The following is a 67,986-nucleotide window of genomic DNA, read 5'->3' as shown; positions in this document are numbered from 1 at the left end:
CAGACAAAAATAACAATTTTATAACAGACTAATTTTGTATTCTCAATGACATTAATTTGGTATAAACAAAATCATCATATACACATCTTTCAATAATCACCACATGAAAGATTCAAAGAGTTCAAAGCATATACTGACATTTACACAACTAATTTAAGGGACAATATTTTCGTAACTAATACTAAAAAAACACAAAAAAAGATCAAATTCGTATTTTAAGTGACAATATTTTTGTACTTTTGTAATTACTATTAAAAAAATAAACACAAAAAAATAACATAGATCAATTCGTATGTTAAGTGACAATAATTTGGTATTTTCGTAATTAATATTAAAAAATAAACACAAAAAAATAACAAAATCAATGACAATTTTGTCATATTTTCGTAACTAATATTAAAAAAATAAACACAAAAAAATAACAGAGATCAATGATAATATTTTCGTAACTAATATTAAAAAGATTAAACAAAAAAAAATACACAGAGATTAATTACCTGATCTGAGATCTCAGGCGAGTGGCGGCCTTCTTCAACCGGCAAGAGAGAGAAATAGTCAAAAGAAGAGAAACATTTTCGACCGGAGAGAGGAGAGAGAGAAATAGTCAAAAGAGGAGAGAGAAACGGCGTGGAGACTGGAGAGGAGAGGAGAGTGACTCCTAGGGTTAGGTTTGGGTAGGACTTCAAAAGATAAGTGGGCTGGGCATTGGGTTTGAGTTTTATTATTTCAAGCTGTTTGGCAGTTTCTATCTCTATTTTCGGTTTTCCAAAACCAAAACCGATCCAAACCGGAAAAAAAAGTTAAAATCCAAACCAAATCGAATTTCAAAAAAAAAAAACCAAACCAAATTACTCAGTCATATAGGCACATAGGCTTGTGCACATGACTCTGTGCAATTGCATACTCAGTCATATAGGCATGGCTTTTTTTATTTTAAAAAAATTCATAAGATCCAACTTCGTCTATGAATCAAGTGTCACTGTATGTGCATGCCATTGGTATTTTTTGTGAGCTTTATTCATTTAGTTTTTATTATAGTGCTGCTTCTTATTTTGCTTAATGTTATTTGTTACTTTGCTTTCCATGGATTCCTTTTCTTATTAGGGGAACAATGGTCATTCTTATTAAGTAGCTTGATTTTGCTCATTTAACTTTTGTGTCAATGTTAACTCCGTGTATGAATTTAGTGTCCAATATCTCACATAGATTTAGCATTCTTTATTTCAATTTTCATTCTTAGTTGTTGCCCTGTTGGCAAAAAGGCCTAATCTTTTTATGTTTTTTAAAGTTTAAGGATAAAACTATGCTGAGAATAGAAAACAATGATCATGGCTTTGGTATCATGGTATGTAGTATGATATTTCAATATGCAAATACTAATGCAATCTTGATATTTCTTTTTTTTTTTAACACAAGAAAACTTGCATTAATTTAAGAAAGTAAGTACAACCTAATGCTAATGTAACCACAAATAAAACAAGCAAATAAAACTAAATGAGCTTCATTTGCTCTTAAAGAGTCTATGGAACAAAACAAACTATTACAAGTCCAATCCAACGTAAACTTGTCACAAGCGTATGTAGGTAAGGATGGATTGAATGTCTTGAAGAAGATCTGATATGAGAGGAAACATGTTGAAAGACAAAACTGAGACAATCTCCAGAAATGGATTGTCGCAATTCATCTGTGAGGGTTTCCAGACGCTGATGTCTTATAGACAATAAATCCCAAGGCCCTTGAACGAAAGTACATTCCTGGGATTTTACTAATTGAAGTAACAACAAAGTCACATCCTTTGGGGACTTCTTACCCTTCTGTGAGGGTTTTCGGAGTTCAATATCACGAGACTGAAACTCAAAATGTGTGGAGGTCGGAACTTCTCCCAAAATAAATTGAGGGCTTCCCATAAGATGCATTTTTGAACTATGTTGACTCCGAAAGTCAAGAAATGAATTCGGGGCGAATTCCAATGAAGAAATTCACTCGAATTACGAATCCTAATAAATCTCTAAACTAGAAGATCAAACAACAACACTGTTAATATGACAATCTCCTCTCATCGAACCCAACACTCGAACCTTTATAGATGCACAATTGGAACTAGATAAACTTAAACTACAGCTAAAACAAATAACAAAAACAAAACACATTAAACAAATAACCAACAGACTCATAAAACCACGCCTGCAACAACACCATCCTACCTTCAAAAACTGCATGTAGCCTTCATGTACCTAACAAATGCTTCCTTGGCAACCTAAACAAACTGACAACAATGAACACATGCGTGAACGGGTAAGGGGATACTAAGACTGAATTTGATCCTAAAACAGGGGGAACAAGGAAAGGGTAACTAAGAACTAACCACCTTAATACTAGAATAGAGGAACGGGGAAGGGGAGTCTAGGACCTAAAACTCCTCGAAAATCGAGAACCGGAGAACGAAGAGGGGAAACCTAAACCTAACAACTACCTAAAAACTAAACTAGGGGAATGGGGAGGGAATACTTGACGCCAGGGAAGTCGAGGAGGAAGGTGCGTGAAGAATCGAGTAAGAAACTAGGGAAGCTGGGCAGAGGGATGAAGAAAAAACTAGAGAAAGAGGACGACAACCAGGGAAGGAGGACGAATAGGGGTGGGGGAGCAGGAACGATAAACACCGGCGATGCTAGATTCACTTCGTCGCCGCCGATGACACCATAGTATGAACACAATCTTCAGCTAAAAGAACGCTTCGAACACCACCGAACCAGATAACTAGCAGGGGAAAAGGGAGGGGCTTAACGGCCACCGTGAAAAAGCGGGTAAAGCGGTCGTCGAACCCCTTATGGATTTAGGCGCTAGGGTTTCGATAACGGTGAATTATTATGTGTTATAACCTTCTTATTTACTCTTACTAGCTCTTTATTAGTATTATAAACTAGAAGTTATGAGTTTTAATGCTTTTCATAGGTTATTTATTAGTTTGACCTATGTTATATTTTTTTGCTATTAATGATATATCTCATGTTGACATGTACTTAGTAATGTTGGAGTAAAAAAATACAATTTGGTATGAGCAATTTTAATGGGTTAGACCCATTTGAATCAAAACCACGCAATAAGGAGTAAATTTCCTTTGATAGTGTGACATCTTTTGCATTTTCCTGAGGATTAGGGAGGGGTTGAGAAGGTAATTTTCCAGAGATTTGAGTTTTCAGATTACTTAATGAGGTACAGATTTAACCTATTTGGGTGTCTAGATGTTGGAAATGGGTATCAATCTTCTTTTGATAACTAACACCTTGTGAATGGACTTATCCTATTTGATTAGTTAGTTGGTTAACAAGATCTTCTAAATATGTGTTTGATGATTGGGATTGTTGTTGGGGATTAATATGAGAATATGGCATGGGATTAGATTGTTGAAATGGTGGTCTAAGTCCATATCTCAAATTAGAATGATCAATCCAACCTTCATTATAAGTTGATGAGAAAGGATCATATTTTCTTTGAGGTTTACATACGAAACCTCCTAAAGCATTTACATCTTCATTATGCAATGTTGGATATGCATCGGTAATATGGGATACATCATCACATATAACACAAACTTTTGCTTTTGGCTCATGACCAGCAATTTTAAATACTATAGTAGTTAAATTAGCAATCTGTTGAGCATTTTCCTTCAATTGATTATGAACAGAAGTAACATCTAGCTCATTTACTCTCCTAGCATCATTCCTAGTACTAAATTGCTGTGTGTTTCGTGCCATGTTAGAAATTAATTTTTTTTAGCTTGAGTAGGTGTTTTATTTACTAAAGCCCCAACACTTGCAGCATTGATATTTTATATTTATATATGGTTTTTAGATGCATTTTTTTTTGGCAATTCAAAGTTTTTATTGACTACCAAAAAAAGGTACAACCTAAGAGGAGCAGGCTTCAAAAGCCACCTTTCCCACACCTTCTAGGAAGGGTTTGGAAAAGTGGCCTTTAATACAATCCCCTGCTAACTTCACCTGGACAAACCCAGGGAACAACAGACCATCAAAAGCCTATAAAAGAAGTTGAGTTACATCATGACCTTGTCTACAAGCAATAGCAAAAACAATTTGCTTAACTACCTGCTGAGGACTAAGAGTTTGACCATTAAACACCTTCCTATTTCTCTATAGCCATATATGATAAACACTTTCTACAAACATCATATTAAGCAGTTGATGCTTTCTACAAGTTTTCCTACTGTATTTTGCCACAGTAGGGATGATTGTAACAAGATTAGTAACAACGGGAACATCAATAAGTTGCAGGCATCTGCTCCAGATATGCTTGCTGTAGGCACAAGTGAAAAATAGATGATCTGGTGTTTCATCAGCAGCATTACATAATGGACACTTTTGATGTCTGACTACTCCCCATTGAAACAACCTATTTTTTGTGTTTAGTCTACCTTGAAGCAACAACCATGTTATAAATATGGCTTTAGGAGCTGCCTTACTATTGCAAGTAATTCTTCTCCACTCCACCTTAGGCCTTTCACCCCTCATAAACCAATAGCATTTTCTAATAGAGAATTTGCTTTGGTGTACAAACTGATTGCAGGTGGCTTCATCTATGAGTATATGCCTGGAGTCAAAGATTTTCTTCATAGCCCAAGACAATCTATTAGGGATATTAATTGTCTAGATATCAGCCTGCTTGATATAGTAGACATGGAGCCATTTGATCCATAGTCTATCTTGCTTTAGAGCAAGAGCCCAAAAATGTTTTGCAATTGCAGCTTTATTCCAAGTAGTGATTTCTTTGAAATTTAACCCTCCACAGACCTTCTTGTTACACATATAATCCCAAGAAACAGGAGATTTTCTAGAAATGGTATCCAAGCCTGTCCATAGGAAGCTTCTGAGAGTATTCTGGATTTCCTTAAGAACTTTCTTTGGTAACAAGAAAATCTAACACCAGTAAGCTTGAATGCCCTGAAGAACATATCTTATCAGTTGTGTTTGACCAGCATAGGAAATCTTTCTAGTTGTCCAAGTTTTGACCCTAGCAACAACTTTTGCAATGAGTGGCTTACACTCAGTATAAAACAACTTCCTAGAGTGCAGAGGCACCCCTAAATATCTAAAGGGGAAGATCCCAATTGGCATTTGGAGCAACTCCTGAAGATTGTGAACTTCTTTTTCCTGAATCTCAGCAAAATACACATTGCTCTTGTCAAGTTTAGCAACAAGCCCTGAGGCAGTAGAGAATTTATTGAATGCTTGCATAAGTAGATTAAGGGAACTCTGGTCAACTCTTGCAAAGAGAACCAAGTCATCAACAAACATTAAGTGGGTGATGCCAAGTCTTTCACATCTAGGATGAAAGTTGAAATCTGGGTTATATGCTTCAAAAGATCTAGGCACCTTGATAGATACTCCATACATATAGCAAACAAGAAGGGAGACATAGGGTCCCCTTGCCTGAGGCCCTTCTTAGCAGGAAAAGGAGGGCGAGGGGTTCCATTTATAAGGATGGTGTAATTAACAGATGTGACACACACCATGATCCCTTTAAAAATTGCTGAGGGAACCCAATTTCTAAGAGCATCATTTGCAGAAAAGGCCATTCTACAGAGTCATAGGCCTTCTTCAAGACAATTTTGACCATACACCTAGGGCTGACTTGCTTAGTAGTGTACCCTTTGATAAGTTCAGTTGCCAAGAGAATATTGTCAGAGATGGTCCTATTAGGAATAAATCCAGCTTGAGCAAGATCCATAACATCACCAATAACCTTCTGTAATCTTAGTGTGATAATTTTAGCAATTATCTTATAGATCACAGAACAACAGGCAATAGGCCTTAGATCTTTGACATAGGTAGGATTGGGAACTTTAGGGATAAGAGTGACCACAGTAGCATTAATCTCATTAGGCATGACTCCATTTTCAAAGAAATCCCATATAGCCATGTACATTTGTGGTTTAATAGTATGCCATATTTTTTTGAAGAAAAATCTATTAAAACCATCAATACTAGGGGCTTTAGCATCATCAATGCATTATAGAGCATAATCAATTTCTAGAGTTGTAACAGGTGCAATAAGATCATGATAGGCTTCCATACTGACCTGTCTTCCTTCTCTAACTTTTGTAAGATCAACTCCAGGTAGAGTGCTTGCTGCTGAGCCTAGCAAACTCTTATAGAAGTTGAGCACTTCTACTTGAATGGTTGTATTCAGTGTGAGTTTGTTGCCCTGAGCATTATACAAGTTATAAATGCTATTCCTAGCATATCTTTCTTTCATTGCCTGAAAGATGTAATGATTATTCCCATCACCTAGCTGCAACCACTGAATTCTAGATTTCTACTAATAAGCACTTTCTTCAACTGCCAAGAACTTTTTTAACAGCAGAATGCACTCATGCTCTTGTGACTGTAGAGAACTATCAGCTACATTGTTTCGAATAGCTGTTTGAATGCTGTCTAATTGCTCTCTGATTTGAGTGATTCTTTGATCGAGATTTGCAAAATCCTTCTTGTGCAGATGCTTTAATTTGCCCTTCATTGCTTTAAGTTTCTGCCAGATTTGCTTCATCCAATATCTATTCTCAAAAGTGCCCCAACAGTCATGAATAAGTTGGTCAAAATGTTCATGATTGGCCATGTAGTTGAAGAACTTAAAAGGTCTACCTCCTGAGTGAGTACTATTGGAGCATTTAATCAACAAAGGACTATGATTAGACAGCCCTGAGTTCAAATAGTCCACAGTAGCACCAGTGTATTTGCTCAGCCAATGAGAATTGATAATACACCTATCAATTCTGCTAAGGATTCTATTATCCCCCTGACTTTTATTAGTCCAGGAGTAATAAGGACCACATCTCCTGAGCTCAAATAAGTCACTATTTTCCATACAAGATGCAAAATCTTGAGTTTCATAAGTAGTAACAGGCCTACCTTGAAATCTATCAGCATAGTCAAGCAAGGCATTAAAATCCCCTAGCACACACCATTCCCCCTGCATAGAGTTATCCAATCTAAGGATATCAATCCATAAGCTCTTCCTTGTTTCTACAGTATGTAGCCCATAAACAACAATAATATGCATACTATCCCCTGTTTGCTTATCAGTAAGCACTCCATGGATCCATTGCTCTTGTGTGTGAGCAATTTGGAAGGTAACTATAGCAGGATTCCACCCTATCCATATTCTGCCTCTAGGAGAGTCAGTGAAATTATCTTCCCACCTCCAGTTCCCTCCCAACTTCTTCCTGACTCTTTCTTTATTACTACTTCTCACTTTAGTTTCTAGAAGGCCAATAAAATGAACCTTATTATTACCTAAATATTTCTTCACTTCTACTATAGAAGAGGGATGTAATATCCCCAAAATTTAAACCTTCCTAAATTAATTAATAATAATTAGTGATTAAAATTTTCCTTTAATTATAAGGTATGACTAAATTTTTGTTACTTTATACCCAAGTAAAGTGATAATTAATTCGTTAAATAAATATATGTTGCAAATAATAACAAGTTATGTTAGATTAAATAATAACATTAGTGATATTAAGAAAACAAAATAATAAACCAATGAATTACTAGAAGTACTTCTAAGTTCTAATCAAATACTTAGTATTAAGAATAAAAAGATAAAAGAAAAGAAAAAGAAAAAGAAAAAGAAAAGGGGAAATAAAAAAAAAACAGATGCTACTGTTCATCCCCATTTTTTTTCTCTCTTCAACCCGACAATGGAGTGTAATTCAGGATAGAATTTTTTTTACACAAACAAACTCAACCTCCATTAAAAACTTCAATCCAAATCAAACCCACCTAAAAATCTAATATTTATCAAATCAACCCACCCAAATTTTAGTTTCTTCATCAAATCAACCCACCAAAATTCAGAAATTTCAACCCCAACCATGGCTATAAATAGCCATGATCGCTCCTCCATTACTACCCACTCACCTTCACAACTCCACCACTCGCCGGAATTCCACCACCCTCGCCGAAAAACACAACCAAAAATACACCCCCAAGCCTCTGTTTTTTTTCGCAGCTTTCTCTCTCCTCTGTTCGAACCAAACCCCCCCTGCCCACAACCGCAGTGCCGCTGCACTGCCGCGCCTCCGGTGCGCCACCACTACACCACCTCACCGCCACTCGCTCGTCCCCTCCTTCTCTCGCCTTTCTCTTTCTTCTCTCTCGCGCCCCACCTTCGTCGTCTTCACACTGCAGCACCAGACGTCATTGCTCGACGGAAGCCGACGAACAAAAATTGCGTCGCTGCTGTCGAAGCCTTGACCCCACCGCCAGCCATCTCCCTCCTTAGCTCCCCTGTCTTCGTGTCTGAGCAGAGTTATTCAGACCTCTCTAACTTTTCTATTCCCTTTGTTGTGTTTAAATGAGTTAAAGCCCAACATCATGTTACTCACTCAATTTAATGGGCCAACAAGCTAAGCTGATTTTCTTTCAATTAAAACTAATACACAAAATTCATCAACTTATTAAGTTTAATGGACTAATTAATTAGGTTACTTTTGTAATTAATTTTTCTAATCAAACAATATGAACTAAACTAATTATCATCAATGGTTCACCTTAATTTTATAATATGAAATTGTTAGACTTACTTAATTAAACAAAGATAACGTTGCATTTGTCACTGTTCTATATCAAACCTTTAGCTATATCAAACAATGAGAATAGAAAAACATGAATTTTTACATGATTAGGGCTAATGCCTTCAGGTTTCATGGAAGAGCAAACAACTAGAAATTCTTTTAAGAATTGATTAGGGTCCTCACCTCCATGACCATATAATTTAGGAAAAAGATTGAGAAAACTTGAATTTAACTTCAATGGTTTTTCCAATGTCGGAAAAATGATGCCTAACGGTTCATCATCCAGCTTCAGTGCAGCTAACTCCTTAGCTATGTCAAACAATGAGAATGGAAAAGCATGGATTTTAACATGATCAGGGCTAATGCCTTCAGGTTTCATGGAAGAGCAAACAACTAGAAATTCTTTTAAGAATCGATTAGGGTCCTCACCTCCATGACCATGAAATTTAGGAAGAAGATTGAGATGAATTTGACTTCAATGGTTTTTCCAATGCTGGAAAAACGTGCCTAACGGTGCATCATCGAGCTTCAGTGCATCTAACTCCTTCCAAGTTCTTTCCATCATCTCTTCTTCGTATTCAAATAATTTCTGAACATAGAGACGATCTTCTCATTATTTTTCTAAGAACTTTTTCCTTGTTTTCCTTGTTGTCCATTCAATTCAGGATCAAACAACAATGCTTCCTTTCGTTCGCGTGTGTGCATGCACCTGAAAATAGAAAATTCAAAATCATTAAGTAATTCAAGTTACTTGCATATCCTTTGTGATATCATTAAGCTAGATTAATTTGTTGATGGATGCTAAAAATAGTAATATGTAGTTCAAATAAAGCATAGATAAGGGTAGCAAGCTACGCACATGAAACACTAAAAATCCAGGTGAGTAAAAAAAATCAGCTTAAGCACGGGAATCACTTCAGTATAATCTGCTTCCAAGTTTAACATCTCATGAAAAAAATTCAGCTTCTTTATCGTTTATAAACTTGATGAGTAAATCCATCAATACAATTCTTAAGCAGATAATCCATCTTCTTAAGTTCAGTTAGTTTTCACAATCAAAATCTTATAATCTACAGCTAAAAAGCATGAGTGCAATTTACTTATACCAGAATTGAACCTGACTCCAAAAAAATATTATGTAGTACTTTCCTTATACTTTCTGGTTCACTAAAATATCAGGTTGAAAACTTGCTACACAAACCATTTTCATTCTACTTAAATTTCCATTTCAAAGTGGAGTTTTAAGCATTTAGGCTCCATTTGATAGGGCGTAAAAAATTTTCCGGGAACACTATTTTCTTCTATTTTCAGTTTTACATTGTTTGGTTGACAAAAGAATTTAAAACCATTTTCCCTTGGGGTAAAATTACTCTCCCAATGATGGAAAATCCTTTTTCCTTCAAAATGTAGGGAAAATTGTTTTCCTTATCTCTCTTGTACACTCCTCTCACTACCACCTTACTTTCCCTTTCATTTTCCTTTCATTTCATCATTTTTCTTATGTGAAACCAAACAACGGAAAACTAATTTTAGAATTGTGTTTTTCATTGTAAATTGTTTTCAATGAAAATCATTTTACACTAAAAATATTTTACACCCTACCAAACGGAACCTTACACAAGTAAGAAAATGTTACGGCAGAAACATATTATAAATTGTGATTGTCCACTAATACCCCCTTTTTTTGTTACTTAAAAGTTAACCATGTACTTATGACATCATTATTTCATAGTTTAGATTTCACCAGAACACCAAGTGCATATTAATCATCGAACTAACTCCTAAGACATATCACATAGAACATAGAACATAAAACAATACTACCAAGTGCATATTCACTTCAAGTTCTCAATCTTAATTTCAAAAGTACCGATGAAATTTTAAACAGAAGGTTCCTCCATATAAAAAATACAACTTTTAAATTCAATAACTTAACCAATTAGCATCTAGGCGGCTAGTTGTCTTAACAATAGAAATTTACGTGCACTTATTAATCATAATCTAGCAACCTATTATTTTCAAATTTCAGATTGGAGCATACTTGTTTACAAGGTAAAACATAAAAGAGAATAAATTATTACTTCAAAGACTTAATACATCTATCACAAAACAAACAAACAAACAAACAAAATTAGGAAGCACATATAATAGATTAGTTAAACATTGAATTTTAAGATGAAAATAATCACTACCTCCCCGGCAACGACGCCAAGATTTGATACGTGTCGTTAGTTGTACAAATTAAGACCTTATTTCATCCACATTAGTATTATTTAAGTTTAGTATATCGATAAATAAGGTTCGTTCCCACAGAGAGGTTTATATATTCCTAAAATTCAAGTTCAACTAATTAAGAGTACTTAATTATTATATACAAAGAAGTTGTTCAATTTTTTTCCCTCAAAAGACTGTGTTTTTTCTCCTCGAAAGACAGGTTGCTTTCAACCCTAGGGATTTCTTCTCTCTTTAATTATGGAGGGGGATTTGATTTCTCAATGTCAACGCCTCAAAATTAATGATACTGAATCTGGCGTTGTCACCGTAGATGAATTGTGCGACGAAGAAAATACTGATCAGGTGTCATTGGTGTTAGTTGGAAGGGTAGTGACTGATTGCAATTTTAATGTCGAAGCGTCCAAAAGAACGATGACACAATCATGGGCAATATCAAAGAAACTGGTGCTTCGTATGATCGACCCGAATCGGTTTATATTCCAATTCTTCCGTTGGAAAGATAAAGAAAAGGTCTTGGAGGCCAGACCATGGTCCTTCGACAATCACCTGGTGGTCCTTAGTGAAATATTTGGTCACGAACAACAATTGGAGGTATCCCTAAATCACTCTCCGTTTTGGATCCGAATAAAGGATTTGCCTTTTAATTGTAGATCGAACAAGTTATGCAAGGCTATTGCCTCGAATCTTGGCTTGCTTTTGGATGTTGAGGATGACGGAGTTCGATTGGACAATTATCGTTGGTTTTGAATCATGACGGACATTACCAAATCTCTCTCCCGTTTCCAGAACATTAAGGGGAGGGATGGGCGTATTATCAAGGTCTTTTTTGCTTACGAACGACTCCCTTTTTTCTGTTTTTTGTGTGGTGTAATAGCGCACAGTGAGAAGGACTGTTGTGATGACGATGATGATGAGCAAGAAAAAATACTGGGATGGGGTAAACACCTGCGTGCTACTTCCAGGAAGGGTTTTCAAAATTTTATGGAAGACATTAATTCGGTTTGATCATGTAGAAAGGTCCTTTTTGTAGAGACACCATCGGGGGCTCGAAGTATTAGTGAGTGTGATATGAATGTGGCGGGGGATAAGAGGAAGTTAGGAGACCAGCATGTCGATAGTAGTGATACGGTGGTAGTCGATGAGGGCGTGAATGGGGATAGTAGGTTGGGGGAAGTGGATAAAATAGGAGCAGTGCTAGTGAACTGTGCAGGCTCTTTACATGAGCAGGGGGTGGAAGTGGTCGGGGTGTCGAGGGTGACGCTAAAGGAAGGTTGGGAGGTGTTTAACTGAGACGGACGAGTTGGCAGGTTCGGGGGTATGCATGGAAATTTATGCCCTCCAATTCTCGATGAGGTGATTGCTCACAAGGGAGGGGGGTCGGAGATGGCGTAAAATGGCTCGTGATAAAGGGAATGCTATGGAGGGTGTTGATATTGATGGGGATGTAGTGGAAGTATTGGGAAAATGAGTTAGAGAGGATGGGTTTATGGAAAGGGAGGAGTTCAGCGTTTCGAAGAAATTATGTGGCGAGATTGATCTTTCTGGATGGCGTGAGGCGAGGGCTGCCTTGGAGCAGCCTCGCCAAGCTCAATGAATGTGTTAAGCTATAGCTGCAGACGATTGGGCAACCCTTCTGCAATTACTAGCCTCCGGGACTTGATCCGGAGAAAGGCCCCAACAATTGTTTTTTTGTCGAAAAAAAGCTGAGTAGTGTAGAGTTTGGTAGAATCAAAAGTAGATTGGGTGACTTTAATAGTCTTATGGTTAACTCTATGGGTCGATCGGGGGGTTTGTCGATGTTATGGCGTAAGGATGTGGATGTTATGCTACAAACCATGTTCGTTCATCACATAGATGTTATTGTCAGAGCAGATTTAGGAGAAAAGGAGTGAATATTCACGGGGTTTTATGGCTGGCCTGAAGTGAGTAATAGATATCTTTCGTAGAGGTTGCTTGAGTCTCTTGTAGGACAATATGAGCTTCCGTGGCTGTGTATGGGTGATTTTAATGAAATATTCTTTTTACATGAAAAGAAAGGGGGAAATGAGAGAGCTTAGTGGCAGATGTCTAATTTCCGAAGGACGGTGGATGCTTGTGGGCTTCAAGAGATTTCGTTTACGGGCTATGAGTATACTTATGACAACGGCAGGGAGGTGGGGGAGAATATTCAATGTAGACTTGATAGGGCCTTGGCTTCTAATGGATGGATTCATCTATTCCCGGATGGACTTGTGTGGCACTTGGAGCGAGAATGGTCGGATCACTCTCCTATAAAGTTAGTTTTGTGTAGTAATTAAATGCAAGGTAATCTTGGACCAAAACCATTTCGGTTTCAACAATATTGGCTACGGGGGATGCGTGTGAAGCAATTGTTGAAAATGCATGGCTAGGAGGCTCTAACTTAGCAGGGAAACTCGAAGCTTGCGCTGGCGGCCTCAAGGAGTGGGGGAATAAGAAGTTCGGGCCAGCGTTCAAAGCGTTGAAACAAAAATGCAAGGCTCTCGCTAAGCTGAATAAGGGTAATCTTACAGCGCGACAAGTCCAAAAAAGGCGGGGCATTCTTCAAGAAATCTCCGGGCTATTAGCGTTGGAGGAGAGCTATTGGAGGCAACGGTCGAGGGTCTTATGGTTGGAAGAAGGGGATCGTAATTCTAAGTTTTTACATTTAAGAGCGTTAGGGCGGAAAAGGAAAAACATGATCCGTTTGATGAAGGATGAGGGGGGTCGAAAGCATAGAGGTGACGAAAAGGTGGGAAGGGTGGCGGTTAACTATTTTAAAGAGATGTTCCCTCGTCTCATCCTACTCTTATTCAACAGGGGCTTGGGGATTTTCAGGCTCGGGTCACGAGTGATATGAATGCAAGCTTGCAAGCTTTATTCTAAAGATGAGATCCGAGTTGCCCTTGGTCACATGGACCCTATCAAAACTCCTGTACCTGATGGGATGTGCCCGATGTTCTTTCAATCTTATTGGCATATTGTGGGGCCCTCTGCTACTAGTATTGTTCTTGGTATCCTTCGAGTTAATCCGATCCCTACTCATCTTAATCGTACTTTCATTACTCTTATTCCTAAGAAGAGTAACCCTGATCGTGTGAAAGATTTTCATCCTATCTCACTATGTAATGTGGTGTATAAGCTTATTTCTAGGGTGTTGGCTAATGGTCTGAAACTGTTTTTAGATAAAATTGTGTCAGTTAACCAGAGTCCTTTTACTCTTGGCCGCCTTATTACAGATAACATTCTAGTTGCATTTGAGATGTTTCATCATATGAAACATTTGAAAAATCAGGGGGGGATGGCGGAGAAATTAGACATGTCAAAAGCTTATGATAGGGTGGAGTGGGATTTCTTGGATGTTATGATGGTCAGATTTGGTTTCGATACAAGTTTAAGTAATAGAGTGATGGAATGTGTGCGATTGGTGTCTTATTATGTGCTTGTGAATGGTCGCCCTACTGATGACTTTACTCCCCACAGAGGCATTCGTCAGGGTGATCCGTTGTCTCCTTATTTGTTTATCTTATGTGCAGAAATTTTTTCTCATCTACTGCAGAGAGCGGAGGAGAATAGTTCTTTGAAGAGGATTAAGGTGGCTCCTACTGCACCTTCTGTAAATCACTTATTATTTGCTGATGATTGCCTCATTTTTTTTTTCCCAAGCGGCAATGACGGATGCAGAGATAATTAAGCAGGTTTTGTATTCGCATGAGCTATCTTTGGGGGCAAAACGTGAATTTTGAGAAAACTGATGTGACTTTTAATAGTGGTGTTCCGGTGAATAGGCGTGAGGCTATCTCTCATCTTCTTGGTGTGTGTTAGGTAACGAGTCATACTAAATACTTGGGGGTCACTCCAAAAAAGTGATAAAAAGAGGTGTGAAGGAAAAGTTGTGGAACAAGTTGCGAGGGTGGAAGGGGATGGTTTTGTCTAAAGCGGGTAGGGAGGTTATGATAAAGGCGTTACCCCAATATCTCCCTACCTACACGATCAGTGTTTTTAAATTTCCATCTTCTTTCTGTGATAAGATTCGCTCCCTTATAGCTCAGTTTTGGTGGGGTCAAAAGAATGGGAAGAGAAAGATTCATTGGGTGGCTTGGAAGAGATTATGTAGACCAAAAGCGGAGGGCGGTATTTGTTTTTAGGGATTTGAAAATGTTTGATTGGGCTTTACTTGGAAAATAGACATGGTGACTTGTGATGCACCCAGGGAGTTTGATTGAACAGATTTTTAAGGCTCGATATTATCCTAACTCTACTTTCATGGCAACCGAGATAGGAGTGCGACCATGCTATACTTGGAGAGGTATTTGGGAAGCGAAGTGGGTCCTTGAGAGAGGCTTGCGGTGGAGAGTAGGGGATGAGGAAACGATTCGTCTGTGGAAGGATGCTTGGATTCCGGAAACTCAATCTAGGAGAATTCTATCCCCAAGAGGAGAGGAAAATGTAGATATTGAAGTGGGAGCTTTGATTGATCCTATTAGGAAGGTGTGGAATAGGGAGCTTGTCACCCAATTATTTTTACCTTTTGAAGTGGGTCGAATATTGAGCATCCCTATTAGTCATCGCTTGCCTAATGACTCGTTGTGTTGGGATCTAGAGAAGAATGGGGAGTCTATTGTTCGTTCAGCTTATAAAGCTCTAGTTTGTGATTCCGGGAGTGCAACAGAAGTTACTTCATCTCATTCTACTGATTTATGGAAGTATATTTGGAAGACCAATACTTTGCCTCGAGTAAAGATGTTTGCATGGAGAGCAAGTCTTGAAGCACTCCCGACTTGCTTGGGTATTAGTAAGCATATGGCTAGCTTCCCTCCAAGTTGCAATATTTGTGGCGCCCCCTCTGAATAAGGGATGCATGCTTTGGCTCTCTTTGGGCTCGCTCGTGCAGTGTGGGAGGCGAGTGAGTTTGAGATTGATGTCCATGGGGGTTATGTGCAGGTGGAGGATTGGTGGGGTGATATGTTTACAAAGTTGGAGGACGAGAAGCTAGAAATCTTTCTAACTATATGCTGTGTGATCTAGGGTGCAAGATGTTGTGCTTCGATAGGGGGGGGGGTCGATTGATTCTGCGTCTGTTATTGCATACGCATTGCATACCTGCCATCAGGTTCAAGAAGTTTTCGAGGGTCGCAAGCGGAAGGGTGTGAAGGCGGGCGAGGCTTATCCGACGATCTGGAAAGCTCCGAGCGAGGGATGGCTAAAGGTTAACACTGATGCAGGTGAGCTGAGAGCGTTCGGTTCCGGTGTGGGGGTGGTTTGCCGTGACTCTAATGGCAAGCTGGTTGGATGTGCAGCCATCCACTCATCTTCGCGCTGGGAGATGCGCGTTGCTGAAGCCAAGGCCGTGTACGAAGGTTTGAAGTTGGCGAAATTGTTGGGCTTTCGCATATGGTGATGGAATCGGACTGTTTGAATGTTGTTTAAGCCTTAAAGAGTAAACAATCGGGGTCTAGTGACTTCCACCTTGTAGTAGAGGATATTTTGAGTTGGGTTTTGTTTTTTGTGTCCATTTTATGGTCTTTTGTTAAACGTTCGGGAAATCGGGTAGCACATGAGTTAGCTCATTTTCATCCTGTGGAAAGTGGCCACCGGGTGTGGAGGTGTGATTTTCCAGAGGCTATTGTCTCTTCGACTCATGATGATTCAATGAAGGAAGCCCCTTGGGGGTCCCTTTCAAAAAAAACTATTATATACAAGTTATTTACTAATATATACATATTCACATTATTTGGGGGGGGGGGGTTTACAAGATGTTTTTATGAATTTAAAAACTACTAAAGGTAAGTCTAACCTACTATTTACAAGTGATGACAAGCAATTCCATTTTAAGCTCATAATTCTTTTAGAGATTTATAAAATCCTAACCTTGATTATACTTCCAATTTCATGAATCCAAGATTAATTAGATAGATTAATTGTAGGAATTCAAGTAGCCAAGCTCCCCTATAGTTCCATACTTTTAATAAACATTGAACTAGGCCGATTATCGATTCTAAACTAATCTAATCATCACAAGTATTTTGCAACCACTGATCGACGATTAAACTAGAAGCATTATAGAACTATAGAAGTACATCGTTAATCTCTAGTTAATCTAAACATATCATATCTTTATGTTTAAATAACTATAGTTCAAGTTATATTCTAGTTTGAAGTTAAAACCATCTTTACAAGCTTAAATTTAACTAGTTACCGCTTGTTGTTATACAATTTAGACTAGGCTAAGTTACATAACTAGCAAAAATCTCAACTTTACACATAATAAGATAGCAAATTAAGCATAAAATTGAAATATGAACATTACAATCAAATATAACTTGAGTATCTGACAACAAACACTCTTTAATTCAACTAGTAATTCAACAACACAATCCAAACGTAATTCAAACAACACAATCTTCAAACAAATTATGAAATTCAAAAGTATAATCGGGAAATATCGAAACTAATTTGAAAGTACAAGAGATAGAGAGAAGAACTTATGATTCATGCGAAGATTCGCCTTCGAGTTTCGAGTTTCGCACCTACGTCCAAGCTTAAAACTCACCCTCCTCGATTGTGTGCTAGGACTCCAACAAAGGTTGTCTTCCCATCGAACTTGATCACTCCAAATTAGCCCCGAAAGCTCACTTTATTTCTATGATTTTTCTCTCTCAAATTTTGTGGGAATTTTCTCGCTTCCTATTTTTAAACCCTCAATTGGGTATTTGTACCCAATTCTACCGCACAAAATATGTTTTTCGGACCAATCAAGCAAGAGAATTAGCCTCCAAGTAAACCCTTTAAACCGCCACTTCTTTGCGGCGCCAAAATTGCGGCTTCATACTATGATTGGATGAGTGATGTGCAACTTGTTGTTGTGAACTCGGGTGTTTTCTCATTGGTGGAGATGATGGGGAGGAAGGAGATGAATGGCAGTGAACAATAGTGTTGAAGGATGTGTGTTGTGTTGTGTTGTGTTCTTTCTTTCTTCCTTTTCGTTCCTTTTCAATTCTTTTCTTATCTTTATTTTTCCTTTTTCTTTGCTTCTCTCACGTGCTTATTTTCTTTATTTTTCTTTCTCCCTTATTTTTTTTTCTTTTCTTCTTTGGGCTGATTTTCACAAGGAATAATTGGGCTTGAACTTTTAGCTCCACTTCTTGGACTAAAATAATTAGACAAAAGTTGGAATTCTAGGTAAAGTTAACAATGAAAATACAAACCTAAGGTAATATATCTAAAACTAACAAAAGTGTAGAAAATGCACCAAATTATTATATAAACATACATATAATATTAAAGTAATGGAACATAAATATATGAAATCGTGAACTTATCATAACCCATGGACAAAAATCTGAATTCCATCTCTATACGAAACACAGAACACGGAATATAACATTGAATTCCACAAGTATTGAATAATATCACTTTCGCAACACAAAATCAAGTGATTCTGAAATCAAAACAAGAAGCTAGAAAAAATTAGGTTTGTACCTCAGAAAACAAGGGAGAAAAAAGAAGAAATAAAGAAGAAAAATATTAGCGGCTCGAATAAAGAGGCAGAAACACCACCACCAACAACCACCAGCACATGGACAACAGCGGCAGAACGCCGGCAGAACACGTGAAGTAACAACAATAGATGAGACAGAGACACGAGCAACAACCCTAATTTTGCCAGATCCATGACAATCACAGCCGAAAAAACATCAAATTCACAAATCTAATCATGAAAAGGGGAAAAAAAATCATAAACTTAATGATGTAGAACCTTGATAATTCAATATAAACGTGATGTAACATCCTGATAATTCTCTCTTTTCCAAAAAACTTTTCAAATATAAAATCAGAGAATCATCAAAGCATTATCATTCATGCGATAACGTATCGGTTTATTCAGAATTTTGCAGCGGAAAAAACATATAACAAAGTTTAGAATTGAAATATAATAAATAACAAAGTCAACTTTAAAACCAAACAACAATGTTAATGTTAACTCCAAACCAACTTAACTATAAATGTATCAACTTTAAAACAATAAATAAATCAACACGCTACACAAGCTCTCTATTCCCGAAACCTCGTGTTGCATCATCTGCACACCTGTATATGTCAATGCACTGAAGAAACTGCAATCACCAAGAATGGATCCTCATGACCTACGATATCGAGGAACCTCGTGTTGCATCATCTGCACACCTGTATAAGTCATTAGACTGAGTTGTCTAACTAAAAACCAGTCTTCCCTTTGGAAGATGAAATACGGGAGCGACTCTGTATTCTCATGACCTACGATATCGAGGAACCTTTGAATAAAAATAGGAATGATGATCAATCCGATTCCTAGAAAAGCCATGTCCCGCTCACCATGTACACCAAGTCATGATTGTCCAACTTCAGACGTGCCCAGTCTAAAGTTTATTACTATCCAAGTTTCACTTTACGTGATTTACAATTTATTACTTGTTATGACACACAAGCAACACAGATAAAATATAATCAAACATCCACAACTTTATTTCTTTTATCTTAGGATTAATTAAGTGATCATACAACTTACAACCCAATATTAATTCCTTCTTTAATCTAATCCTTCTTATTTGTCGAACCTAGCCAACAACCAACTTACCTTTAAAAGGTATAAATTAACAACTTACCAAATAAGGCCCATGGTCCTCATAGAGTAGTGAAAATAATAATATAAGGGAACACATGATTCAATCATGGTCCAAACCAATAAATATATTAATTCCCCCATCTGATGACTTAATAAATAAAGTTCTCAACCAACATGCTTGCATCAATCTTCCATATAACCATGATATAAATCTCATAATTAAATCTCATACTTAACATGTTTGCACACAGGCATAAAACATGTAAAATTCAATCATATTAGCAATCATATATTAACTCATAAAGTTCCTATACATGATACTACATAACTTTCCTTCCTAAAATCATGATACTACATCACACAACACATACGTATGTACGTACCTAGTATAGAAAAATTGATAGGTCACATTAACAACTTTAAAAGTCGCCTACAGAGAACTCTCAGCCTAAAACAACCAATAATAAAATTTATAATCAATACTCCAAATAAATTCCAGCAACTTTAAAATAGCTTAAATCTCCTTTAAAAATATTTAAAAGTTGTTTTTATCATTGAAACTTCAATTACTTATACTCCCTAACATAATACTATTATACTAGTCAATAAAATCCATAAAACTCCATTAATAACAATCTTTCTAAAATTCCAGCAACATATAATTTGTTAAAACTCCCTTTAGACATACTTAAATATGCTTAAATTCATAAGTTTAATCAATTTCATAGTTTATAACATACTACTATGATTTTCCAATCTTTAACATCCTAAAAATCCATGCTTTGATAATTAAAATTCCAATTTAAACATAATAATCAAACCTGAATTTTTATTCTTTCAATACATAATTTATACAATCATAGATTCATCATTGAATCAGTAAATTAAAGCTTCTAAATGTAATTAGTACTAAAACAAATCTTAAAAACATAATCTTTAATCGAAACTTGAGGAGGAAGAAAAGCAATCAAACCAACACAAGAAGGAAGAACAAGAAAGCGCCGGCAGTGGAGTGATAGTAGCAGCAGCGGCAGCATGGTGGTCGGCGGTGGTGATGGTGTAAGTGGGGGATTTCTTGTTGAGGAAGAAAGTATTTCTTGGAAGAGAAGAAAATGTGGAGGAGATAGTATATTAGGCACCGGTTTTTGTGTGAAAGAGGGAGGAGAGAGAAAATTTGTATGGGTAAAATATTTGGGTTTAAAGTATTTATAGGTATGTTTTCATTTTGGGCTTAGGAAAAGGTAATTGGGTTTTAAGTAGAGTTGAATGATTAATAGTATTGATGAATAAAACTCCTAACATCACTAGAAGTTCCTTTCCTAGTCCAATTAGTATTTGGGTTCCTCAAGCCCATTTAAAATCCCTTTGCAAATCCAAAAAGTATTTTAAATTGTTTTTCAAAGCATGCCTTAATAAAATATTTTAACTTCTTTAAATTCTTAGAATAATTCCTTTTACTTTCAAAATATATAGTCAACCTTTTAAATAAATAAATTATTTTAAACTAAATTATATATATATATATATATATATATATATATATATATATATATATATATATATATATATATATATATATATATATATATATATACATACATACATACATACATACATACATACATACATACATACATACATAGTAAAATATATTTATAAAATTCATAAATTTACAGGGGATTACACCTAATTACATAAGTAAGAATAAGATTTCATAGTTGAAAAAAGGTGAAAAATAATGATCGTGCCTTCAATCGAATCTTGTGAGATCAAAAATTGTTCCTTGAATCTTTGAGATCAACCGCAAAATCGGTCCTTCAATTTATGAGATCAATCGCATAATCGTTGTGTGTTCATTTTAGAGAAAGAGGGGAAATCACGAAGCTCGGGGGAAGAGAGAGAGAGAATCATAATTTTTACGGGGAGGGGGTGAGAATTCTGTTGTGCCATAAATTAAAATGACAGGGGGGGTGAGATTGGAGAGAGGTTTTTTAACATGGTTAGAATTGTATTGGAATTGGCTCAATTCTAAGACAAACAATTGTCATGCTGCCACATGTACTCTCCTCTCCTCCAAACAATCAAATGAGACATTAAACAATAAAAATATGTGTTTCAAGACTCGAATCCATGACCTATAATTTGATATGTTAATGCACTAACCAGCTACAATACAATGCTCATGTTGGTCTTTGTGGGGAAAAAAATCATTTAAAGACATACTACCTTCGTTCTTTTTCTATTGCAACAACAACGTTTTCACGCTTACCAATGCATAATACTTTTAATATCTTTAATTACTTTTTAGAAAATATACAAATTAGATATTTGAAAGTATAAATTAAGACGAATCTAACAAGATCCCACATTACTATATTTTTCCTTACGTTAAAATCACAAGAGATAGTGAAAGGGTGGTCAGTGAATAGTGTAAAATTTTCATTGTTGTAATAGCAAAAGAACGGAGGAAGTATTTTTTTTTTTTTGAAGACTTCAAAATTCAAATACACGTCGTTAAATAATTCGGGGCGTATGGCTCAGGACAAAAACTAGTGATTATTTGAAGTACAATTATGGTAGTTATTTCAAGAATTTCTCTAAGAACCTAAAAACAACATTTTTAGGCATTGGTGTAGAAAATTCAAGCCACTAGATTTTGAATCTTATTTTTTTGTTAATATATTGTTAGAAAGACGATATCTAAAGATTATTATTAGAGTTATAACTACATTATAATTTTGACCTAAAAACATTGACATATATATGTAATCACAAAACCCACTTTTAGTTAGCAAATTGTAGCTATAATGGAGGCTTATTTTGTATGGATGTTTTCTTTTCTTTTTTTCCTTAGCGCCTCATAGCCATAATACTATTGACCCTAGGCTATCCAACTACTTCTCAAGTCCTCGAGTGATTTATTAAAGGAAATAAAATTCTAAAAGCTTGGCTAAACAAAATTTTGTGATCAAGAATGTGTTATTTGAATCAGTTTATTGCGGCAAAATGGTTACACGTGTAAATTATATGGAGGAATGTCCTATTAAATCTTGCAAGTATAGAAATTTAGTAGGGGTATAAGCTCAAAATGTGTGGAGGTCAATATCAAGAGTATTCTTATTTTGTCTTCATTCACCCGAAATACAAATTTATAAATGCCATGTTTTGTGATATTGTGATAAGCATGTGGTGAGTTGTTTTTTCTAAACTTACTTTTTCCAAATAAATCTGAGTTCCCTGAATGGAATTGCGGAGTATAACTCTTTTAGTTTCAACCGCCTTACTATATTCTAGAATGGTTTGTGTACCAGCGTAAGCTGATTTTGTTTTGTGAACTTGTCCTTGTCCAAATTCTTTTATTTTGCAGCAATCCCATGGTACGAATCCAAGCGACCTTAGGATTAAGTGAAGTGTATTAATGAAGGACGAGTTATTTTAGATATAATACCTTATATTAATTATGTTACTTTCTATAACTTATGTTTTATACTCCTTCTGTCCCATAATATAAGTCTCCTTTTCTTACATGGTGTCCCAAAATATAAGTCTTATTGCTAACTAAAACCATAAATTATTCCTATTATACCCTCATGCAGAAAATTAAATTCCCATTATACCCTAATTATTTTATGAATCCAATGCACCAGTATTAATGTAAAATGAGATCTTTTACCCCTGCTCACTTCCCTAGTCTACGTGTTGACAGTCCTCATTAACTCGTTTATCAATGGTTATCATTTTCTCTCTCCTCTACTTTCCTCTTTTTCACTTCTCTCTCTACCATTTGGGTTCAAAGTCCCTTGTTCATATAGAACTCTAGAAATGCGATGCTTGATTTTCTTCAGATGCGTGAATTTCTTCAATAATGATTTGAATTCTTCAACTTATTTTATGATTTTCAATGTTTTTAGACATGAATTTCCATCTTCAAGTAAAGTTTTCTTTCGATTTTTTTGACTTCATTAGTGTAACCTTATTTAAATCCATACATAGATTCCGGGTTGAAAATTATTCATAAATCTCTTATTTAAACGCAACCATGTGTTGGTTTTTTTATAAATCCATATATGAGTTCGTAAATCTAATTGTCTTCTTCAATTTTTTACTTGAACTTTGTATTTTCTCTAATTTCTTGTCACGAGTCACGAATTTTCGCTTAAATCTATTGATGATGTATAAAATGCCACATATTCATGTTCCGAATATCCCTACTGCAAATTGGGGCCAAATTGTGAAGGGATCCATTGCTACAATGATAGATCTGATGAATCAAAAACAATTGAGTTGGTTGATGATAGAGAAAATGATGGAAAAAAGGTGATTCAGACTCTGAGGTGATTGTGATAAGGGATGATGATGATGATCTATAAGAAGGGGGAAAATGCAAAAAAAAAAAAAAAAAAAAAAAAGACATCTGGTAAATCCTCATCTTCTTCAATTTTCAGATTAAAGGAAAAGAAATTAACGATGATGTTAGTGATCATGAGTCTGGTTGTTGATGATTTGGGTTTGGTTTACTTTTTGCTTTACATGTTGATCTGTTATGCTTTTTTGTGCTTTTTTATGATGAATTTGGGGTTTATTTTATTTCTTTAATCCTATTGTTGTTGTTGGTTTATGTTATCTAATGCTTCAATTATGACTTAGTTTAAATAGGGATGACAATATTGCATTTTGAATGAATTTGGGTTTATTTTTATATGTAACCGTAATTTGTGATGTGTTGGGTTAATATGTTGGCCTCTGAATAATGTTGGGTTCGTTATCATTATGTAGCCCTCATTTTGTTCATAACTTTGGTTGTTTATGAATCATGTTTCTACTTTGGTGGATACTTTGTGTTTCAATTGTGTGAAGTAAGTGTAATCAATGATGTAAATTTTTTGAGATTGAAACATTCTAATTGAAGAATTGCTCTCTCTTTGCCCTTTATGCCACTAGTCCAACTTTGTTGACTGATTGAGGCAATTGGGGTTTTGATTGAAGAGTTACTTCACTTTAGTTGATGAAATTTGGGAACTTATGAGATTACAACTAAACTTGCTAATTTTTTTAAGCCACAAATTGGTAAGTTTTTTAAGCTACGTTTTTCAAGCATGAATCATGGTTCATAAACAACCAACTTACTTGAACAAAAGACAGTTTTTTTATTAAGCAAACAACTTCATTAAACACTACAGTTGCCTTGGTGAAACAACCTTGAAACATTTGCCTAGAAAACTAACACAAAAAAAAAACTTGCTTTTCCTACCAAACTACTTGCTGCAATTACATAGCTTCATATTGACCTCCTTGTGCATTGGAGCTTGAAGCCCCATTAACCACCCTCTCTCATGCATCAGCAACTGCCCACATTGGTGTAGTAATTAATTTGTTCTTCTAAAATGTCATTCTTCTCCATTTTTTTCTTATTTACATGAGGAAGATCATAATTGTTTCCTCACCTACTTTCAATATCTCATTCATAACATATTGAAGAGATAACCAAACACTGCTTAAAGTTTTATGGTCTAGCTCATTATGAGCTTGGTTGACAACAGCTAGCAAACTGTCAATGTCCTTTGGCATCTTTTTGTGCATGAGTGATTGAATGGACCTAAAAAATCCAAGGTCTAGGATGTTCAGGTCTGGACTATTGGGTGGTTATTGGATTAAAATGAAAGTAAACCCATCTTATTCACATATTGTTTGCCATTGTGGATCTTCTTGTGTTATGTGAGCTTTGGCATTGTCTTGTTGGATGAAGATTGTTTTTGGCCCCCCATCATCCTGTGGCCATTTTGCTATGATGGCTGGTGTGATTTGTTCAATAAGCATGCTTCTAGTGACCATGTGGTTCACTGATTCCACAACCTTGGTGACCATAGTTCCCCTTGCTCTGTTTTTTTATGCTCTCTTTGTTGGTTCTTGATAAGTGAATGGGAAAATTCTAATTTTCCCATCAAAAGTGCAGTGGCCTTCATCATTATATCCAGGCCTCCCCACCGATGCTGTGAACATGACCTTGGGAATGAACTTACTGCTACTGGCTGCTTTGACTAACCCGGCTCATCTTTAGTTAAATAAACTCTTTGAGATTTGTTAGTCAAGTAAAACCATTTTTCATCCAAGTGCACAAAGATCCATTGCAACCTGATTTTTTTGTTGGCTTCCTTCAAACCAGGGTGCAATGGGTTATGTGTGGCCTAATGAGTCCTCTTTGAAACATTTTATGGATTGTGATCTTTGAAACACCAATTAATGTGGCAAGATTTCTAATGCAAGATCTCTGCCCCATTGTTAGTTTTGTTATGTCACTTGACTGGACTTGTATTCTCTTCCTACCACATAAGTGCGATTTTCCCTCAACACTACACCTTAGCATTCGTAAAATGTTTTACTGTATTCCAAATACGACTGACAGTTTTTGTTGCAACATTAAATTGAGTTGAAGCTAATTTCATACTGCCATATTGCAACTTACCTTCTTTTGCTATGTTGAGAAGGAACAACAAGACTTGTAACTTGTTGTCACTGCTGAGCCTGTTTTTCAGCTTGTAACGAAGTGCTAGAATTTCTTCATTGTTTGATAGTGGTGGTGCTTCATTGATGTCCAGTTGGAAGCCCAACCGCTCCATATCAGTGTCACTCTCATCATAGTCACTTGGAGACCAAGCGTCATTCAAGTTCCACTCTGAAGCCATGAAGGAGCAGGCGATGATGTTGTACAATTTTTTTTTTTTTTGAAGTTTGGTTGTGTTTGTAATGAGGAGGTGAAGAAATGAATATGATGCCCCATGTGTTTATACTAAACTCATGGAACCCTTTGCCCCAAAAATTTTACGGAGGGAAATTGGTGTGATTTGTTCACAACCACTGGATTTGCCTGTAAGAAAGTGTAATTCATGTGAGATTTATTGGTTATAGAAATAAATGAAGTGATTTCATTGGTTGATATTGTTAATGATGGATTTGTGGTAACTTGGTTTATTAAAAGCTGTAGTTAGATGCATTTACCGCACAAAACCATTGAGCTTCTCCATATTCATTTCCGCCCAAGTAACCAAGTTCAACAACTGTTTTTAATTTTTTTAAGAACCAATTTAGGTCCTTCCCTGTACAAGTGAATCTATGTATATTATCTAAACTAGATTCTATTTGCCTTAATTCCCGCGTAAAAACGGACTTAGGACTTATATTATGGGATGGAGGGAGTAGTATTATGGTATTGTAAATGTGATAATGTTTGGGTAAACTTAATTATATTTATTCGTAATTCTCATGTTCTTTTAAGTCAATTTAGCCATATTAATGGTGTGATTCCAGCATGTAATAACCATTAGAGTTCGTGAAAAGCTTTTACCAATTTAATTAGTTAGTTGTGGTTATCAGCGGATTGTTACAAACACTCTTAAGAGAACCCATCATTTCTTCTCCCGCATGATCACATATTGAAAAGAGATCGTCTATGTCAAGGGAAATACTCCCACCAATTCAACAAAATAAAAAAACCTTAACCTGGGGGTTCTCGCACTTAACATAAGATGGAGAAGAGGGCCCTTCACATAAGCTAAGGGAACCCCCTTAACAACATGAATGATAAATCCAACCTACCAACTAAACGATTCAAGGATATATTATGGAAGCTCTCATTGAATGAAGATTAACTAGACACACTCTTGATGCTTGAGTCATTCTTAACTTTGAGCATGATAACTCCTATCAGTGAGTATCTTGGCTGTAGGAAGAATGATTAAGCATTTTATCTCACAACAATCAAGATCCAAGGTCTTTAGATAGTAATAGGGGACTACATATATGAATTCCATGAAATGTCAACTCCTTTGAAGAACTTTGTTCTACAAACCTAAGAGTACTCTAAGGCTATTTGCAATTCCTCCCTATACTTGAGTTTAATATATATGTGCTGGAAGATCCTAGATCCAAGAACTCTTCATATATTACAAGATATACTAATCTCTTATCACCATATAAAATAAGATAAGATAATTAGAAACTATAATAATATTCATGTTTCTAAAAGATTAAAAGAATTAATAACTAATCAGGCAAATATGATAAACCTCAAAAATTCTAAACTAGCTAAAGGTAACAAGCTTTGTAGCAGATAAGTACTAATAAACAACCCACTGTCAAAAGCGTCTCATGAAGAAGCAAAAACATGCTCTTCTATAAACTAGGAGCGCGAGCTCCTATCCCACCACTGTGAAATGCTGATTTCGTTGTCCAAGGAGCAGAAGCTCCAAACATTTTGCTTGTTTCTTCTTAGTATGCTGACGTGAGACTATACTGATGTGATTCCCACAATTATATCCAAAACCCACCACGTGTTTCCGAATCCTACTTATGTGTTAAATTTTTAGACTTGCAAATTCCAACAACATGAACAAAAAATCTAATTCCATTTTAGGTATATATATAAATTTCAAAGTGGGAATTTCCTAAGTAATTAAACCAAACAGTGGGATTATCTTTGTTAATCTTTAGCAATTAAGGGCTCAAGGGGAATTTAGGAATCATAATTCATATCAAAGTAACACGCGTCGCACAATAATAGCGAGTGAAGATGTACAATTTAGATGTGAGAGTACAACTTGTAGTTGGCTGAAAAACCAAATTCCAAAAGCAGCTTATTATCTCTCTATGAGACTACGACTCTTTCTGACACTCTGTCTCCCCCCACTCTTCTTTTGGCTTTGGGAATCCATTTTCTGTTTTCCTGCACCATTTTAAGCACATTCTTACTTTCTAATCACTGTTTTCCTTTGTAATTCACTCTTTAATCACCTTATTTCTTTCTCTTTGCTTTTTTTACTGCTAATTGCTAAAACCCTCATCTCAGTTTCACTTTTCAAAGAAAAAGGGCATTTCATAAGCTAACCCTTCTACTAATTCCCCCAAAAGTTCATTTTTTCCCCTTAAACCAATGAAAAAACTTTAATTAATACAGTATTTATTTGCTAAAATTTGCATAATTCACAGATCTAACTCAGGTCTTTATCTTAAGGAACCTTGCTTTCTGTTGAAAGGGTTTTAGCAGTTTCTTTTGTAAAGATTGACATGGACTAACTATTTATTTTTGGGTTTTTGAAAGATTTAACCTTTTATAAATTTTTGTTTGGTTATTTTCTTCTGTTGCTTCTAAGTGGGTTTTGGTTAGGATTTCAACTTTAATTTGGTAATTTTACTCTTCATTTGCCATTTTTATGCTTAATGGGTGTGTTGAAGACCTCTTCTAGTTTTGCAATTCATGCTACTTTTATGGATTCTAAAAGATTCTCTGAATTGGGTTTCTCATTTTTCTTTTTCCTTTAGCTGTATTCTTCCACCCTTAAATTACATGAAGGTGGATTTTCTTAGAAAAACTAATACAAAAAGAAGAAGAAAAATCTCAGAAAAAGATGATTCAGCTGTTGTTTATGGTTTTGTTTGTGGAAGGTCTTGTGGCTTTTCTTTTGTTGGTGAAGGTAGGACCATTAAGAGAGCTGGTTATGAAGAGCTTGGATCAGGTGAAAATGGGGAAAGGTCCAGCAACTGTAAAGACAATTGCTGGTACAATGTCTGTCATTTTGCTGTCTAGTTTAATGAGTATTGTTAAGATCCAGAACAAGGGTGCTAAACTTGGTACTATGTCACCCATGGATCAAGTTCTGTGGAGGACCCACTTGCTTGAGGCTTCACTTATGGGTATGATCTTAATTTCTCTCTCTTTCTTTCAAATGAATTTTTTGTTGCTTTGGTGTGTTTCAACTAGATTGTGGCTTACACCCTCAATGTTGCATTTTTTATTGGTTTTGGTTGATGTTGGAAGTTGTAATTTGTAATATTTGTTATGCATGGTAAGGTAAACATTTTAGGGGCTCTTTTGTTTGTGTGTGTGCTTGCGCGCGCTCGCATGTGTGTCTGATTAATAGTGGAACTTGTATAAACTAATGACACTGGCATTTGGCATTGTAAAATAGTGGTTAGTTGTACTATTAGTGGTATAGGGAGAGATCATATAGTTTGATTTTGGGGGGTTGTATCTCTAGTTTCTTGCTATACTTGAGGGTTGTGTGTATTAGGAAACTCCCTTGTATTTGATTCCATGTTCATTTGTTTTTATGATGTATTATCAATTTGTCACGGGAGAGAGATGGATAGGCATGGCCGACAAGGCGACAACTAGCAACATAGTCGTGAGGGTTTAGTGTTAGGAGGTTCGACTAGCTTGTGAAGAAAGCAATTTCTGTAGTACATGGTTAGCTATAATTTTAGCCATTAAGATACCAAGGCTTACAGTGCTACTTGAATCATGGGATGAAAGAGCAATTCTGGCGTTTTGGGAATTATCATAAAAAAAGCCAGTATGCTGATTTAGTATACCACTCACCAAATGCTGCTATTATATATTAATTTGATCAGAAAAATCCAACCCAAATATTGTAAAGCGAAGTTGCATTTTAAAATGTGGTTTACCATACAAGCCAATTTCTATGTTTGTAGTATAGTGTGAGGATAACATAGTTAGCATTTCGCATTACGGTTTCTAGTATCTTGAGACAAAACAGGATATGTGATTTGGGAATGTGTGTTGTAAGAGATTTTGGTTTGTATTCTTTGTCTGGTTTTCAAAGGGTGATTTCTTTGGATGGGAACATTTATAATCTATACGAATTTGGGTGCCGGTAATGTTTTTTTATAAATATTTTAGACTTCTATTTTGCTAATCCTAAGGGATTGCTGAAGTATAATTCCTTTCTTGAGAATTGTATGAGATATGAGCTTTACATTTATGGTTTCAAAAGCTGTCTGTAGGTTAAAGGGTCAAGTCTAAAGGCTAGGGAGGATCTGTAAGCATGAACTAGACTTGAAGACATTTGTTTTTAAGATGGGAAAACATCATTAGTTTACTAACTCTTATTGACTTAGTCTAAAGGCTAGAGGGGATGGTTTTTTCTAGTTCTGTATTTTGATGCAGTCCAAACAATTTGAGGTGCACAGACCATCTGATTGTAATGCAGCTTTTTGAGTTATTTTAGGGTGTGTTTCTTGCACCATCATTTGGACTTATTGGAACCTATCTTTCCTAAAATAAGTGAAAATAAGGTGAGTTAGTGCAAGGATTTTCTAAGTGTTCTTAGTTGAGTATTTCAAGTTATGATATGCACATGGCTGTTCAAAGTCTTCAAACACTTCAACTGCTATGAATAACTGTTATGATATGCGCATGGCTGCTCAAAACTTCAACTGCTATGAATAGCTCAGAAGACTTGCTTCTTTTGAAAGGCTCCAAATGTCACTCGGACGCACGTACATTTCGAGAATCGGTATGTGTTTTGAGTGTTGAAACTTGATGTTTCAACCCTAATTCAAGTGTCAAGTGTCCATACCCATGTTTGAGAGTCAAGGATTTGACACGGTTATGTTAGGTATATTGAACTATTGAAGTGTTCGAGTAACACAGAAAGGTCCTATGTGGGCGATCTCATCCATTTTACAGTGTCAACACTCAACATATTTACCCCGCATGCTTTCTGATTAGTCAAATGAGCCTGCTGTTGAGTAATGTTTGGTCTTAGGTTCAAATTTAAAACCAAGTAAAGTAGACTATTTCATTTCTACACTTGGACGATTTACAGGTCTTTTACTCTTTATAGGATTGATGGTTTTCAAGTGAGTTTGGTAGCTGGAATGGCATATTAACAGATACATTCTATTGTCACTTTACACCTAGTTCTTCAGTGTGAAAAATGATATTATGATCTGTCATGATCTTGAACCATCCAGCGTTTTTTGGGTCATGTAGCTCTTTATGTGACCTGGACTCGTATACCCATGTTTGACATGGGTACGTGTCCAAGTGTCTGACTCTGCTATTCTATGTAAATTTTCAATGATTTTGATCCAAAATGAAGTGTCCACGTCAGAGTGTCAAGGATCTGACATGGGTACTTGAGGTAAACTGAAGAGTCCATGTAAGTATGGCTCTTAGGGCAGAGTAGATGGTGTAAATTGAGTACATCAATTTGAAAACCTGTGCTGCTTACTCTTGTTCTGCTTCGTCCCATTGATTTTTTTGGAGGAAGAAAGTGTGGATCAGTTGATGCTTGCAACTGTAGATATAAGAATTACTATCGTAGTAAATACAAGTCTCCTGCTAGATATACACAAATGAGATCAGATATGAATGATTGGATGTTACTGGAATTACAGTTTTTTGACTGGCAGTGGCTCTTCTTCTGAAAAACATTTTGTTTAATTGACCTTCTAGGGTCCATTAGCTATCCCTATAGACCTTCTAGCCTTTATCTGGCTAGTGCAATAAAGTGCTTATGTGTTTTCTTACATGGCCTCTAGTGGCCATTTCGAAAGTGCTTTTTTTAATGTGCCCTACAGTTCAAGTGGATATACTATGTCAGAATTAGAGTCGGTTGCTGAAGTGAATGGATCACAGTTGACTGGGCACTAAATTTGCTGCAATGCCTTGAACCTACTCCTCAAGTAGCCGGTGAGTGTTGGGCCTGTTCGAACATGTCTGTGCTATGCATATAACATAGTACTCGAGCCATGCTTGGTTTTTGATTTGTATACTAGAACTTTGGCATTTATGACTGCACGTTAATGTATATTGTAGTCCTTTATTTAGAAATTTGACCAATAATATAGCAGCATTTTTATTAATTACTACTCCCTCCATCACCCGATAGATTTTCCATTTCTCCAATGCACGTTTTGTATCGTGAATATCCTTAATTACATACAAGTTAAAATTGTAAAAGTTTGATTTTTCTAATGTACACAATGAGACGAATAAAATAAGACCTCACATGACTATGTTTTATCTTATGTATTGGCTTTTTTTTGAGGATTTTCTTTACCTATGAATAGTGCCTCAAATTAGAAATGAAAAATCTATATAGGGACAGGGGAGTATGTTTTAGCATAAAGAAGTGTATGGAGAAAGAGAGAATTCTACAAGGAATGAGTGGCCTTCTGCTTTTGGGTGTTTGGAAAGGTCTGAAGGCATACAGCCTAAAGCTGGCTGTCAAGTTGGCATGTTATCACTTCAGCTCCAACCGTATGTGGCTATTGATTTAGTAATACTTTAATATCAGTCTTTCATATAATTAACTCTAGCTCTATTGCTCTTCTTTTTCTGAATGCCGCCAAATTGGTGATGTGTTAAATTTGTGTGACTTTTGTTGATAGTGCTTAATATCTCAACTTGTATCAGGGCTATCTTACAGACAAAATGGTTTTTCTTTTCTCTTTCCTTGTAAAAAAATTGATAGAAAGAAGTGGAGCAGTCATATATGCTCTCACCAAAGTTGGACTGCAAATGCGGTTATAGATATCTTGATTACCGAGTTAGACATTAAACAAAGAATGTTTATATTCTTTGCAGGGTTCACTTTGTTTCTTGGCTTCTTAATCGATCGTATGCACCATTATCTTCGTAAACTCATCAATATAAGAAGCAAGGTTGGATCATCAAAAGAGGAAGTGGAGAAGCTCGAGAAAGAAAAGCAACAGCTGAAGGACAAGGAAGAGAAGGCTTCGAAAGAAATAACGGCGCTGCAAGACGAGCTATCGAAAGTAAGCAATGAAGTAAAGAAGTTAAAGATTGAATCACTAGAAAAAGACAAGACAATTGAGACTGCAGATGCTCACGTAGTTGCTCTTCAGAAACAAGCTGCTGATTTGCTTCTCGAGTATGACCGTCTTTTAGAAGATAATCAGAATCTTCAGACCCAAGCTCTGAGAAGGTGATGAAAGAAATTATACAAGACTTTTACAATTTTAAATCAATACAAACATTTTGAGGTATTCATTGGTGAAGGCTGCTAGTGCCAAAAACCTGTTTTCTCGTTTCAGCTTGATGAAAATGGTGAAGGGTATCCATCCCTTCTTTTGGTGTTTGGTGTTTGGTGTTTGGGGATTAGAATGAAGGGATGGAACCAGGTTAATGTATGGGCTTGTTGGTGCTAGATCTTTTTGCAACTCTGATAATTGGTTTATGTTATTTGAAACATATCTTTGTTTCCATTAAGGCTATCATATATGGTATGTTTTAATGCAACTACACTTGCATATTTGATCCCTTTGAAGTTGAAGCTGTTAGCAGCCTATGGTTAAACGGCAGATTTCGATGGCCATGTACAACCTATCTTGTTTTACTCCGCAAGTGATTTACAGTTGGTGATTCTGGTTACCTGACCTCGGTAGATTTCACTGCTGAAGGCGGTATCTGTTTGACTACCAACTCAATCAAGTTCCGTCTTTCCTTGAAATAATTGTTCATACGATAGACAGAGAGCTAGCGAAGATAAGGTCAGTCTAGTCACGATTATCTATTATATCTATAGATTTTCACATTTTAATGGCATCTGCAATGGTCATAAAAGAAGACCATGCTAGGCCATTCCATCTTCAAGATATACCTAATGCTTGTACTACCATTTAAGAGAGAACCAGAGAGGTGTGAATATGTTTTAAAGTTGGCCAGGCCAACTAGCCAAGTCTAGTGGACATAAATTGTCCATAATTGTCCCTCTCTCCTTATAATTGACATGTCCTTTGATTTATGAAGAGGAAAAATTGGAAATCTCTATGCTACGCGTTAAATTTCTAATGCAATTCTGTATGTTTCTAATGCTAACATACTCACCTTCATCAATTAATGCAATTCTGTATATTTCTAATGCTAACATACTCACCTTCATCAATTAATGCTATGTACAACATCGATGCAGTCATTCATATAATTGGGTATGTTTCTGAGAGAAATTTATGACAAATTATACAATTAGCCTGAATTTTTCTCCTAAATTGGTCATTGGCAATTTACAACATTTGAAAGTTGCAAGCAACAATATTCCATCTTACCCTCACGCAATTGATTAAAGGAGCATTATTCCAAGTGTTTACGTCTTATAAAGGAACTTTAGTATAAATTAACTCTGTATACTGGTCCGAATTGATAATTTGTAAGCCGCTTCTTAATTAGGTCACCAGTTGATTCCTTTCGAGTCTTTCCGACAATTGTTGTCAAAGTGTTTTGATCAACAACTTAATTTGTAATCAAAGCGAGATTTAGTAGATTATATGAAATGGTTTTTCCTCCGATATTTAAGTCGAATATATAAAAAAAGAATGTAAGTTTTGAATTCTTGTCTATAATGTTAGTGATCTGATTAGACAACCTTTCATTTATTGATAGTGGAGGTGGTGGTTACTTAAAATACGCTTAAATTATGAGTTATTTCGTCTTTGGTGCTCCTTTTAGGAGCGTGATAGTAATTAGTTAGAAATATTGGGCTAACAAAAAGTAGGAAGATATCTGATTGATGCTTGCGTTTACTGCTAAGCTCAACTTTAAGGTTTTGAATTTGTCATTTCACTCATTTGTAATCTAGAGTAGGAGACGAATAATCACATTGTACTTCTATAGTGTGTTCGAAAGCTTAAAGATAAAAAAATAAAATAAAAATAGAAAATCATAAAATTTAAGAAGGAAGAACAATTAAGTATAGATCAAAATTGTTACAGCTTACAAGTCCAATGCACGATTTCCTAAAGGAATGGAGATTATACTTGGTAGGATTTGGGTGATTATAAGCCAAACATAAAGGTCTTTTATCGTAAGTGATGCCTGTGCCGAGGAACTTCCTCAAAAGAAAGATATGAAAAGTGTTAGCTTAGAGATATATTAGGATACTAAAGATATGATCTGCACTACTTTTTTTGTTGGTTTTCTTCAAAATTCAGACCATACTCATCCAACATTGTTGTTCATAGCATTGTCCAATTTCAACATCAAAAGATGACTGATCCACTAAAGCACTCTCTCCTTTTTTTTTTCTCTCTAGATGTAACAGGTTGGTTTTGGGTACCATTCATCCAATACACTTTGAACATTAATTGTTATTTATATATTAAAAAAATATAGTAATGTGAAATCTTGTTTGATCGTCACAGTATACATTTTCCAAATATATATTTGTTTATAATTTTTACTGTTATGCAATTAGATATATTATCGCTCAAAGTTGTGCCTCGATAAATGTGAATATTCCAATGTTACATCTACAAAAGAGTAGTAGATAGTGATTCTTCTTCAACTTGTTGTTCCATGTTACACCTTTCTGCAGACTGTGAAACCGTATGTCGCTAACATGCTTATAACTTTATCAGGTTCGTTATCAAGCACCGAAATCTTTCTATCTATAACTTCACAGTTGATTTTTCTACAACGTTGCTCGGCCATCCAGACTACTTTATATCAGTAGTACTGACTACTGAGAATGACTGGTATGATCATCGTGTAAATAGGAAAGTTATTATGCCCATCAAATGAGCACCAAGCTAAACTTATGTATCAAGTATCATGCATATCCAAAGGGGGTTATTGATCTCCAATCACTTGTAATAATACAGCATTGATTATTCAGAAAAGAGAATATAAGGCATTGAATCACCTATACGTTTTCACATTAGCATCCCTGTCTTGAAAATTAGTTCCAAGCCACAGGAACAAAAATCTTTCGCATGATGCGATGCAATGCAATTGCTCCACAAATCTCTCAAATTCCGTGTTAACAATCTTGAATATATATTGCATTGCTTCAGTGCAATCCTCCTCATAAATGCCTGTGACATTCCAATCTCACCAATAAGATCTATGAAGGAGTACCCCTCTTTCCTCTCAAACAATATAAAACATCTCCATCATGTGGGGTTAATCTCTCACCAAATTATAAGGTTCGGTTCCAGAAGCCACCTTCAGAGAGTTATTAGTTTCAGGCAAAGTGCAGCGGACATCATAGAATCAACCCAAGAAGTTAAGTATGTCTTGGCGTCTTGCAGGACTGCGACCTCATAAATCCTGGTTGTTAACAAACACAGCCTTTGAAGTGCTTAATGAAACAAAGTTACTTCAACATTGAATAGTCATTCAATTCGTTCTTCTGCTTCATACAAGTGGCTTTCCCCTGCAAGTTGAAGGCTGCATAATATCCATCTCAAAATCTGCTCAGAAGATTGCTTTTAGTGAAAGCCATGGTTTTGACAGTAGTGATGCAGCAAAGTGTAACACACAATGTCAGGTTTTACTGCAAATCGTCATCAATTGGATCATTCTACCATTTCTGGTACAGATAGATGGGTATATACCAAAACCAAAAATTTTCTCAACAGTTGATGCATATCAGTTGACAAAAGGGTTAATACCTCTCTCTAGCCTTAGCATTGGCACTCACAACTCACCAAAAATCTCCACATGAACAGACACCATGCTTGAAGTGATGAAACCGCTTCACATCTCTTACAACAATCTCCCTGTTGACAATTTTTGATATATATTTGATTGCCTCATGGCAATCTCCACAAACTCTTAGATTCTTTGTAATCACCAGCTTAGTCCCCACTTCAGTGTTCAAGAGGCCAAATGCAATAGCCAATCTCTCACTATGATTACTTAACATTCTCACCTTCACTACCTCCTCAACTTCATGCATAACAAACTCAGTCTTTGGCACATAACCCATGGCTCTCATCTCGTGGTCCAACTTCTCTAAAATCTCGACCATTTGCTTATGTTGATAATGGCTCTTATCCTCCATAAGGAAAGCATGGAGCTTACCTTTCACCTCCACCATGCTATAACCAGGGACTTTCTTCATACCTGCCTTCCTCATTGATTTCCTCACCTCAGCTACTTCCTTCCACTTTTTTGCTGATGCAAAAAAATTTGCAACTAAGGAGTAAACACCAGAATCATCTGGCTGTAATTGAAGAACTCTTTTTGCAGCCAACTCACCAATGGAAAATTTTTTGTGGTTATGACAACCAGACAAAAGGGCAGCCCAGATAGAAATCCCAGGTTCATGTTTTTCCATGGAACTTATCAAATCAAGAGCTTCTTCCACTTTTCCTGCACGAGCCAACAGATCAACAATACAAGCATAATGTTTCTCTCTAGGCTCAATCTTGAATCTGTTGATCATTTCATTGAACCAGTACTGACCTTGCTCTACAAGACCTGAATGACCTAAAGCTGAAAGAAGAGAAGAGAATGTTGCATCATCGGGATCTGATCTGGTCTCCATCATCTCATGAAAGACTGAGAGGGCAGCCTTTCCATGTCCGTGAATCCCATAACTTGCAATCATCGCATTCCATAAGATGGCATCCTTACACCTTATCATATCAAAGAGAATACGAGCAGATGAAAGAACCCCACATTTTGAATACATGTCAATCACAGCAGTGGCAGAAACATTTTCAAACTCGTACATACGAAGAATATATGCGTGTATTGATTTACCCAGTTTCAAGTATCCAACATGTGAACATGCCAAAAGAGAACTCACAAGAGAAGTTAAATCTGGTCTGCATCCAACTCTTTGCATTTCTATCAGCAATTCAAGAGCTTCCCTTGCAAAACCATTTTGCGCGTAGCCTGATACTAAAGCACTCCAAGAAACAACATTCCTCTGAGGCATGTTACAGAAAATGCTATATGCTAATCCCAAATGTCCATTTTTTGCATACATGTCCACGAGACTAGTATGAATAACAACATCCATCCGATGATTCTTTCTTATCATATGTCCATGGACAGAAAGACCCATCTTCATATCCCCAATATCAGCGCAGGCTTGGATCAACCCCAACATGACAATCCCATCTCCTTCCATCCCTCTACTTTGCATCTCTCTAAATATTCCGACCGCTTCCATCCCCTGCCCATTCTTTGCAAACCCAGTTACCATCGTCGTCCAGCAAATAAGATCTTTCCTCTTCATCCCCTCAAAAACCGCCTTCGCTTCCACCATCTTCCCGCCCTTCGTCAACAAACTCAGAATCGCACACCCAACAAAAGCATCATCCTTGTAGCCATAATCAACCGCCTGAAGCCAAATTCTTTCCCCCATCTCCATATCAGCCGAGCTCGTGCACGCCTTAATAGCCACTGTAAAAGACGAACTGTCAGGCTTAATTCCTTCAGAAATCATCTTCCAGAAAACACCCACAACTTCACTAGGAAGAGACTTTCGTGAATAAGCAACAATCATGGCATTCCAAGCATCCACGCCTCTCATAGGCAATTTGTCGAACACTTGGCGTGCAAGTTCGATGTTGCCTGTATTCGCATAGGATGTGATGAGCTTCGTAGCTGGGTTTCTCTGGTTGAGTAGACCACTCGTAATGAGAAGTGCATGAGTTTTCGAAAGGGTTGATTTGTCTGTGCATGATGATAGTAAGGATTTAAGGGGTTTAGTTAACCACATCTAATCATCTATTGATAAAAGTATGAACGTAGCAGTTAAATATAGCCGTTGGTCGTTGGCGCCATTTAATTGTACAGTAATTTGGAAAAGGCTAGCATGAATGAGGAGTTGTTTATCAGTCATCAGACTCATCACTAGGGCTGCTAATCGAGTTAAGCAGCTCGGGAGCAACTCGAGCTCAACTCGATCACACTCAATCAAATTCGACCAAGCTCGCGAGCATACATACTTCCTCCGTTCCATAATAAATGAAACACTTCTCTCTTTTATGTGAGAGCTTTTTTAGAGAAGTGTTTCACTTATTATGGAACGGAGGAAGTATATTTTTCTTAAAAATTTACTTTTTTTAATAAAAAAGTTTATTAAAAACTTGAGGTATACGGATCAGCTTACCAAGCCCAACAAAAATTTAATTTATCATCCCTGAATATCTTTCTAGTGTTTTGGTAATTATTGTAGTAAATTTAATATTTTTTCAAAAAAAATTAAGAAAATCAAGATAAAACTATTTTTACATTTATTTACTCTTAACGAGCTAGCATGCAATTGAGTCGAGCTCAAGTCGAGCTTATCGAGCTCGAATCGAGTCGAATTTCGAGCTGAGTTGCAAAAAAATTAACGAGCACGGGTCAAGTAAGAGCTTAACGAGCTTAACGAGTTTTTAAGTCGAATCGTGCTCGCGATCGACTCTATCAATTAGCAACCCCAGTCATCACCCTTCTGTTTCTCTATCTAGACAAGGATATTTCCTTATTATACAAACAAACATATTACCATTACATACCACAAAGAGTAAGTACTAAGTAGTATTTTTTTAGGAGGAGAGGGGGGGGGGGGACTATGTAGTATTATTTTAACCATTAATGTTAAAATTCTAGTTCACATATTACGATCCTACAATTTCACGACGCTGATATAGATGATTCTTAGTAGGATTTTAATTAACGTTTGTATGAGGATAGCTGCGTAATAATGAAGATGACTAATTTGACAAAAGACATACTAGTTATAATTAAATATACGTTTAATTAAGTTTATGTTATCCAAGCTTAATTATTAAACGAACAAAGAGAATACTCAAGTTAAGATGAAAGTGAAGAAACTTAATCAAGGTTGAAGTGAATATGCTCCCTTAATGATAAATCAGGCAAAGAATGAAGATTAGTAGCATTAGGTGACTAGTATGTATATGTCTTAGAGGTGATCAAAATGAGCCCCGCCCTGCTCGATAATTGGGCGGGTTTTGGGCACGATTTTTCGGTCCGCGGTCAGGCTCGGTCCGATTTTTTGGGCAAAAATTCCGGGTCATGAGAAACCTATATTTGGAAAAAGGCCAAATTTTGGCCCGCTTCGAAAAGCTCGCTAGGTCCGACCCGAAATAACGGGATTTGGTGCGAAACCTTGGCCTGAACCTTGGCTCGGCCCGTGGTTTTTGCCCCGAAACGGACTACTTTTTTGGCCAAAACCCGGCTCGGTCCATGATCACCTCTAACATGTCTTCATGTATTGGATGAATAAAGGTAAAGGCAAAGAGCTGTGAATTTATTAAAGGATCTAGGAGTTGTTCCCTAGTTGGGATGACCCTTTCGCATTGGTGTAAGGAACACTCTTTAAGAACACACTAAGTTTGAAGTAACTAACATGTGACTTGAGAAATAATAAGTGTCCATAGAGTATAAGAGTAATAAATTATGTTTCCTTATATTGATGGAAGTTGTTAGTTGATAGATTTTAAATCTGATTTAGTTTTACTATATAAATAAAAATATTTTGTCAAATATCTTTTTAAGAATCTTTTTAGAAAAGAAGTTTATTCTACTTAGGATTCCTTTTATTAAGAATATTAATCGGTTCCCTCAAAAATGAATATTAATCGAATTTTATTTAATAAAATAAAAGAATACGCATCTAGTATATATGTTATCACATTTACTTGTTTCCCAAGTTTTTATATAATATTCAGTTAGCATGTTGGATTAGTTAGTGGAGTTAGTGGCCAAAAAAATTCCACTTACAATATGCGGATGATACGAGTCTTTTGTCCACCCTCACTTGAAGTACTTTAAAAATCAAGAAAATGTTGATATTATTTGAGCTCTCATCGGAGCTCCAAGTAAACTTTCACAAGAGCATGATAATTGGCTTAAATGTTGATTCCATACTAATGCATGATCTTGCCAAGGCACTTTGGTGTAAACAAGGAACTCTCCCTTTCACTTATTTAGGTCTTCTCATTGGAGGCAACTCATCTCATTTGAGCTTATGAAAGTCCATCATCGATAGAATAGAGAAAAAACTAGCGTCTTGGAAGGGAAATCTCCTTTCTCTTGGAGGTAGGACAACTCTCATCAAGGCTTCATTGTCAAGCCTCCCCTTGTACTACATGTCCTTATTTCCGATTCCGATGGGCATTGCCGAACAATTAATAAAGATGCAATGCCAATTCTTATGGTGTGGCTCCCTTGAAAAAAAGAATTTCATCCCCCCCAATTGCGTGGCACCAAATTGAACAACCAAAGTCTTTAAGCGGTCTTGGAATCGAAAATTTACAAGAAAGAAACTTGGGTCTTCTTCTCAAATGGTTGTGGAGTAGATATGTCACGGAACCTAATTCTCTCTGGTGTAACATTGTGCAAATAAAATTCGGATATGGCAGCACCTTTGCAGCGCGAGATTTTGGAATCCCCAAGTTTGGGGTCCCATAGAAAGTAATATGCTCATCTGTTTTGAAACACTCCCAAGGAAGGAAATTTGTCTCTTCGAAAATTAGGAAGAAAGTCGGGAATGGGCTTGAAACTCTTTTTTTTCATGATTTGTGGCTCGGGGATCATCCGCTAAAAATCTCTTTCCCAAGATTATTTCGAAGCAGCTCTTCGCCAAATGCTACTATAAACTCGTTTGGCTTTTGGGACAGAATTGGATGGCAGTGGAGCTTTGTATGGAACGACTCTCTTCGACTCCGAGATATGCAGGATCGTGATTCTCTCCTCAATACCTTACAACAAGTCTCTCTCTCACAGCTTGATCATGATTCTCATATTTGGACACCCTGCAAGAGCGGTGCTTTTTCGGTAAAATCGATCTGTTACCATGGAATTTGCTAAATCACATTCATCTTCTTGAACTGACATAGTTAGCGGGATGTGGAGGGGCTTAGTCCCCCATAAAGTTGAGATCTTTACTTGTCTCGTTATCCTTGAGAAGATAAACACTAGAGGCAAACTAGCAAGGCTAGTTTTCATCCCTCTCTCAGAATCTATGTGCGTGTTATGTGGGATGCATCAAGAGGATGTCAATTATTTATTTCTCCACTGCCCATTCACTCATCAACTCTGAATGTGGTGGCTGAAATTATCTGACCTTGAGTGGGTATTCCCTGGTTATATTCGACTGGCCTATGAGCAATATAAGCCCACCCCTCATGGCCCTTTTTTCAAAAAGATATGACATTCCATCTTCTTCATCGTAGCATGGTCCATATGGAAGGAAAGAAACGCAGGATGCTTCAATCAAATGGCTAGTTCCACCTCATAAATCCAAGACCTTATTCTTTTCGGCTTAGTTGATGGATATCCGGATGGGGAGACCCCTTCCCCTACACATCCAATGACATTATGAGAAATCCTCGCTGCCTCCAATGGTCTCTAAGCTCGCCTAGAAAGCCTCTCTCCCTTGACAGCTCATCAATGCATAGTTGGCTTCCTCCCCCTCAAACCACCTTAAGTGGAATGTGGATGCCTCACTTAATTCAATAGTCTCAAGAACCACCATAGGCAGTGTGCCCCGAGATCATCTTGGGAACTTCAAACGTGTCTTTTCAAGTCCCATTTCTTTTATGGACATCGACAACGTAAAAGTTCTAGCAATTCACCGAGCTCTCAAGATTTTCCAAGCATATGGTTTCGGAGGAGTATGTAGTCTCATTATTGAGTCGGACTCGGCAAACGCGGTAAAGTGGCGCACTGGTGAAACACAAAGGTCCTTGGAACCTAAATTTTCAAATGAACTTCATTAGGAGCTTTCTTAATGCAAGCTTAGGCTTCTCCTTGGTTCACAAAGGGAGAGAAACAAACCTTGTTGTTGACTCCGTCGCCAAACAAGGTTTTATCGCGTTTTGATGACTCTGTAGCTTGGTTATGAACTGAACTGAAAATCTCTTTTTTACAGCCTTGGACCTGCGTATCCTCTGCCCCAACTCCTTTTGCTGTTATGGCCCTAAGTGCCACATTTGCTCTCTTTTTAAATATCTTGGTAAATTTTGTATGGCATCTCATTTGATGGCCCAGGTGGCTTTAATTAAATAAAAGTCACAACTTATATATATATAAAAAAAACGAGTAATGGCCTAAATTATAAGAAGTTAATGGAAGAGTATCTATTACTTGGTTTCCTGTAAATAGATTGACATATTTTATTTTCTAAGTATGTTTAATAAAAGCTAAAAACATTCTAAGCATCTAAAAGAGTCCGTGCTTTTGTTCCTAAGAGAGTTCATTCTTACCGCCTTTATTTTGTTCTTTCAAGTTATACAGAAGATGTATTTCTTTTTAGGTTAAGGGTTTTGAGCGAAATTCTTGTATTGCGAGCTTCAGAGAAGCAAGAGAAAACTTATTGTTTAAGCTTGAGAAGAACAATAGTTATAGAAACTATTGTTGGGACTTGGGAACTCAAGTTCGTAGAGGATTTTGAGAAGTGAACTCTAGAAAGTATTATAGGGTGTAACAAAGTAGTTACCTATTATTCCCTTCGTTTCCTAAATATCTTCCTTGTTACTGTTCCTACAGATACCAAGGAAGATCCATTTGTGTGGGGTGTGGGTGGGTAAAATAGGAGAGAGAAAGGGGTTAAGATAATAAACAAATAAAAAGGGGTTAAAGTAAGAGAGAAAAAGGGGGTAAAATTGAATTAATAATATAATGATGGATCATATGATAGGGACATGAGAGGGTAAAAAGGGAAAAAAATTTCCAAATAAGGAATAAAGTAAAAGAGGGAAGATCTTTTGAAAACGCACTTAAACGAAAAAAGGGAAGATCTTTATGAAACGGAGGGAATATATTAGGGAGTTAAAATCCCAAATAGACAAAGTACTCGAGGTTTTTATCCTTATATTGAGATAGAAAATTTCATCGTAGAAATCTCTTGTATTCTTTTGGCGTCTTTCCTTGCTAGCTTTTTAATCCACGAAAAGTTATGTTTATATCTCATGTTATATATCACACCTCTTATAATGTTCCTATTCAAACAACATGTAGGATCCTATACAATCCTTCTTGGATATAATAAATTAGATTGTTAGAATCATAATAAGTACGGTTCCATAATCGTATGATCCAACTATAGAACTTGATTTTTTATTTTTTGGGATGTTGTTTTGTTGTTTTATTTGATCCATCGGTTTGTGCTAGTTTGAGATAAACAATATGTTAATTCAATTTCAAACCAATTTGTTTATTTCGAGTCAAGTAATAGATGGGTCTAACATCAATTTGTTTAAACTAATCAATGTAAGTTTCATTAGTTTTAGTATGCATGTTAAATAGGGATGCAACTACGGCAGTGCAGAGCAGATTTTGTTCTTCCCATTCCTATCCCTACCTATTAATATAATCCCCATCCCATCTCGATAGCGGGAACAAAGGATATCACCATCCCACCCCACCCCAATGGGTATAACATAAAACCATCCCCGCCCCACCACCCGCGTGGACCCGCCTAATCCCCATTTTTTCGACTCCGCCACGCCCATCAAATTCCCACCTTAGACCAACCTTGAAAGGAAAGAAACATGTACAATTTTTTTGACATTGATAAATATAAAAGGCCTAAAAATACATAAACGATGAAACGATCCAAAAATACCTAAATGATGAAATAGCCCAAAATTCATAAATAATAAAATGGGTCTTTTACTCTTTTCCATAAGGCCCATTGACTTTTTGATATTTTTAACTTTTGACTCAAACTTATTTAATAAAGATGGGGCGGGTATTGACAGGGTGGGGCGAGTGTTGGCGAGGATAGGAGGGTATAACTTAAAATCCACCCCATCCCCAAGGCGATTATATCCCATCCCCGCCTTACCACCCACCAAATTGGGAACCATCCCCGCCCCATTGGGGCATGGATGGGGCGGATCTCCTGTTTGACCCGCCCCACTACATCCCTAATGTTAAAGCCTAAAATTTGGAAGAGTTTTGTTGTTTTATTTGGCAATAAAGTCAAAGGAGAGCGAGGAAGGGAAATATAATGAAGAGGTAGTTAGTGAAGGTAAGAACATCCACCACCATGAACCAAATACTCCCTATGTTTCTTTTTATTCTTCTTATTTGACTTCCACGTTTGTCAATGCACGTCTTTGACCTTGAATATCTTTCATTGTATATTAGTAAAAATTATAATAAATTCAATATTAATAAAATACTTACTGAGACGAATCAAACAATACTCCCACATAACTATATTTTTTTTAATCACATGTTGAAATAATTTAGAAGATTCTCTTCAATTGTAAATAGTGTCAAGATTCTAAATATGAATAACAAAATAGAACGGAGTGGTTTATGAGATCAACAACAAGAAAAAATTCACCCCATCATGAACAAGCTGCAAAGATATTTTTGGTGAACTAACCAAGAAATTGGTCACATGGTAAACAAAAAAAAATTATGTCAGACAAAAGTGGGCCCCACTAATTGGTGGGACTTGTGTAACAAATATATTGTCAAATTAAATTGGCTATATTTTAAAAATTACAAATATGAAAAATAAAAAATTATCAATGGTCATACTTTTGAGATCTATTAAATGATATCAATTTTGCCATATTTTGAAACACTTTTTAAAAAAATTAATTTTGAACTAAAAGTAGGAGAGAGAAAATTGACGAACTTTTTTATGTCTGGGTGGATGATTTTGTGAATTTGATTATGAGCCATGACGTATTTTCAGATGATGAGAGAAAAAGTTGTAAGAGAGAGGGATGAACATATTTTTTGTTCATGGTGATGGATGCTCTAAAAGACAGGAAAGAGGTCATTGAAGACAATAGAGAGAGGGAGGCAACATGCTTAATAAGGCAAACATCACAATATATAGAACTAGTATAGCTTCATTGTTGTGGTCCACCTATTGGTTTTTAATATTACACCACAAATTTGAATCAAACTTTAATTCATGTTTCAGGTCAAAAGACTGAAAACGATCATTTAGTGAGGTTCACCTTATAAGGTGGTGTCTCGTAGTACCTACACATGTATAATGTGAAGCGCCCCGAGAACAACTTGTTCACATTGTGTGTATGTGGTCACTAAGAGACACCATATTTGATATCTTCACTAGCTTACCTTAAAACTTGTGAATATTGCTAGATGATTGTTTCAAATTGAAACAATAAGTATATGAGAAGAAAGGTTGAAAGGATGGAGAAGAGGTAGGTCGATTAGATAGACTAGGAAAAGGGAGTGTAAGGTGAAAAGACATGAGAAAGGGAGGGGAGATATCATACGATGCAACAAGACAGAAAAGGTATTGGAAAAGAGCACAAACACATATTCAGAATTTTTTGGGAAGGGGTGTAGGAAGAGTGAGAGGAGGGGTGCAATTGTGAATTTTGAGATCGAAAGATGTTACTAAACAATTCACTTTTTTTTTTTCCTATTTTGGGACATGCGACGCACCATAACTTTTTTTTAATCTTATTATTCACTTCTCGTGACTTTATAATTATTCTCTCTCCTTAATATCACTATTTTCCATTTCTCCCACTAACTTCTCCCCTAGTTTCTTTTTATTCTTCTTATTTGACTTCCACGTTTGTCAATGCACGTCTTTGACCTTGAATATCTTTCATTGTATATTAGTAAAAATTATAATAAATTCAATATTAATAAAATACTTACTGAGACGAATCAAACAATACTCCCACATAACTATATTTTTTTTAATCACATGTTGAAATAATTTAGAAGATTCTCTTCAATTGTAAATAGTGTCAAGATTCTAAATATGAATAACAAAATAGAACGGAGTGGTTTATGAGATCAACAACAAGAAAAAATTCACACCCATCATGAACAAGCTGCAAAGATATTTTTGGTGAACTAACCAAGAAATTGGTCACATGGTAAACAAAAAAAAATTATGTCAGACAAAAGTGGGCCCCCTAATTGGTGGGACTTGTGTAACAAATATATTGTCAAATTAAATTGGCTATATTTTAAAAATTACAAATATGAAAAATAAAAAATTATCAATGGTCATACTTTTGAGATCTATTAAATGATATCAATTTTGCCATATTTTGAAACACTTTTTAAAAAAATTAATTTTGAACTAAAAGTAGGAGAGAGAAAATTGACGAACTTTTTTATGTCTGGGTGGATGATTTTGTGAATTTGATTATGAGCCATGACGTATTTTCAGATGATGAGAGAAAAAGTTGTAAAGAGAGAGGGATGAACATATTTTTTGTTCATGGTGATGGATGCTCTAAAAGACAGGAAAGAGGTCATTGAAGACAATAGAGAGAGGGAGGCAACATGCTTAATAAGGCAAACATCACAATATATAGAACTAGTATAGCTTCATTGTTGTGGTCCACCTATTGGTTTTTAATATTACACCACAAATTTGAATCAAACTTTAATTCATGTTTCAGGTCAAAAGACTGAAAACGATCATTTAGTGAGGTTCACCTTATAAGGTGGTGTCTCGTAGTACCTACACATGTATAATGTGAAGCGCCCCGAGAACAACTTGTTCACATTGTGTGTATGTGGTCACTAAGAGACACCATATTTTGATATCTTCACTAGCTTACCTTAAAACTTGTGAATATTGCTAGATGATTGTTTCAAATTGAAACAATAAGTATATGAGAAGAAAGGTTGAAAGGATGGAGAAGAGGTAGGTCGATTAGATAGACTAGGAAAAGGGAGTGTAAGGTGAAAAGACATGAGAAAGGGAGGGGAGATATCATACGATGCAACAAGACAGAAAAGGTATTGGAAAAGAGCACAAACACATATTCAGAATTTTTTGGGAAGGGGTGTAGGAAGAGTGAGAGGAGGGGGTGCAATTGTGAATTTTGAGATCGAAAGATGTTACTAAACAATTCACTTTTTTTTTTTCCTATTTTGGGACATGCGACGCACCATAACTTTTTTTTAATCTTATTATTCACTTCTCGTGACTTTATAATTATTCCTCTCTCCTTAATATCACTATTTTCCATTTCTCCCACTAACTTCTCCCCTATGTTTCTTTTTATTCTTCTTATTTGACTTCCACGTTTGTCAATGCACGTCTTTGACCTTGAATATCTTTCATTGTATATTAGTAAAAATTATAATAAATTCAATATTAATAAAATACTTACTGAGACGAATCAAACAATACTCCCAATAACTATATTTTTTTTATCACATGTTAAATAATTTAGAAGATTCTCTTCAATTGTAAATAGTGTCAAGATTCTAAATATGAATAACAAAATAAACGGAGTGGTTTATGAGATCAACAACAAGAAAAAATTCACCCCATCATGAACAAGCGCAAAGATATTTTGGTGAACTAACCAAGAAATTGGTCACATGTAAACAAAAAAAAATTATGTCAGACAAAAGTGGGCCCCACTAATTGGTGGGACTTGTGTAACAAATATATTGTCAAATTAAATTGGCTATATTTTAAAAATTACAAATATGAAAAATAAAAAATTATCAATGGTCATACTTTTGAGATCTATTAAATGATATCAATTTTGCCATATTTTGAAACACTTTTAAAAAATTAATTTTGAACTAAAAGTAGGAGAAGAAAATTGACGAACTTTTTTATGTCTGGGTGGATGATTTTGTGAATTTGATTATGAGCCATGACGTATTTTCAGATGATGAGAGAAAAAGTTGTAAAGAGAGAGGGATGAACATATTTTTTGTCATGGTGATGGATGCTCTAAAAGACAGGAAAGAGGTCATTGAAGACAATAGAGAGAGGGAGGCAACATGCTTAATAAGGCAAACATCACAATAATAGAACTAGTATAGCTTCATTGTTGTGGTCCACCTATTGGTTTTTAATATTACACCACAAATTTGAATCAAACTTTAATTCATGTTTCAGGTCAAAAGACTGAAAACGATCATTTAGTGAGGTTCACCTTATAAGGTGGTGTCTCGTAGTACCTACACATGTATAATGTGAAGCGCCCCGAGACAATTGTTCACATTGTGTGTATGTGGTCAAGAGACACCATATTTTGATATCTTCACTAGCTTACCTTAAAACTGTGAATATTGCTAAGATGATTGTTTCAAATTGAAACAATAAGTATATGAGAAGAAAGGTTGAAAGGATGGAGAAGAGGTAGGTCGATTAGATAGACTAGGAAAAGGGAGTGTAAGGTGAAAAGACATGAGAAAGGGAGGGGAGATATCATACGATGCAACAAGACAGAAAAGGTATTGGAAAAGAGCACAAACACATATTCAGAATTTTTTGGGAAGGGGTGTAGGAAGAGTGAGAGGAGGGGGTGCAATTGTGAATTTTGAGATCGAAAGATGTTACTAAACAATTCACTTTTTTTTTTTCCTATTTTGGGACATGCGACGCACCATAACTTTTTTTTAATCTTATTATTCACTTCTCGTGACTTTATAATTATTCCTCTCTCCTTAATATCACTATTTTCCATTTCTCCCACTAACTTCTCCCCTATTTCAATAGTTATTATAGTGCCTACTATAAAATTATAGTCCTTGAATAATCATCCAAAAAAAAAAATTCAAAAAAGAAGATAGGAAAAAAAAACCCTCCATGATAAGCTTGTCGCCGTCTGTGGGAATCGAACCCACGACCACATGGTTAAAAGCCATGCGCTCTACCAGCTGAGCTAAGACGGCTCCGTCAAACGGAAAATTGAATTCACCATCAAAATTTCACATAAAATTGCAATGCTTTGAACAGCAGTAAAAGGGAATAACAAGACGTTTTCGAGAGTCGTCGGAGAATCAAAACTTTGCCGGAAAATTTGAGGAGAGAGAAACCCCCATCTGAATCTCCTACGCCAAATTCCGACGACATGACAGAAATTTCTCCCGGAGATTCGAAACTTCCGTCGGAAAATCAACCTGAATCTTTCGATTCTTCTACTATGCGAAAGACGAAACCTGGAATCAAGCGCATTTCCATTACTCTTTCAGTCCTTTTCTCTTTCCTCTTAGGTATTCTCTCTCTCTTCTTCAATATTGTTGATTTCACTTTTATTAAATTCAGCTTTATTTTACATATTCAAGTATCAAATTGAAGTGTTGAAGTTTATCTTTATTCCTTGATGCTGAAAAATTCTGATTTTACTGCACTATGTTTACTAAATTGAAGTGTTAAACTTAGCACACTTTGTATCATTGATTAAACTTTTTTTTTTTTTTTTTTACTGTTTTTGCTTCTGTCTGTGGATTTTATGTGAAGGAATTCCGTTTCTATTGAAGTCTGTGGAAATATATCGGTCACCGCTGCCTTTTAAATACATGGATTCGCTATCGAGTGTTATTGAATCCGAACCTTTGCTCTTTCCGTGTCGATTCCAAGTAGTTTTTATAGGTTTTGATGAACTAAATGATGCTGACAAACTTGGATTTTCGATTGCTGAGCGTATGAGGGAAGTAGTGGGGGATGATCGGGTTTGTGGAAGTTGCGGGACGAATTTTACCATTTCGGTTTCTTTGGAGTTGGAGCATAGTTGTGTGCAGAGCGAGAATGGTGGAAATGGTTGCTCTTTGCAGTGTGGGCTATTGAAGGATGCTGATTTTGGTGCAAAATGGGATGATGATGAACTTGTTGATGAACTATTGGACGGTGCGTTGTCAATTAGTCAGAAATGTTCAAGTGACAATGGAAAGGTTTACAGCGTTGTTGTCGTGAAAAGGGACGAGAAAGTTAGGGCAGTGGTAGGAAAGCATAGGCACGGGTGGATCATTGGCAAGGTTTCCGAGGCAGAGGCAGTCGAGAGGATTGCTGAAATTTTCGTGAGGGTATTTATTAACGGCGGGAAAGAAGAAGGTTCAATTCACAGTGAGTTTATGCCTGTTGGTGCTGATGGTCGGGTTGTACTATCTTTTAGCCTGTTAAATGCAGATCCACACGATTGGATATATGATTGGTATGGATTTTTATGTCTTATTTCTTGTGATTTGCTGCAATTATGTTTGGAAACTATCATATCTTGTGTTTATTACTTATTAGTCATATCTTTGTTGATTCATATGAATTTATGTATTTTACTCATGCCTCTCCTTCGTTGCTTTAAATTTTCTACATTTAAGCAAAAATAGATATGTTGAAAATCTGAATACGTCGCTCATGTCCAGAACACTTCTCTTTATTTATATTTGAGATTGATAGTGGATTGATTTTCAGTGGTATCAAATTATGCTATATTCTGATTATGTATTAATTGGCCATTATTCATTCATTTTTTTAAATTTATATTTATTATATGTTACCAGTTGTTATGCCTTTTAGTTCCCTTGCACAAATTGGAAAGTACCCCTGATAGTCTGTCTGATATAGAATATAGTAAATGCAAATTCCACAGTTGTAGCAGCTATTGAGGAATCTATTTTAGTTTGGTGTTAAATATGTTGCATAAATTTTTTTGCCACTTTTGATGCTTTTGCATCCTCTTATATTATTTATAAGATTTGGCTGTGTCAGTGGCGATGGCGGAGTTATGCTAGTTATATTAGCCTAAAACAAGGTTTTGTTCACCCTTTCTTGACAAATTTAAAGATTATTTCCTCTATGGAGCCATGTAAGTTGCTTTCGTTTCGAATAATTATGATTTCCTTCAGAATTGTTTAGTGATGTGTACTGGAATGTTTAGCAGTAGTCTAAAACTCTAAACTCAAAAGAGTCAAAATTTTGAAATAACATTACCGCGAAGGTTTAGCTTTTTTCTATCAAGGAGAACAAGAGCGAAGCGTACACATTATTAATACATATTGCTGCCAAAGGAAAAACTGATGTAGTCAACTTGATGTTGGTGTTTTCATGCTATTGTACCTCCCATTAACACTTCCACAGGTTGATTCCTTATAGGTAGCTATCTAATGAATGTAGGGAAATTTCCTTAGGTACTCCTGAGGTTTTGCGTAATTTTCAAATTACCCCTCACGTTTAGGAAGTTCCTCATATACCTATGATGTTTGTTTTTGAGTCGAAAATACCCTTACTATGGATTGCCCTAACGCCGTTAGGTTTTCCTCTGTTTCTCTCCCCAATTTTCTTTCTCTCCACCCATCATCCTCCATTGAAATCGAAGAGCGGCGGTGCTGCAGAATTGAAAGGGGTAGGGGAGGGTTGGGGGCTGCGGGTTGGAGGGTCGTGGGGTGGAGGGTCTACATGGGTGGGGGTAGGGGAGAGAGAAAGTTTGAAGGTTCATTAATGGAGGATGATGGGTGGAGTGAAAGAAAATTAGGGAGAGAGAGAGGAAAACCTAACGGTGTTAAGGTTGTCCATAGTAAGGGTATTTTAGACCCAAACACAAACCTCAGGGGTATCTGAGCAATTCCCCAAATGTGAGAGGTAATTTGGGAATAACGCCAAACCTCAGGGATACTTGAGGAAATTTCCCATGAATGTATTGTCTTTGTGGCTTGTAATGTCATTACACTTATGTGGATCATGTGGAAGTTTACAGATTGGTGCTAGAGAAATAATTTATGCCTTTTTATCATAATCAACATCTCTGCAATTAGTTTGATACATCTGAACACTATCACACTTACATAAGTGCTGTAAATAGCTTATGCAGGTACTTTCAGTTTATGTTATCTGATTGGCCAATTTATCATAAACTGTGCTTTCAGGGACTTTCAGAGACTATATGAGACTCAACTGACTCCAGTTGTTGAGGCTATGGCATCTATAGCTAAAATAAGCGTAGAAAGTCAGGTTTATCTCTCTGTCTGTAAAATAAGACTTGTCTTGGGTTTTTGTTTACTTCCTATCTTACCAAGCATGAAGAAAAAGAGACAACTTAGTCCTTGGGCCTTTTTGCATTATGACTGGGTTGCTTCTCATTGCAGATTTTATACCATACTCCAAAATCTTTTTTCTCTCATTGGGATGACCACACAGGTGCCTACATCTATAACACTAAGGATCTTCCTTTCTTTGTAAGCTTATACTTCCTCTGTATCTGTTCTATTGCAACGTTTCCCATTTATGGAAGTTCAATATTGTTTGCAACATTACTAAATTTGGCTGAAAAATTCTCTCTATGTCCCTGCTATCACATGGTCTCTCTTTCTATCTCTTTAGTCACATGGCCTCCTTAATTTTTGGGCGAACACTAGACAAGAAATATATCTATATCTATATCTATATCTATATCTATATATATTAATATGGGAAATTTGTCAGAAACAACCTTTTAAAAGGAAGATTTTGTCAGAAATAACCTTTTAAAAGTTTTTTTTGCCAAGAACAACCTTAAACAAAATTTTTTGTCAAAAGCAACCACATGATGTCATTCCGGTGTTGACTCATGTTTTCCGGCATTGACTTCTTAATTAACCCAATTAACTCCCATTTCCCTTCTCCACCAACCCCGCAACCCCCCTTCCCCACCCCACAACCCCCCTCATCCTTCCCCTTACCTCACAGCCCTCGTCCCCTCCCCTTCCCCTGCTGAATCATATAACCCCCTCCCCTTCCCCTATCATCGCACAACCCCGCAACCGCCTCCCCCCTCTCGCGTATCCCCGCAGCCCCCTCGCATGCATCCAAAGCCCCACATATCTAAACCTAGAATATTTCGAACCCAGATCTGAAGAACCCATAATTTTCGAACCTAAATTTGAAGATGCATGGATGTGCGGGAGGGCCAAAGGGAGGGGGGCCGCGGAGATGCGAGGGAGGGGGAGGCGGATGCGGGGATGCATGGGGGGAGGCGGCTGCGGGGATGCGGGGAAGGGGGCTTAGCTTCGGGGGTGGTAAGGAGGGGGGTTCGGGGTGGGTGTGGGATGGGGTGGTGGTTGGTGGTTAGGGTTTCCAATTTCTCTAAAATTGGAGGGAAATGGGAGTTAATTGGGTTAATTAAGAAGTCAATGCCGGAAAACATGAGTCAACACCGGAATGACATCATGTGGTTGTTTTTGGCAAAAAAAATTTTGTTTAAGGTTGTTCTTGGCAAAAAAAATTTTAAAAGGTTGTTTCTGACAAAATCTTCCTTTTAAAAGGTTGTTTCTGACAAAATCTTCCTTTTAAAAGGTTGTTTCTGACAAATTTCTCTATTAATATTATTGATTGCTGTCTTGATCATACTGCAGTCTCTCACTTTCTATAATAATTGTGATTCGAATTTATCTGTCTCTTTTGTTCAAATTAATGTTTCCCAACACTTACCCCAACGAATAGAGGTTTGGTTATGAAGAGAAGATGAAAATGAGTGTGTGTAAGAGAGACACAGAAGGTCAGATAGTGAGTGACAGGAGAGAGAGAGAAGAGGGTGAGCGGGATAGTGTTTTCTCGTGGATGGTAAAACCTTGAGTTCTGCTCTTCCTCTGGCTATTGGATGTCCTATACTTGTTTCCTCTCTATTTTCTTTTTAGAAATAATTTATGCATATTGTTTGTTGAGAATAAATTCCTAATAGCTTTATCATACATACAATATAAGCTTCTTTTTCTGAAGTGTCATCCCTGTCTTTTGCTAATATACTCTGCATAACAGGTAAATTCAAATGAATGGCATTTGGATACTTCATCCGCAGCAGGAGGACGTTCCAAAATTTTGCACGTTGTTGTGTATACTCCTAAACTTCATAACTCTGTTATGGCCCAATTGTATATTAAGACTTCTATCATATTGCATATGCAGTTTTGTTAGATTAGGGAGAACCAATATTCTATCAAATGTATATGATATCTATTCATCATCCATGGTCTATTCATGTCACATGGAAGTTCCATGAATTATAAGCCAAGAGCACGGAATAGTTTGTGAAGATCTCTGAGATGACTTTTGGAATATGCGTGTGTGTGTGCGCGTGTGGAGGTGCGTGTGGGGGCGGGGGCAGGGGCGGGGGAGCGTGCGCGTGTGTGTGCGCGTGCGCGCATGTATGATTGTATGTGTATTTATCAAGTTACATAGAAGTATTAACATATTTAATTGTGAAAGAACCTTTAGAAGTACTACAGCAGTAGCTATATATGATATGTAGCAATATTTTATAACTCCCTATAGTAAGGTAGTTATAGATCTAGGTGAAACAACCTTTGCAGTTAGCTTTTGCAACTGCTTATAGCTCTTCGGGAGAGATTTGCCAACTTTCTATGAAGAGGTTGGTTATGCTGCACGTTTTGAAAAATAAAATTTCACTGGATGCTAATGACCTTTCAGATACCCACTAAAACATTCTTTTCAACTTATGCTTCTTGCTTGGAGCTTTGTTTTGATGCTCTTAGGAGAATAACCCTTCATGAACACAAGAGTTTCCTGTTTACAGTTGACAAACAAGCTGAATTGGGATTCAGTTCAGCTTGTTTTATATTTCTAAAATTGAACTACAATGTTTCACTTGACTTTATCTTGTTTAATATGAAGTGTACTTTCCACTTTTGCTATGGTTCTAGGTGCTCATACACTTTATTGGTTCTATGTGTTTGTCAGATATGTACCATCTGCAAAGGAATGTCCTCTTTCACTGCAACTTCCTAATGGGGAGATCTCGGCAACAAATGGCTTTATATCTCCTGTGTGTTCTCATTCTCTCATTTATTTCCCTTCTCGACTGCTACAGTGTTAGAATTCTAATTTCCTGCTTTTAGATGTGGGGAGGTGTCATTGTCTGGAATCCATCTGGTTGTTCAAGTCATTCTCAGACCAAGGGTCATGCTAGGCATTCAATCCCCTTCAATGTAAGAACAGCTTACAGTGCTGACACTGTTGGTCCCTTCTTTTGATGTGTTCCATTCCCAGTCCCTAATTCTGAAGCAGTTCTTTCTCTAATTTTCTCATAACATATACTCTTTTTGGTAATAGGAACTTGAAAACATTGTTGAAATTTTCTTGGGGCAGTTGCGGCAGCTTTTTGGTCTTAAGTCTGAAACACTCTATGTTGGTTCTTCGGGCACAGTCAATCTTCTGGCTAGTGAAAAAGGCTTCACGAAATGGTGTGTCCCTTAAGATTGAACTGAACAATTATGTGATATCTCCAAATTTCTATTGTCTGTAAAATCTTTTGGTCTAGAGAATTACTATGAACTTGGTGACATATATAGTTAAGCTTTCATTTCACCTCACTTTCTCAGGAAATAAAATGTGAAATTTATTATTTTGGTCTGTGCCTTTCAGGCAGGCATGTTAAACATCATTTGTGCTGCATGAATCTAATAACAGTACAGCAAAGATATCAGAGGGAAATTACTTACAGCTAAAGAGACAAATATAGCATCCTGCAGTATTGAATATAAATGCACTTCAAATAAGATAGAAGAAAGTTAAATTAATTAATATAAGATGACTTATATCTGAATTAGGGAGATAAAAATGAAATTGATTTGAATAGGGAGCATCAGCAAAATTTTATTATGCACTTCGTTATATAGTCTGGAGCAATTTAGGCACCATAACTAGCTTTGATATGCAGCTTATATCAGCTACTATTGAACTGCTCTGTTTTGTACTCTTTGATATGTTCAGGGAATTGGATCTGTTGGCCCGGCATCATACGTGCTTTAATCTTCAGTCATGTGCAACCACACTCGGTTCTCTTTCCAGATTGGTATATTTCTTGAATGTAGAATATAGAAAGAGCTTAAATAGTTTTTAGTTCTTGCATGTAGTTAAATTTTCGGACTTCAAACATGGTCAAGGTTATTTTCTTGTAGGTTCAATCACTGCCAAGGATGATCATAAAGGATGAAATAGGAAAACAGGTCAGTTGCAATTTCAAGGCTTGTCATTGATTTTCTTTTTCTCAGGGTGCATTTGTCTGATGAAGACTTGCCTATCATCTCAAAATGAGAGGGTTGACTATGTATTTATTTGCTTAGATCCAAATGAGCAGCAAGTCATGCTGTTAGAAGTTATGATGAAAATGGTAGACGACTTTGGTCTTAATCTAGATCTGTAAAATATAACTTGATGAGAAATGCCAGATATGCCAGCAGTAATAGCTTGAAAGTTTGGGTTTTGAACCAGACATTAGAAATGTCACCTTTAACTCAATCATTGGGAAGGTAGCAGCACAGAGGAGGGGGATTCATTCATTCTTTCTGAAGTATAAAGAATCAACGAAGCTCAGACACCTGTACGTTTGTAAATCCAAAAAAATCAAGTTTGAGTCCATGTGACTTAATGCCATATTGAGAGGGTTGTCAGTTGTGGGCTATAAATCACAGAAACCTCTGAGTTTGAGGGATTCCCGTTTCCGAAACGTGCCCGTTCTTGAGACCCCAGCCATTTTATGCTTTATGAAGCTAAAAGATGGCTGAAACATACGGTTTTTCAATTTCAAACTTTCCTGTTTTTGAACCCTAGTCATTTCTGCGCTACATAGGTTGTTACTAGATTTATTTGTAACCCCGAACCTTGATGTGGTGACTAATTGGATGCGAGGCTGGTAACTAGAAAGAGTTTGTAATTCTTTGATCTTATGTTCAACTCCTTGTGGCTGTTTTACTGTTTTCTTTTCAAGGCATATATGTGCTCTTCTACCCTCTATCTCACATCTGATGCTCCCTAGCAGAATCAATAATCAATGTTGGGTTATAATTTTACATCCTCGTAAACCCAAAAAGTTTCATGTTTGGGTCCATGTGACTCAATGTCAGTACTTGAAGAACTTTTTACTATTCATCACTTGAAGAATATTGCTTCTTGACTGTGTTTCCTGAGTTCTGTGATAGAATTTCAGAAAAAGTTGGGAGACGATTTCTCAAGGATTCTGATTTAGGGGTCAATTTGTTTGGGGTTATGCAAATATTTAAGCCTATCATAGCTAGTTATACCAGTTTCTATGAGAAGCCTTTTTCTGTGGCTACATGACTACATCACATTCTGCAATTCCCTGGAATAATATTATGTCCTATGGTGGCTATACACACACACACACATCCTCGCACGTACATGTGTGCACACACACACACACACACACACACACATAATACACATCCATAAGAAGAGGTTATTGTTCTTTTCAGGTAGAATACTCTCTTGACGCGGCAGATTTTGCACGAAGAAATGCTACTCTTGGGGCCTATGACGATTCTGCTGGTATTTTGCATCTAGGATGTGAATTTTGTTTGTTACATTGTACTTCTAAGAGAAACAATATGCTTACAGATATTTGCTTCTTTGCTACTTCACTCAGTGTTGTCACGGCAAGCAAGATCGTTGGCGGAAGACGCCTTCTTTCATCCATCTATCATGTCTGTGAGCTATTACTCGTTTGAGCATTGCTTTGCAGTCTACTCGGTTAGTCACATAACTTTACTCTTTTACCAGTGTTCATAAATGAGACTGGTGAGTTCTTAAAGTTTTTGAGGGTACATCAGGACATAACCCAATTAGATCATAACTGATGCCTTTGCAGCTGAAGGTCTTGTTATATGCTTGATGCAATCTGGCATTTCTGACCCATTCGAATCATAGTTGTATCAGATAAGAATTTGTTAAGTTCACCTTATGTTGGTCAGAAGAACTGTCCTGCTATATACTCAAATTCATGGAAGCATTCTGGTATCTGACCTTGTACAGTTGGTGGCCGAGATTAAACATGTAATGTAATGGACGTTCTCTTGGAACATGGCAAGAGCAAATATACAGGCCATTCAGGATGTATCAAGTCTTACGGGTTATGCAGGATCTATACTAGCTTAGGGTATAAAAATTGATGAAGTTTTAACAGAATCAAACAGTTAAATTATAGCCCGGAATTAATTGTAGTCAATTGTAGGTTTTTTGGTGTCACTTTCTGATTTCTGTATCCACCATGGCAGCCCTTCTTCCTACCAGTAGCAATGCATGTACTCCTCGCAGCTGTCAAAGAATGGAAACGATACAAGCAAGAAAAAATGAAGTATTTGACATGGAAAGCGAAAGAGGTTGCATCTTGATCCCTTTGGATTGTGCAGAAAGTTGTCCTGACAACTCCTGGGGAACTGTGATGAGCAGAACAGGTGCTGATCCAGATGAACATCATTTACGGAACTTTTAGAGATCTCCTGGAAATACGCTCTGCAACGGGTTGGAGAAAGCTTGCGAGTTGCTTCATTGTTTTGGGGGATCGAGTTACTGGTGCTTCATCCCTTTTCAAGCATAATGATTACTCTCAAATTCAAGGACGTTCTGCTTCTGGCACAAGTAAATTTATGTCTTGTTAACATGATTTCTTATTGAATACTCCCTCTGCCCTTGATGTTTGCCCATTGCGAATTTGACTTCTTTAGGAGTTGGGAAAAAGTTGTGCAGATGTAACTCTAATAAAAAAGTGATATAACTTCAAAAAAAGAATATTAGAAAAATTCCAAAAAAAATTTTAGGTGATATAACTCTAGTGAACAAATGTTGTAACTCTAATCCAATCGTGTGTTTGAGATTCATTTTCATTTCTCATGCAAGAAGCATTCTCATGTGATCTTGACCCATATATATATAAGTGGAGGCACATGACAAATATGGTATGGGACAAACTCAAAAGGACAAGTCAAAGAAAAAACTAAGGCAAACACTAAAGGATAGAGAGTATATATATAAAAAAGGAAGTATCATTAAGCCTTTTTTTTCTTTGTTGAGTAAAAAGTCTACCGACTTGGTGAACTGTATTTCTCCAAGAAATTTCAGTTTCAAGGCCAAAGGTGCTTCGCAATCTGGTGCAATATGTTAGAAGGTTTTGTGAGATTACAATTCCTCAAATTTCTTTTGATTATCTTGAAAAAAAAAAGAAGTAAGTTGCAATCAGCAAGGTATGTCATGCAGTGGAGTCATCTCATGATTCCAACAATTGTGTTGCAAGAATTTTGTTATATCTTATACTTGGATTGGCTGGGAGAGACAGAGATTGGCATAATAAGCACGGAAGTGAATCCGCATTATGAGGGAGCTTTATTTTTTTTTTCCCATTACACCTGAAGCAGTAACAATTTGCACACTCACAGATTTATCGTATCGTGTTTGGATCCTCTAGAGTTGTAAAATAACTCTACAAGGTAGAGTTTGAGCAATATCAACCATTGAATAAAAAATCAATGGCTCATATATTCTCTTTCCAAAATTCCCCCTATTTTATCTCATCAAATCCACCCCTAAATCTTTCCATTCCACCAATATAAGCCTTTGATTTTAAAATGTATGGCTCGGATACAACTCTACCTTGTAGAGTTTCACTAGAACTCTAGAGGATCCGGACTCAGATTTATCTCTTCTCAAATTCTCACTTGCACACTCACAGATTTATCTCTTCTCAAATTCTCACTTGCACACATTCACATAACACACACACAAAAAATTACAGAAAATTCAATCAGTTGCACACATTTCACTATCAGTTCTATAGTATGGATGAACAATTTGAAGCCTAGGTCTTAGAATCAAGGGTAGGAGACCATTTTGCCATGGATGTGGATGAACTCATCCAACTTAAATTATTTATGAGCACTAATGGCCTAAAAGCCCCAAGAGTTGCACGATTGGTATATGGTATACACAGGCCTACCATGAGAATGGTGTGGAATAATCAAAACACAGGTCAATATAAAAAAACTAAAATGTAGCTTCATTAAACCAATTACACACAGAAAGAACATATTTGAATCTCCATTGAACACTGAAAAATATGAAACATATTTTTTGAACTTATTATTATCGTTTCTCCATACAGAATATCAGATATTTTCTCTTCTTTCCAAATCTTCCACATCTCTCAGACGTCTCTCAAATCTCTTTTATTAAACTCTTCAAATTCTTCATTTTCTTGCACAATTTTCTTACATGAAGATGAAAACAATGAGTCGCAAAGTCAAATCGATAACAAATATGAGGACCACTCAATATTTTACTATCATTTCTAACATATACTTTTTTTTTTCCAGAAAGGACTATTAGAGTATTAGTGTTGTTTTTGTATCGATATCAACTTTATTTTCTCTTATCCAAAAGCATAAAAATATAAACTTCTACTCTTGGTTTTTTCTAGAATGGTAAAAGTATATGTTATCACTATATAAATTTCATAAACTTTTTAGACCTGGGCAAGTTGTACGGGAGTTTTTTTGTTTTATAAATTCGAAAATCTAGTTTATTTTCCCCAAAATTAAAAAATAAAAAGTTACATATAAGCTCTAAAAAAAGTAAATTTTAATTTGCAATTTATTCATAAAACACTCATGTATAGGTAGAGATGGCCAACAGTGCGGGCTAATCCAGCCCAACCCACCTTGTGGGCCGTGTGGGTCGAGCTTGCGAAAATTCCAGTCGAGCGTGCCTCGAACCATGAAATTGATGGATGGATCGTGGGCCAAAATTTTGAGCCCAATCCACGAAAGCCCGCCCAGTCAGGTCTACGAAAGCCCGCCCAGTTGGTCCATGAAACCGGTCCAGCCCAGCCCATGAACCGGACCAACCCATGCCAAGTAATTATTTTACCAAATTATGTATATAGTTTAATCAAATTGCATATATTATAATTCAATCAAATTAAAAAATAATGAAATTATTCATTAATAATAATAATAATTATATATATATTTTAATTAATTTTAAAGGTCTTATGCAACAATAATGAATCATTTCAATGATTCAATAATTTTGAAAAAAAAAAATAAAATTTCTGAAGCCGGACCGCCAGCCTGCTATGTCCGCGAACAGTCAAACCGCTCCCTGAACCATGAAAATTGGTAACAAACCGGTGTAGACCAAGATATTTCAGCCCTTGCACTAGCCCGCCCAAACTGTGAATTTTTCGATCCGATTGTGTGCCGTGAGATCTCAACCCGTCCCACTAGGGCCCACGGATTGGCCCGCCTAGCCCGCACTAGTGGGAATCTCTATCTATAGGTTTCTTGAAGCATAAGTGGTCATCTATAAAAATGAATGGTTGAATGATTTTTTACTTCTTGAAAAAAGTGAATAACTCAACCCATTCTCTAATATTGTTAATTGTTATGATCTCTTTAATTTGCATCCACTATCTACTTTCTTAATTTTTTGCATTTATTTGCAGAATTTGATATATATGCTTCAAAATTAATATAAAATCAATCTTTTAATAACCATACATAATATTTTCTAATTATTGTCGATGTTATTTAAATGTCTCGAAATCGTCATACAATAATACACTTAACATATTTGTTGATGTGAATCACTTCAAATTAGATCTAGCAAGAAAGTGAAATTGCGATGACCAATTTATATATATGTTATAATGAAAATAATTACTAATATCTCATATATCCTTTTTGTATGGAATATTTATGTGGTCAATATATGGCAATATATATGTTTATTTATGTGGTCAATATATGGCAATAATTACTACACTATATCACGATACAATTTTTTTGATTGAAATTCGTTCATGTAATAGAGAGATTTGTCAAAAAAACCTTCTAAAAGTTTAATTTTGCAGAGAAAAATCTTTTAAAGCATTCTTTGGGAAAAAACCACAAACTTATTTTTTTGCAAGATGAAATCTTTTTTTTTGGTGCTGACCACCTCAATTCCCGTATTCACCCTTCTATCTTCCTTTAATTCCCTACCTCCATTAACTGCAACACGACCCCATATATCTCAAAAACCACATCCGACAATAGTAATAGGTAATCATCTTGCTAAAAAAATTAAGTTTGTGGTTTCTTTTTGAAAATAATGCTTTGAAAGAGTTTTTTTTTTTTTTTTTGTAAAATTAAACTTTTAGAAGATTTTTTTGGCAATTTTTTCTTAAATTATTTCAACAAAAATTGAGAGATAAAAGGTTCACAATATTATTGCTTCATTCTTTTTCCATTAATATAATATAAATAATTTGAGAATATCAACTATACATAGTTGTATTATTATTACAAGTTTATGCTTAATAGAAGAGTTCGTATTGTGTCGGACTCGTCCGACACAATATTCTCGTCGGACCACTTCACTTGAGTTTCAGGTAGTCTTAATTTTTTTTCAGGTAGTCTTCATTTTTTTCCAGTTAGTCTTAATTTTTTTTTAGTTAGTCCATTATTTCTTTCAGTTGGCCCATTATTTCTTTCAGTTGGTCCATTCTTTGTTTCAGTTGGTCCATTATTCGTTTCAGTTGGTATACATATTACGAAACAAAGTCCAACTGAAACAAAACAAAGTCTAACTGAAACAAAACAAAGTCCAACTGAAACAAAACAAAGTCCAACTGAAACAAAACAAAGTCCAACTGAAAATGGAAAATAGGAAAAGAATGAAGACTGAAATTAAGAATTTCATGAAGAAAACTTCTAACCTCAATTTGTTGTGAATGGTGGAAATCTCTTTTGCGTTTTCTCGGGAATTTTCGTTGTCACTGACTTTAGATAAGAATGAAGATTTCAGTCAACTGAAAATTAGCGGTTTGTTCTTTCGTTGAAAATCAAGAAGGAACCTCTAAGAACTTTCGTTGTCTCGGGAATACTTACTGTCATGCGATCTTCAACTGAATTCAGAATTCTTCAACTGATACATTTGGTATCAAGAAGGTTCTTAGAGGTTGGTTCTCTCTCTCCTCTGCTTCTTTTGTTCTTGGAAGCCCTTTTTTTTTTCATTTGAAACATCATCATCATCATACGACCATTCTCAACTTTGTTAGAGGGGTGATGATGATGGGCTGGTTAAAGAAAAGTTGAGAATGGTTTAAAATGATGAATCTGTTAATGCACAAACATCCATGTGAATGAACGACACTACTGCAGAATTTTAGTATTGGGTTGGGCTCGTCTGACCATAACTTATGGTCAGACGGTCTGACCCAATACTTTCACTTAATAGAATAGTTCGATTAGTTGGGTGCTTTATTCATATGGTTCCTCCACTTTGAACTTTTAGAATTTTGAATGATAATATGTAACAATTTGGTGCTTTATCCATATTTGGAATTGATATTTACAGCAGTTGAGGCCTACAATGATTATTTTGATGATCTTAATAGGTTTGCAAAGTTCTTAATTTCTCATCACTGCATCTTCCTCCAATTTCTTCACTCATCAGATCCAAAAAGCCTTTCTCAATTCTATTTCTCGCTCATGTACTTTCACAAACACTTGGTGTTCAATTGAAATGAGTACCATAACATTTTGAAAGAATGACATCTTACATCAATAAATAACTTCCACCTTAAAATCAAGAAAAACCTCATACAAAAGAAAGAGAAAACAACAACAAAAATAAAAGATTTGCATTTCTTAGAAACAAAAAACAGACGTAAAAAGAAAAATCACATTAGGTCACTCTCTTTTTCTACTTTCCTGTTTTAAACCCACCATAAAAATAATCAAAACTCACTTAATTTAGAGAAAGATTTTAAAAGTTCAAAATATAAACAGAAAAAACTTGCTTCAATTCCAGCTCAATCTGAACAAATTCATAGAGGATATTGAGGTACAATTATCCTACAATTACATGTTGGCATTGTTTTGAGAGTCTTCGAGAAAACCAATATCACGAAATTCCTCAGATTAGTTGAGCAGCAGAGCATAGTGGCGGAAACGCATTTTGATGAGGATAGAGGGCCGAGAGAGTTATTCGTAAGGATGAGAAAAAAAACAACTAAATAGCACAAAACTATATTTTACTAATGATGGTGTTGGAAAAGCAAAATGACAGTAATGATAAAATGAAACCTATTTCATTCCGCAAAGAAATTGTTGGACAATAGCACTATTTATGATTGGATAATATTCAGTTGCGAAATCCTTCAAGACGATGTAGATATGTAGTACACCACCTCAGAAGATAAATAACACAATCTTCCTATCATTCAATAATGTTTAATGCTCCATGAAGATGGCCATCAAACTGTAGACGTTGATGGAAAAACAAACAATTATCATAGGGGAAGGTGTTTATGGCTTATGAATTTTGATGTTGTAGTGCAATGCAAATATAATTAAGGTATTTATAGTGCAATTTTCACTTAATTTTTTTCCGTTTTGTAATTTAGAAATAATTGAGATTTAGGTGATAAATATGCACATGATTTAAGCATCCACATTAATTACCTCCATATTTTAAAGACTGTAATTGATTGACATAAGCATGATTGAAAGATCGGCAAAAAAAATCGGCCATCACAATGGTGAAATGCATGATACTTGGCGAAATTTATGACTTGGACGATTTTTTTAGTATTTCAAGTGACACATGATAATCAATTTTTTGGAAAAGCAATTTTCATTGTCAAATGGCGTGAACAATTATATATGTGACACATATCACAACGTGATCAAAATATATTAGTATATATAGATGCATCGATAACAAACTAAATCATACGCCGAGTAATTCTTATTGGATTTAAGAAGTCCAGCTTACACACTGCACCATGTAACACTCCTACTGAAGGGTAATGGTAAAACCATGATTCTATTATCTATTAAAACATATAGTATAAGATAAGATTGTAACACATGGCTATTCAGTAAGCCAACTAATACAAAATATAAACTCTTGTCTATATGCAAATAAAATAAAGTCAATGAAGACCAACATTAAGAAGAAACTTATTGAAAGGGTGCCTTTGATTTTATATCAATGATGTTAATGTGTGAATATTTTTTATTTTATAATCCAAAATTTAAAATTTGATGCATATTTGTACTTTTAATGTATTAAGAAACAAACTAATATTATCTTCATTGTACATGACCTGCTTGATAACTGAATCGACCCTAAATACATGAATATTTATATACTTCCTCCGTTCCGTTTTAAATGAAACGTTTGCTTTTTCACGCAACCCAACGCGCTTCTTTAGTCATTAATATCTTTAGTTGTGTAAACGTAAAAAATATAAAAAAGTTATAATTTGATAGTATACATCGAGACGAATCTAACAAGATCCCACTTGACTATGTTTTTCTTTATATAATAGCGATAAATTGGAGTTAAAATTGATTAGTGAATAGTGTCATTTCATCCAATGTTTCATTTAAAACAGAACGGAGGAAGTATTATATACTATTATATTAAAATTTAAGTACTTCTAATCTATTAATAAAGGAACCAATATAATATTTGTTGCATAGGGTCTCCTTGACAATTAAACCGCCCTGAACCTTACTAGCCATCACCATCATTGCTTAGTATGCTTAATGTCTTTGCATTATTACTTTATCCTATCGATTAACTATAAATTAGACATGTTTTCCTAGGATCAAATCAAGATGAAGCAAGAATTATTCATATTTTGCATTTCAACATGTTCCCTTTTCAAATAATAACATGATTAAATGATGGCTCTATTTAGCAACACATTTCAGTCAACTTAAATGATAAAGCTTTAGAATTTTAAGTCACTTTAAATGAGAGGGGTTCGAGCTAGAGCTTAAATAAAATTTTAGCCCAAAATATACCTAAAATTGAGTTGTTATCAAATATATCATCTCAAAAGTAGGTGCTAAATTATAACTTACCTTGTCAGTTTTAGTTCTATATAAGCAGTTGTAACTACCTTATTAGCTTTAACACCATTTCATCTAGTGTTTCCAAACATAGCCGATCAATACTTTTTCTTTTCTTTAATTTTTGTATTTTGTCAATTCATCGAGGCAGGCATTGACAAACATGTTTTGCTCTTGCAATATTCTATCCTTCTCTTGCCAAATGATGCTCTAAAATATTGATCGAGGTAAATATATCCATCATATTAAAGCTCCATATTTTTTTAGATTTTCTTGAGGTTGCAAAGTGCGCAAACCATTTACTAGAGAAAAGGAAAAAGATTGGAAATTGTTATCTATATCATATAAGGATAAATTTACTTAATTGCTCATTAGTAAATCAACTACTAAAAAAAGAGGGAAAACAACAGCAAACTCAAATAAAACATTTTCAAATTAACTTAAATGTTGAAGGCAATCAAGTTATAATTGAGCCACAAAAAAAAAAAAAAAAAAAAAAACATCGAAAATCTAAAAAATAGGAGAAAAACAAAGTTAAACTCAAATGTTGAAGGCAATAAAGTCTAACAAGTTCAAATAAGATTTGATAACTTTATAGAAACAAAATAAGTTAAAAAAAGATGGACCATTTGGCTTTGTTTGAATCCATTTGCCTTTAATTTGGTTTAAGTAGCAAATTATGCATGCGATGCGTGCTTTTTTTTTTTAATATAAAATTTTAGCTTTTTTGGGCATAAACAGGGTAAAATTTAAACATTAGACATTTTTTGGCTAAAATTTGTAGGTTAAGCCTCTATTACCTAACCCTTCTATTATTAATTTTTTTTACTTATTCTTTATTTTAGTTTTTTATAATTAAACTTGATGAACAACAAAAGAATGTTAAGTGAATTTATTTAGGATTTCTTATATTGTATTAACATAGTCTTTGGTGTTAAATAAATCATTTTACTTTGTTAATTGATTGAATTTTCCATTTTGATGTAATACTTGATTGTGTTTATTAACGGCGGAAAAAAAAGAAGGTGTTGGAATACAAGATGACACTCAAGAAGGGGGGTTTTGAATTGAGTGACAAAAACTAATCGCTTCTCGCAAAAACGCTGCTATAGCACTGCGCCTAACACTGTGTTATTCACTCGTAAATTCTCTAATTTAAGTTTTTGCGAAAACTAACTTGTAACTCAATATGAAATCAACGAATTCAAATAATCGACACCAGAGATAATTTGGTTCAATCTCACCTCTGAGATATACATCCACACAAACAAACTCTTTTATTATTTGAGTCCTAAAATATCAAACTCTTGATACAATACGATTCCCCCACTACTAACTCTGGTAATGGTCCCCAACACTTAACCCTAAGTGTTGCTACTCTCTATAATGATGGAAATTACAGAAAGAATAATGATTCCTCAAAGTGTGCTTCTCATTAAGCAAATATAGGATCGTTACAATCGTTGTTTAGAAACCTAGTCTAACTGGAACTCTGTGTCACTCTCTGTGCTTCGGGACCAGTTTTCAGCTCTCAAAATCTCCGATATTAAATTTGAAAACGTGAGTTATGAAACTGAGTTTCTATCCCTTATATAGTATATTTTGTGAACGAAAATCCTTCTCTAAGTGATGATTATCTTTTAC

At 35.8% G+C, this 67,986-nt stretch overlaps 4 protein-coding genes and 1 non-coding gene across 11 annotated transcripts; 2 read left to right on the top strand and 3 right to left on the bottom strand.

The window, feature by feature from the left end:
• Positions 1 to 4,664: 4,664 nt before the first annotated feature.
• Positions 4,665 to 5,937, bottom strand: LOC109135521 (uncharacterized). Its single transcript, XM_019250636.2, has 4 exons — positions 5,666 to 5,937; positions 5,448 to 5,594; positions 5,028 to 5,340; positions 4,665 to 4,934 (listed from the first exon to the last, which is right to left on the bottom strand). Exons 1-4 carry the CDS (start codon positions 5,935 to 5,937, stop codon positions 4,665 to 4,667), a joined length of 1,002 nt encoding a protein of 333 aa, XP_019106181.2.
• Positions 5,938 to 28,044: 22,107 nt separating this feature from the next.
• LOC104899539 (uncharacterized) lies at positions 28,045 to 33,465 on the top strand. The gene is made up of 2 exons (XM_010686749.4): positions 28,045 to 29,120; positions 32,821 to 33,465. The coding sequence occupies exons 1-2, from the start codon at positions 28,835 to 28,837 to the stop codon at positions 33,183 to 33,185; spliced, it is 651 nt and encodes a 216-aa protein (XP_010685051.2). The 5' UTR covers positions 28,045 to 28,834; the 3' UTR covers positions 33,186 to 33,465.
• A 1,984-nt stretch (positions 33,466 to 35,449) lies between these two features.
• Positions 35,450 to 38,918, bottom strand: LOC104899538 (putative pentatricopeptide repeat-containing protein At3g25060, mitochondrial). Of its 4 annotated transcripts, XM_048647821.2 has the most exons (3): positions 37,441 to 38,918; positions 37,234 to 37,347; positions 35,450 to 37,149 (listed from the first exon to the last, which is right to left on the bottom strand). In XM_048647821.2, exons 1-3 carry the CDS (start codon positions 38,705 to 38,707, stop codon positions 36,677 to 36,679), a joined length of 1,854 nt encoding a protein of 617 aa, XP_048503778.1. In that variant the 5' UTR covers positions 38,708 to 38,918; the 3' UTR covers positions 35,450 to 36,676. The 4 variants fall into 4 exon arrangements, with proteins under 4 accessions (XP_048503778.1, XP_048503776.1, XP_048503777.1 ...); XM_048647819.2 differs by having other exon boundaries at positions 37,234 to 38,918; XM_048647820.2 differs by having other exon boundaries at positions 35,450 to 37,347.
• Positions 38,919 to 49,538: 10,620 nt separating this feature from the next.
• On the bottom strand, positions 49,539 to 49,611 carry TRNAK-UUU (transfer RNA lysine (anticodon UUU)). Its single transcript has one exon. It is a non-coding gene; the product is annotated as a tRNA-Lys (tRNA).
• LOC104899537 (uncharacterized) lies at positions 49,548 to 59,330 on the top strand. 4 transcript variants are annotated; one of them, XM_010686746.4, is made up of 13 exons: positions 49,550 to 49,932; positions 50,180 to 50,870; positions 52,579 to 52,663; positions 52,798 to 52,887; positions 54,446 to 54,519; positions 55,385 to 55,469; positions 55,543 to 55,632; positions 55,757 to 55,887; positions 56,417 to 56,498; positions 56,605 to 56,652; positions 57,919 to 57,991; positions 58,089 to 58,192; positions 58,717 to 59,330. In XM_010686746.4, the coding sequence occupies exons 1-13, from the start codon at positions 49,791 to 49,793 to the stop codon at positions 58,831 to 58,833; spliced, it is 1,812 nt and encodes a 603-aa protein (XP_010685048.2). In that variant the 5' UTR covers positions 49,550 to 49,790; the 3' UTR covers positions 58,834 to 59,330. The 4 variants fall into 4 exon arrangements, 3 of the variants coding, with proteins under 3 accessions (XP_057252149.1, XP_010685048.2, XP_057252148.1); XM_057396165.1 differs by having other exon boundaries at positions 49,552 to 49,932; positions 56,605 to 56,656; positions 57,923 to 57,991; XR_008970173.1 differs by lacking the exon at positions 58,717 to 59,330 and having other exon boundaries at positions 49,548 to 49,932; positions 57,900 to 57,991.
• Positions 59,331 to 67,986: the final 8,656 nt, after the last annotated feature.

Source organism: Beta vulgaris, chromosome 7 (genome assembly GCF_026745355.1).
Source record: "Beta vulgaris subsp. vulgaris cultivar EL10 chromosome 7, EL10.2, whole genome shotgun sequence".
NCBI lineage: Eukaryota > Viridiplantae > Streptophyta > Magnoliopsida > Caryophyllales > Amaranthaceae > Beta > Beta vulgaris.
The sequence above is the reverse complement of the archived record's forward strand: the minus strand, read 5'-3'. Positions and strand labels throughout refer to the sequence as shown.

What these genes read in the sequence shown, in the direction of transcription:
- LOC104899537 (XM_010686746.4), top strand. Translation starts at nt 49,791, where the DNA reads ATGACAGAAATTTCTCCCGGAGATTCGAAACTTCCGTCGGAAAATCAA. An exon ending in AAATAAGCGTAGAAAGTCAG is followed by an intron (nt 52,664 to 52,797) that starts GTTTATCTCTCT and finishes TTCTCATTGCAG; the next exon opens with ATTTTATACCATACTCCAAA. An exon ending in AGGATGAAATAGGAAAACAG is followed by an intron (nt 56,653 to 57,918) that starts GTCAGTTGCAAT and finishes TGTTCTTTTCAG; the next exon opens with GTAGAATACTCTCTTGACGC.
- LOC104899539 (XM_010686749.4), top strand. Translation starts at nt 28,835, where the DNA reads ATGATTCAGCTGTTGTTTATGGTTTTGTTTGTGGAAGGTCTTGTGGCT. An exon ending in GCTTGAGGCTTCACTTATGG is followed by an intron (nt 29,121 to 32,820) that starts GTATGATCTTAA and finishes TATTCTTTGCAG; the next exon opens with GGTTCACTTTGTTTCTTGGC.
- LOC109135521 (XM_019250636.2), bottom strand. Translation starts at nt 5,937, where the DNA reads ATGGCTATATGGGATTTCTTTGAAAATGGAGTCATGCCTAATGAGATT. An exon ending in GCAACTGAACTTATCAAAGG is followed by an intron (nt 5,595 to 5,665) that starts GTACACTACTAA and finishes ATGACTCTGTAG; the next exon opens with AATGGCCTTTTCTGCAAATG. An exon ending in TTGCAAAAGTTGTTGCTAGG is followed by an intron (nt 4,935 to 5,027) that starts GTCAAAACTTGG and finishes TACTGGTGTTAG; the next exon opens with ATTTTCTTGTTACCAAAGAA.
- LOC104899538 (XM_010686748.4), bottom strand. Translation starts at nt 38,707, where the DNA reads ATGTGGTTAACTAAACCCCTTAAATCCTTACTATCATCATGCACAGAC.